This window comes from Oncorhynchus keta, chromosome 1 (genome assembly GCF_023373465.1).
Source record: "Oncorhynchus keta strain PuntledgeMale-10-30-2019 chromosome 1, Oket_V2, whole genome shotgun sequence".
Classification (NCBI taxonomy): domain Eukaryota; kingdom Metazoa; phylum Chordata; class Actinopteri; order Salmoniformes; family Salmonidae; genus Oncorhynchus; species Oncorhynchus keta.
This window is the reverse complement of record NC_068421.1, coordinates 3,383,409-3,455,497: the sequence shown is the minus strand read 5'-3', so window position 1 is coordinate 3,455,497 and position 72,089 is coordinate 3,383,409. Positions and strand designations below refer to the sequence as shown.

At 41.3% G+C, this 72,089-nt stretch overlaps 1 protein-coding gene across 1 annotated transcript; it reads left to right on the top strand.

Annotated features, from left to right (window-relative positions):
- Positions 1–36,669: 36,669 nt before the first annotated feature.
- Positions 36,670–59,109, top strand: LOC127909158 (uncharacterized). The gene is made up of 3 exons (XM_052469205.1): positions 36,670–36,701; positions 57,019–58,920; positions 59,088–59,109. The coding sequence occupies exons 1-3, from the start codon at positions 36,670–36,672 to the stop codon at positions 59,107–59,109; spliced, it is 1,956 nt and encodes a 651-aa protein (XP_052325165.1).
- The last annotated feature ends 12,980 nt before the right edge of the window (positions 59,110–72,089 follow it).

Here is a 72,089-nt window from a genome sequence, read left to right as displayed (position 1 = left end):
AACCATTATGATGACACTAACCATTATGATGACACTAACCATTATGACACAAAGCATTATGATGACATTAACCGTTATGATGACACAACCATTATGATGACACTAACAATTATGATGACACTAACCATTATGATGATACTAACCATTATGACACTAACCATTATGATGACACTAACCATTATGATGACACTAACCGTTATGATGACACTAACCATTATGATGACACTAACCATTATGATGACACTAACCATTATGATGACACTAACCATTATGATGACACTAACCATTATGATGGCACTAACCATTACGATGACACTAACCGTTATGATGACACTAACCATTATGATGATTCTAACCGTTATGATGACACTTACCATTATGATGACACGAACCATTATGATGACACGAACCATTATGATGACACTAACCGTTATGATGACACTTACCATTATGATGACACTAACCATTATTATGACACTAACTGTTATGATGACACTAACCATTATGACACTAACCGTTATGATGACACTAACCATTATGATGACACACATTATGATGATACTAAGCATTATGATGACACTAACCATTATGATGACACTAACCGTTATGATGACACTAACCATTATGATGACACTCACCATTATGATGACACTAACCGTTATGATGACACTAACCATTATGATGACACTAACCGTTTGATGACACTAACCATTATGACACTAACCATTATGATGACACTAACCATTATGATGACACTAACCATTATGATGACACTAAGCATGATGATGACACTAACCATTATGATGACACTAACCGTTATGATGACACTAACCATTATGATGACACTAACCGTTATGATGACACTAACCGTTATGATGACACTAACCATTATGATGACACTAACCATTATGATGACACTAACCGTTATGATGACACTAACCATTATGATGACACTAACCATTATGATGACACTAACCGTTATGATGACACTAACCATTATGATGACACTAACCGTTATGATGACACTAACCGTTATGATGACACTAACCATTATGACACTAACCATTATGATGACACTAACCATTATGATGACACTAACTGTTATGATGACATTAACCGTTATGATGGCACTAACCATTATGACACTAACCATTATGATGACACTAACCGTTATGATGACACAAACCATTATGATGACACTAACCATTATGACACTAACCATTATGATGATACTAACCATTATGATGACACTAACCATTATGATGATACTAACCATTATGATGACACTAACCATTATGATGATACTAACCATTATGATGACACTAACCATTATGATGACACTAACCATTATGATGACACTAACCATTATGACACTAACCATTATGATGACACTAACCATTATGATGGCACTAACCATTATGATGACACTAACCATTATGATGACACTAACCGTTATGATGACACTAACCATTATGAAACTAACCATTATGATGACACTAACCATTATGATGACACTAACCGTTATTATGACACTCACCATTATGATGACACTAACCATTATGATGACACTAACCATTATGATGACACTAACCGTTATTATGACACTAACCATTATGATGACACTAACCATTATGATGACACTAACCGTTATGATGACATTAACCATGATGACACTAACCATTATGATGACACTAACCATTATGACACTAACCGTTATGATGACACTAACCATTATGATGGCACTAACCATTATGACACTAACCGTTATGATGACACTAACCATTATGATGACACTAACCATTATGATGACACTAACCATTATGACACAAAGCATTATGATGACATTAACCGTTATGATGACACTAACCATTATGATGACACTAACCATTATGATGGCACTAACCATTATGATGGCACTAACCATTATGACACTAACCATTATGATGACAGTAACCATTATGATGACACTAACCGTTATGATGACACTAACCATTATGACACTAACCATTATGATGATACTAACCATTATGATGACACTAACCATTATGATGACACTAACCATTATGATGACACTTACCATTATGATGACACTAACCATTATGATGACACTAACCATTATGATGATTCTAACCGTTATGATGACACGAACCATTATGATGACACTAACGTTATGATGACACTTACCATTATGATGACACTAACCATTATGATGACACGAACCATTATGATGACACTAACCATTATGACACTAACCATTATGATGACACTTACCATTATGATGACACTAACCATTATTATGACACTAACTGTTATGATGACACTAACCATTATGACACTAACCGTTATGATGACACTAACCATTATGACACTAACCGTTATGATGACACTTACCATTATGATGACACTAACCATTATTATGACACTAACTGTTATGATGACACTAACCATTATGACACTAACCGTTATGATGACACTAACCATTATGATGACACTAACCGTTATGATGACACTAAACATTATGACACTAACCATTATGATGACACTAACCATTATGATGACACTAACCATTATGATGACACTAACCATTATGATGACATTAACCATTACGATGATACTAACCGTTATGATGACACTAACCATTATGATGATTCTAACGTTATGATAACCATTATGATGACACGAACCATTATGATGACACGAACCATTATGATGACACTAACCGTTATGATGACACTTACCATTATGATGACACTAACCATTATTATGACACTAACTGTTATGATGACACTAACCATTATGACACTAATTATGATGACACTAACCATTATGATGACACAAATCATTATGATGATACTAAGCATTATGATGACACTAACCATTATGATGACACTAACCGTTATGATGACACTAACCGTTATGATGACACTCACCATTATGATGACACTAACCGTTATGATGACACTAACCGTTATGATGACACTAACCGTTATGATGACACTAACCATTATGACACTAACCATTATGATGACACTAACCATTATGATGACACTAACCATTATGATGACACTAACCATTATGATGACACTAACCATTATGATGACACTAACCATTATGATGACACTAACCATTATGATGACACTAACCGTTATGATGACACTAACCGTTATGATGACACTAACCATTATGATGACACTAACCATTATGATGACACTAACCGTTATGATGACACTAACCATTATGATGACACTAACCATTATGATGACACTAACCGTTATGATGACACTAACCGTTATGATGACACTAACCGTTATGATGACACTAACCGTTATGATGACACTAACCATTATGACACTAACCATTATGATGACACTAACCATTATGATGACACTAACTGTTATGATGACATTAACCGTTATGATGGCACTAACCATTATGACACTAACCATTATGATGACACTAACCGTTATGATGACACAAACCATTATGATGACACTAACCATTATGACACTAACCATTATGATGATACTAACCATTATGATGACACTAACCATTATGATGATACTAACCATTATGATGACACTAACCATTAGGATGATACTAACCATTATGATGACACTAACCATTATGATGACACTAACCGTTATGATGACACTAACCATTATGACACTAACCATTATGATGACACTAACCATTATGATGGCACTAACCATTATGATGACACAAACCATTATGATGACACTAACCGTTATGATGGCACTAACCATTATGAAACTAACCATTATGATGACACTAACCATTATGATGACACTAACCGTTATGATGACACTCACCATTATGATGACACTAACCATTATGATGACACTAACCATTATGATGACACTAACCGTTATTATGACACTAACCATTATGATGACACTAACCATTATGATGACACTAACCGTTATGATGACATTAACCCTTATGATGACACTAACCATTATGATGACATTAACCGATGATACTGTTATGATGACACTAACCATTATGATGGCACTAACCATTATGACACTAACCGTTATGATGACACTAACCATTATGATGACACTAACCATTATGATGACACTAACCATTATGACACAAAGCATTATGATGACATTAACCGTTATGATGACACTAACCATTATGATGACACTAACCATTATGATGGCACTAACCATTATGATGGCACTAACCATTATGGCACTAACCATTATGATGACAGTAACCATTATGATGACACTAACCGTTATGATGACACTAACCATTATGATGACACTAACCGTTATGATGACATTAACCCTTATGATGACACTAACCATTATGATGACATTAACCATTACGGTGATACTAACCGTTATGATGACACTAACCATTATGATGATTCTAACCGTTTGATGATTCTAACCATTATGATGACACTAACCGTTATGATGACACTTAACCATTATGATGACACTAACCATTATGATGACACGAACCATTATGATGACACTAACCATTATGACACTAACCATTATGATGACACTTACCATTATGATGACACTAACCATTATTATGACACTAACTGTTATGATGACACTAACCATTATGACACTAACCGTTATGATGACACTAACCATTATGACACTAACCATTATGATGACACTTACCATTATGATGACACTAACCATTATTATGACACTAACTGTTATGATGACACTAACCATTATGACACTAACCGTTATGATGACACTAACCATTATGATGACACTAACCGTTATGATGACACTAAACATTATGACACTAACCATTATGATGACACTAACCATTATTATGACACTAACCGTTATGACACTAACCATTATGACACTAACCGTTATGATGACACTAACCATTATGATGACACAAACCATTATGATGACACTAACCATTATGATGACACCATTATGATGACATAACCATTATGATGACATTAACGCTATGATGACACTCACCATTATGATGACACTAACCATTATGATGACACTAACCATTATGGTGACACTAACCGTTATGATGACACTAACCATTATGATGACATTATGATGACACTAACCATTATGATGACACTAACCATTATGATGACACTAACCATTATGATGATTCTAACCGTTTTGATGATACTAACCGTTATGACACTAACCAGTATGACTCCTCCCGTTATGATGACATTAACCATTATGATGCCACTAACCATTATGATGGCACTAACCATTATGACACTAACCATTATGATGACACTAACCATTATGATGACACTAACCATTATGATGACACTAACCACTATGATGACACTAACCGTTATGATGACACTAACCATTATGATGACACTAACCATTATGATGACACTAACCATTATGACACTAACCATTATGATGACACTAACCATTATGATGACACTAACCGTTATGATGACACTAACCATTATGACACTAACCATTATAATGACACCAACCATTATGATGGCACTAACCATTATGATGACACTAACCATTATGATGGCACTAACCATTATGATGACACAAACCATTATGATGACACGAACCATTATGATGACACTAACCATTATTATGACACTAACCGTTATGATGACACTAACCATTATGACACTAACCGTTATGATGACACTAACCATTATGATGACACTAACCATTATGATGACCCTTACCATTATGATGACACTAACCATTATGATGACACTAACCGTTATGATGACACTAACCATTATGATGACACTAACCATTATGATGACACTAACCATTATGATGACACTAACCGTTATTATGACACTAACCATTATGATGACACTAACCATTATGATGACACTAACCGTTGATGACAGTAACCCTTATGATGACACTAACCATTATGATGATTCTAACCGTTTTGATGATACTAACCGTTATGACACTAACCAGTATGACTCCAACCGTTATGATGACATTAACCATTATGATGACACTAACCATTATGATGACACTAACCATTATGACACAAAGCATTATGATGACATTAACCGTTATGATTACACTAACCATTATGATGGCACTAACCATTATGACAATAACCATTATGATGACATTAACCATTACGATGATACTAACCGTTATGATGACACTAACCATTATGATGACACTAACCATTATGATGATTCTAACCGTTTTGATGATACTAACCATTATGACACTAACCAGTATGACTCCAACCGTTATGATGACACTAACCATTATGATGACACTAACCATTATGATGACACTAACCATTATGACACTAACCATTATGATGGCACTAACCATTATGACACTAACCGTTATGATGACACTAACCATTATGATGACACTAACCATTATGATGACACTAACCATTATGACACAAAGCATTATGATGACATTAACCATTATGATGACACTAACCATTATGATGACACTAACCATTATGATGGCACTAACCATTATGATGGCACTAACCATTATGACACTAACCATTATGATGACAGTAACCATTATGATGACACTAACCATTATGATGACACTAACCATTATGACACTAACCATTATGATGACACTAACCATTATGATGACACTAACCATTATGATGGCACTAACCGTTATGATTACACTAACCATTATGATGGCACTAACCATTATGACACTAACCATTATGATGACACTAACCATTATGATGACACTAACCATTATGATGACACTAACCATTATGATGACACTAACCATTATGATGACACTAACCATTATGATGGCACTAACCATTATGATGGCACTAACCATTATGACACTAACCATTATGATGACAGTAACCATTATGATGACACTAACCGTTATGATGACACTAACCATTATGACACTAACCATTATAATGACACCAACCATTATGATGGCACTAACCATTATGATGACACTATGATGACACTAACCATTATGATGACACTAACCATTATGATGACACTAACCATTATGATGACACTAACCATTATTATGACACTAACCGTTATGATGACACTAACCATTATGACACTAACCGTTATGATGACACTAACCATTATGATGACACTAACCATTATGATGACCCTTACCATTATGATGACACTAACCATTATGATGACACTAACCGTTATGATGACACTAACCATTATGATGACACTAACCATTATGATGACACTAACCATTATGATGACACTAACCGTTATTATGACACTAACCATTATGATGACACTAACCATTATGATGACACTAACCGTCATGATGACATTAACCCTTATGATGACACTAACCATTATGATGATTCAAACCGTTTTGATGATACTAACCGTTATGACACTAACCAGTATGACTCCAACCGTTATGATGACATTAACCATTATGATGACACTAACCATTATGATGACACTAACCATTATGACACAAAGCATTATGATGACATTAACCGTTATGATTACACTAACCATTATGATGGCACTAACCATTATGATAATAACCATTATGATGACACTAACCATTATGATGACACTAACCGTTATGATGACACTAACCATTATGATGACACTAACCATTATGATGATTCTAACCGTTTTGATGATACTAACCGTTATGACACTAACCAGTATGACTCCAACCGTTATGATGACACTAACCATTATGATGACACTAACCACTATGATGACACTAACCATTATGATGACACTAACCGTTATGATGGCACTAACCATTATGATGGCACTAACCATTATGACACTAACCGTTATGATGACACTAACCATTATGATGACACTAACCGTTATGATGACACTAACCGTTATGATGGCACTAACCATTATGATGGCACTAACCATTATGACACTAACCGTTATGATGACACTAACCATTATGATGACACTAACCGTTATGATGACACTAACCGTTATGATGACACTAACCATTATGATGACACTAACCATTATGACACAAAGCATTATGATGACATTAACCGTTATGACACTAACCGTTATGATGACACTAACCATTATGATGACACTAACCATTATGACACTAACCATTATGATGACCCTTACCATTATGATGACACTAACCATTATGATGACACTAACCGTTATGATGACACTCACCATTATGATGACACTAACCATTATGATGACACTAACCATTATGATGACACTAACCGTTATTATGACACTAACCATTATGATGACACTAACCATTATGATGACACTAACCGTTATGATGACAGTAACCCTTATGATGACACTAACCATTATGATGATTCAAACCGTTTTGATGATACTAACCGTTATGACACTAACCAGTATGACTCCAACCGTTATGATGACATTAACCATTATGATGACACTAACCATTATGATGACACTAACCATTATGACACAAAGCATTATGATGACATTAACCGTTATGATTACACTAACCATTATGATGGCACTAACCATTATGATAATAACCATTATGATGACACTAACCATTATGATGACACTAACCGTTATGATGACATTAACCATTATGATGACACTAACCATTATGATGATTCTAACCGTTTTGATGATACTAACTGTTATGACACTAACCAGTAGGACTCCAACCGTTATGATGACATTAACCATTATGATGACACTAACCATTATGACACTAACCATTATGATGACACTAACCATTATGACACTAACCATTATGATGGCACTAACCATTATGACACTAACCGTTATGATGACACTAACCATTATGATGACACTAACCATTATGATGATTCTAACCGTTATGATGACACGAACCATTATGATGACACTAACCGTTATGATGACACTTACCATTATGATGACACTAACCATTATGATGACACGAACCATTATGATGACACTAACCATTATGACACTAACCATTATGATGACACTTACCATTATGATGACACTAACCATTATTATGACACTAACTGTTATGATGACACTAACCATTATGACACTAACCGTTATGATGACACTAACCATTATGACACTAACCGTTATGATGACACTTACCATTATGATGACACTAACCATTATTATGACACTAACTGTTATGATGACACTAACCATTATGACACTAACCGTTATGATGACACTAACCATTATGATGACACTAACCGTTATGATGACACTAAACATTATGACACTAACCATTATGATGACACTAACCATTATTATGACACTAACCGTTATGATGACACTAACCATTATGACACTAACCGTTATGATGACACTAACCATTATTATGACACTAACCGTTATGATGACATTAACCATTATGATGCCACTAACCATTATGATGACACTAACCATTATGACACTAACCATTATGATGACACTAACCATTATGATGACACTAACCATTATGATGACACTAACCATTATGATGACACTAACCATTATGATGACACTAACCATTATGATGATTCTAACCGTTTTGATGATACTAACCGTTATGACACTAACCAGTATGACTCCAACCGTTATGATGACATTAACCATTATGATGACACTAAACATTATGATGGCACTAACCATTATGACACAAAGCATTATGATGACATTAACCGTTATGATGACACTAACCATTATGATGACACTAACCATTATGACACTAACCATTATGATGACACTAACCATTATGACACTAACCATTATGATGACATTAACCGTTATGACACTAACCATTATGATGACACTAACCATTATGATGACACTAACCATTATGATGACACTAACCATTATGACACTAACCATTATGATGACAGTAACCATTATGATGACACTAACCATTATGATGACACTAACCATTATGATGACACGAACCATTATGATGACCCTTACCATTATGATGACACTAACCATTATGATGACACTATGATGACACTAACCATTATGATGACACTAACCGTTATGATGACACTAACCATTATGATGACACTAACCATTATTATGACACTAACCGTTATGATGACACTAACCATTATGACACTAACCGTTATGATGACACTAACCATTATGATGACACTAACCATTATGATGACACTAACCATTATGATGACACTAACCATTATGATGACACTAACCATTATGATGACACTAACCATTATGATGACACTAACCATTATGATGACACTAACCATTATGATGACACTAACCATTATGATGACACTAACCGTTATGATGACACTAACCATTATGATGACACTAACCATTATGATGACACTAACCATTATGATGACACTAACCATTATGATGACACTAACCATTATGATGATTCTAACCGTTTTGATGATACTAACCGTTATGACACTAACCAGTATGACTCCAACCGTTATGATGACATTAACCATTATGATGACACTAACCATTATGATGACACTAACCATTATGACACTAACCATTATGATGACACTAACCATTATGATGACACTAACCATTATGATGACACTAACCATTATGACACTAACCATTATGATGACACTAACCATTATGATGACACTAACCATTATGATGACACTAACCATTATGATGACACTAACCATTATGATGATTCTAACCGTTTTGATGATACTAACCGTTATGACACTAACCAGTATGACTCCAACCGTTATGATGACACTAACCATTATGATGACACTAACCATTATGATGACACTAACCATTATGACACTAACCATTATGATGGCACTAACCATTATGACACTAACCGTTATGATGACACTAACCATTATGATGACACTAACCATTATGATGACACTAACCATTATGACACAAAGCATTATGATGACATTAACCATTATGATGACACTAACCATTATGATGACACTAACCATTATGATGGCACTAACCATTATGATGGCACTAACCATTATGACACTAACCATTATGATGACACTAACCATTATGATGACACTAACCATTATGATGACACTAACCATTATGATGACACTAACCATTACGATGACACTAACCATTATGACACTAACCATTATGATGACACTAACCATTATGACACTAACCATTATGATGGCACTAACCATTATGATGGCACTAACCATTATGATGACACTAACCGTTATGATGACACTAACCATTATGATGACACTAACCACTATGATGACACTAACCATTATGATGACACTAACCGTTATGATGGCACTAACCATTATGATGGCACTAACCATTATGACACTAACCGTTATGATGACACTAACCATTATGATGACACTAACCGTTATGATGACACTAACCGTTATGATGGCACTAACCATTATGATGGCACTAACCATTATGACACTAACCGTTATGATGACACTAACCGTTATGATGACACTAACCATTATGATGACACTAACCGTTATGATGACACTAACCATTATGATGACACTAACCATTATGATGACACTAACCATTATGATGACACTAACCATTATGACACTAACCGTTATGATGACACTAACCATTATGATGACACTAACCATTATGATGACCCTTACCATTATGATGACACTAACCATTATGATGACACTAACCGTTATGATGACACTAACCATTATGATGACACTAACCATTATGATGACACTAACCATTATGATGACACTAACCGTTATTATGACACTAACCATTATGATGACACTAACCATTATGATGACACTAACCGTCATGATGACATTAACCCTTATGATGACACTAACCATTATGATGATTCAAACCGTTTTGATGATACTAACCGTTATGACACTAACCAGTATGACTCCAACCGTTATGATGACATTAACCATTATGATGACACTAACCATTATGATGACACTAACCATTATGACACAAAGCATTATGATGACATTAACCGTTATGATTACACTAACCATTATGATGGCACTAACCATTATGATAATAACCATTATGATGACACTAACCATTATGATGACACTAACCGTTATGATGACACTAACCATTATGATGACACTAACCATTATGATGATTCTAACCGTTTTGATGATACTAACCGTTATGACACTAACCAGTATGACTCCAACCGTTATGATGACACTAACCATTATGATGACACTAACCACTATGATGACACTAACCATTATGATGACACTAACCGTTATGATGGCACTAACCATTATGATGGCACTAACCATTATGACACTAACCGTTATGATGACACTAACCATTATGATGACACTAACCATTATGATGACACTAACCATTATGACACAAAGCATTATGATGACACTAACCATTATGACACGAAGCATTATGATGACATTAACCGTTATGACACTAACCGTTATGATGACACTAACCATTATGACACTAACCATTATGATGACACTAACCATTATGATGACACTAACCATTATGACACAAAGCATTATGATGACACTAACCATTATGACACTAACCATTATGATGACACTAACCATTATGATGACAGTAACCATTATGATGACACTAAACATTATGACACTAACCATTATGATGACACTAACCATTATTATGACACTAACCGTTATGATGACACTAACCATTATGACACTAACCGTTATGATGACACTAACCATTATGATGACACTAACCATTATGATGACACTAACCATTATGATGACCCTTACCATTATGATGACACTAACCATTATGATGACACTAACCGTTATGATGACACTAACCATTATGATGACACTAACCATTATGATGACACTAACCATTATGATGACACTAACCGTTATTATGACACTAACCATTATGATGACACTAACCATTATGATGACACTAACCGTTATGATGACATTAACCCTTATGATGACACTAACCATTATGATGACATTAACCATTACGATGATACTAACCGTTATGATGACACTAACCATTATGATGATTCTAACCGTTTTGATGATACTAACCGTTATGACACTAACCAGTATGACTCCAACCGTTATGATGACATTAACCATTATGATGACACTAACCATTATGATGACACTAACCATTATGACACAAAGCATTATGATGACATTAACCGTTATGATTACACTAACCATTATGATGGCACTAACCATTATGACACTAACCGTTATGATGACACTAACCATTATGATGACACTAACCATTATGATGACACTAACCATTATAATGACACTAACCATTATGATGACACTAACCGTTATGATGACACTAACCATTATGATGACACTAACCATTATGATGGCACTAACCATTATGATGGCACTAACCATTATGACACTAACCATTATGATGACAGTAACCATTATGATGACACTAACCGTTATGATGACACTAACCATTATGACACTAACCATTATGATGACACTAACCATTATGATGACACTAACCATTATGATGACACTAACCATTATGATGACACTAACCATTATGATGACACTAACCATTATGATGACACTAACCATTATGATGACACTAACCGTTATGATGACACTAACCATTATGATGACACGAACCATTATGATGACACGAACCATTATGATGACACTAACCGTTATGATGACACTTACCATTATGATGACACTAACCATTATTATGACACTAACTATTATGATGACATTAACCATTATGATGACACTAACCGTTATGATGACACTAACCATTATGACACTAACCATTATGATGACACAAACCATTATGATGGCACTAACCATTATGATGACACTAACCATTATTGATGACACTAACCATTATAATGACACTAACCATTATGATGACACTAACCATTACGATGATACTAACCGTTATGATGACACTAACCATTATGATGATTCTAACCGTTTTGATGATACTAACCGTTATGACACTAACCAGTATGACTCCAACCGTTATGATGACATTAACCATTATGATGACACTAACCGTTATGATGACACTAACCATTATGATGACACTAACCATTATGACACTAACCATTATGATGACATTAACCATTATGATGACACTAACCATTATGATGACACTAACCATTATGACACAAAGCATTATGATGACACTAACCATTATGACACTAACCGTTATGATGACACTAACCATTATGACACAAAGCATTATGATGACATTAACCATTATGATGACACTAACCATTATGATGACACTAACCATTATGATGACACTAACCATTATGATGGCACTAACCATTATGATGGCACTAACCATTATGACACTAACCATTATGATGACAGTAACCATTATGATGACACTAACCGTTATGATGACACTAACCATTATGACACTAACCATTATGATGACACTAACCATTATGATGACACTAACCATTATGACACTAACCATTATGATGACACTAACCATTATGATGGAACTAACCATTATGATGACACAAACCATTATGATGACACTAACCATTATGATGACACTAACTATTATGATGACACTAACCATTATGATGGCACAAACCATTATGATGGCACTAACCATTATGATGACACTAACCATTATGATGACACTAACCATTATGATGGCACTAACCATTATGATGACACAAACCATTATGATGACACGAACCATTATGATGACACTAACCATTATGATGACCCTTACCATTATGATGACACTAACCATTATGATGACACTAACCGTTATGATGACACTAACCATTATGATGACACTAACCATTATGATGACACTAACCGTTATTATGACACTAACCATTATGATGACACTAACCATTATGATGACACTAACCGTTATGATGACACTAACCATTATGATGACACTAACCATTATGATGACACTAACCGTTATGATGACATTAACCCTTATGATGACACTAACCATTATGATGACATTAACCATTACGATGATACTAACCGTTATGATGACACTAACCATTATGATGATTCTAACCGTTTTGATGATTCTAACCGTTATGATGACACTAACCGTTATGATGACATTAACCCTAATGATGACACTAACCGTTATGATGACATTAACCATTATGATGACACTAACCATTATGATGACACTAACCATTATGACACAAAGCATTATGATGACATTAACCGTTATGATGACACTAACCATTATGATGACACTAACCATTATGATGGCACTAACCATTATGACACTAACCGTTATGATGACACTAACCATTATGATGACACTAACCATTATGACACAAAGCATTATGATGACATTAACCGTTATGATGACACTAACCATTATGATGACACTAACCATTATGATGGCACTAACCATTATGATGGCACTAACTATTATGACACTAACCATTATGATGACAGTAACCATTATGATGACACTAACCGTTATGATGACACTAACCATTATGACACTAACCATTATGACACTAACCGTTATGATGACACTAACCGTTATGAAGACACTAACCATTATGATGACACTAACCGTTATGATGATACTAAGCATTATGATGACACTAACCATTATGATGACACTAACCGTTATGATGACACTAACCGTTATGATGACACTCACCATTATGATGACACTAACCATTATGACACTAACCATTATGATGACACTAACTGTTATGATGACATTAACCATTATAATGACACTAACCATTATGATGATTCTAACCGTTTTGATGATTCTAACCGTTATGATGACACTAACCATTATGATGACACTTACCATTATGATGACACTAACCATTATGATGACACTAACCATTATGATGACACTAACCATTATGACACTAACCATTATGATGGCACTAACCATTATGACACTAACCGTTATGATGACACTAACCATTATGATGACACTAACCATTATGACACAAAGCATTATGATGACATTAACCGTTATGATGACACTAACCATTATGATGACACTAACCATTATGATGGCACTAACCATTATGATGGCACTAACTATTATGACACTAACCATTATGATGACAGTAACCATTATGATGACACTAACCGTTATGATGACACTAACCATTATGACACTAACCATTATGACACTAACCGTTATGATGACACTAACCGTTATGATGACACTAACCGTTATGATGACACTAACCATTATGATGACACTAACCATTATGATGACACTAACCATTATGATGACACTAACCATTATTATGACACTAACCATTATGACACTAACCATTATGACACTAACCATTATGACACTAACCATTATGACACTAACCATTATGATGACATTAACCATTATGATGACACTAACCATTATGATGACACTAACCATTATGACACAAAGCATTATGATGACATTAACCGTTATGATGACACTAACCATTATGATGACACTAACCATTATGATGGCACTAACCATTATGACACTAACCGTTATGATGACACTAACCATTATGATGACACTAACCATTATGACACAAAGCATTATGATGACACTAACCATTATGATGACACTAACCGTTATGATGACACTAACCATTATGATGACACTAACCATTATGATGACACTAACCATTATGATGACACTAACCGTTATGATGACACTAACCATTATGATGACACTAACCATTATGATGACACTAACCATTATGACACTAACCATTATGATGACACTAACCATTATGACACTAACCATTATGACACTAACCATTATGATGACACTAACCATTATGACACTAACCATTATGATGACATTAACCGTTATGATGACACTAACCATTATGATGACACTAACCATTATGACACAAAGCATTATGATGGCACTAACTATTATGACACTAACCATTATGATGACAGTAACCATTATGATGACACTAACCATTATGATGGCACTAACTATTATGACACTAACCATTATGATGACAGTAACCATTATGATGACACTAACCATTATGATGACACTAACCATTATGACACAAAGCATTATGATGACATTAACCGTTATGATGACACTAACCATTATGATGACACTAACCATTATGACACTAACCATTATGATGGCACTAACTATTATGACACTAACCATTATGATGACAGTAACCATTATGATGACACTAACCGTTATGATGACACTAACCATTATGACACTAACCATTATGGCACTAACCGTTATGATGACACTAACCGTTATGATGACACTAACCATTATGATGACACTAACCGTTATGATGACACTAACCATTATGACACTAACCATTATGATGACACTAACCATTATGATGACACTAACCATTATGATGATACTAAGCATTATGATGACACTAACCATTATGATGACACTAACCGTTATGATGACACTAACCGTTATGATGACACTCACCATTATGATGACACTAACCGTTATGATGACATTAACCATTATGATGACACTAACCATTATGATGACACTAACTGTTATGATGACATTAACCATTATAATGACACTAACCATTATGATGACATTAACCATTATGATGACATTAACCATTATGATGATACTAACCATTATGATGACACTAACTGTTATGATGACACTAACCATTATGATGACACTAACAGTTATGATGACATTAACCATTATGATGACACTAACCATTATTATGACACTAACCATTATGATGACACTAACCATTATGATGGCACTAACCATTATGATGACACTAACCATTATGATGACACTAACTGTTATGATGACATTAACCATTATAATGACACTAACCATTATGATGACATTAACCATTATGATGACACTAACCATTATTATGACACTAACCGTTATGATGACACTAACCATTATGATGACACTAACCATTATGATGACACTAACCATTATGATGACACTAACCGTTATGATGACACTAACCATTATGATGGCACTAACCATTATGATGACACTAACCATTATGATGACACTAACTGTTATGATGACATTAACCATTATAATGACACTAACCATTATGATGACATTAACCATTATGATGACACTAACCATTATTATGACACTAACCGTTATGATGACACTAACCGTTATGATGACACTAACCATTATGATGACACTAACCATTATGACACTAACCATTATGATGGCACTAACCATTATGATGACACTAACCATTATGATGACACTAACCATTATGATGACACTAACCATTATGATGACACTAACCATTATGACACTAACCATTATGATGGCACTAACCATTATGATGACACTAACCATTATGATGGCACTAACCATTATGATGACACTAACCATTATGATGACACTAACCATTATGATGACACTAACCATTATGATGACACTAACCATTATGACACTAACCATTATGACACTAACCATTATGATGGCACTAACCATTATGATGACACTAACCATTATGATGGCACTAACCATTATGATGACACTAACCGTTATGATGACACTAACCATTATGATGACACTAACCATTATGATGACACTAACCGTTATGATTGCACATCTTCACACTGCAGATCAATGCATTATAATGTAACAAAACATGATTTCGTACTCAAAATAAACATGTCTTGTATACAGTATTTACATATTTTCCAACAACAACATGCTGTTATGTCCTACCATTGTTTTCCTTAAACTCTGAACCATAACACTGGTTACATTGCGAGGACTCTTTTGTTGACAATGTTTATTTAATAAGAATTCTTGCCAGAAATGTTCTGTGATGGCTAGAGGTAGACTGCCCTGCCATTGAGACTGTACCAGAGATGATTCTACTCCATTAAGGAAACATGTCTATCTAACATTGCCCTTCAGATGCACCGCTTGTTGTCTGAGTCTTCGGGGTCGAAGCTGTAGTTGATTGGCCTCGTCAGGTGCAGGCACTTGTCTAGGCAGTGTGTCAGATTCTGCTCGGTCAGTGTATCTGTCACTTGTAGTCCATTGTCCTGATTGTGGTTGTATCCACAGTTTCGCAAAAAATAAACATGTCGCATGGCCCTCTTGCTATTCCTTTCCAGGTCAACAGTGTTTCCCTTCCTGTCCACGACGGTCTATGGCTCTGGTTCGAAGGTAGTTGACAACTTGGTTGCTGAAGCAGAATCATGCCACCTTGCTGGATTCTGCTTTCTGTTTCTCTCCTACATCTGATGGTGTGGTTCATCTCCTGGCTGCATGTTGGCTGATAGCTCTGGCAGTTTGGGTCAAATTTGGCTGTTGAACAACAGTCAAATTGGTCACATACACATATTTAGCAGATGTTATGGCAGGTATAGCTAAATTGCCAGGTCGCAATTGTAAATGAGAACTTGTTCTCAACTTGCCTACCTGGTTAAATAAAGGTGAAATAAAAATACAAAATAAATAAATAAAAATGCTTGTGTTCCTAGCTCCAACAGTGGAGTAGTATCTAATAAAGTCTAAAGTAAAATCATGGAATTAAGAAATATATAAATATTAGAACCAGCAATGACTGAGTGGCATTGACTAAAATACAGTATATACATATGAAATGAGTAAAACAGTATGTAAACATTATTAAAGTGATCGGTGATTCCATGTCTATGTACATCACATTTGTCACTGTTGAGGGTGAGCCCCCTCTCCTGCAGTTGTCTCAGGACTTGTCGTCGTTTTTGGTGTGTTCTTGTGTGTTCTTCCCAAACACAATGATATCATCTGAGATGATAGGACTTGGTGGATGAGGACTTGGTGGATGATGTGTTGACATGTCTCTGGAGCAGAGGAGACACCAAACATCAGTCTCTTGCAGGACTTGGTGGATGATGTGCTGATATGTCTCTGGAGCAGAGGAGACACCAAACATCAGTCTCTTGTAGGACTTGGTGGATGATGTGCTGTTATGTCTCTGGAGCAGAGGAGACACCAAATATCAGTCTCTTGCAGGACTTGGTGGATGATGTGTTGACATGTCTCTGGAGCAGAGGAGACACCAAACATCAGTCTCTTGCAGGACTTGGTGGATGATGTGCTGATATGTCTCTGGAGCAGAGGAGACACCAAACATCAGTCTCTTGTAGGACTTGGTGGATGATGTGCTGATATGTCTCTGGAGCAGAGGAGACACCAAACATCAGTCTCTTGCAGGACTTGGTGGATGATGTGCTGATATGTCTCTGGAGCAGAGGAGACACCAAACATCAGTCTCTTGCAGGACTTGGTGGATGATGTGCTGATATGTCTCTGGAGCAGAGGAGACACCAAACATCAGTCTCTTGCAGGACTTGGTGGATGATGTGCTGATATGTCTCTGGAGCAGAGGAGACACCAAACATCAGTCTCTTGCAGGACTTGGTGGATGAGGACTTGGTGGATGATGTGTTGACATGTCTTTGGAGCAGAGGAGACACCAAACATCAGTCTCTTGCAGGACTTGGTGGATGATATGCTGATATGTCTCTGGAGCAGAGGAGACACCAAACATCAGTCTCTTGCAGGACTTGGTGGATGATGTGCTGATATGTCTCTGGAGCAGAGGAGACACCAAACATCAGTCTCTTGCAGGACTTGGTGGATGATGTGCTGATATGTCTCTGGAGCAGAGGAGACACCAAACATCAGTCTCTTGCAGGACTTGGTGGATGATGTGCTGATATGTCTCTGGAGCAGAGGAGACACCAAACATCAGTCTCTTGCAGGACTTGGTGGATGATGTACTGATATGTCTCTGTTGCAGAGGAGACACCAAACATCAGTCTCTTGCAGGACTTGGTGGATGATGTGCTGATATGTCTCTGGAGCAGAGGAGACACCAAACATCAGTCTCTTGCAGGACTTGGTGGATGATGTGCTGATATGTCTCTGGAGCAGAGGAGACACCAAACATCAGTCTCTTGCAGGACTTGGTGGATGATGTGCTGATATGTCTCTGGAGCAGAGGAGACATCAAACATCAGTCTCTTGTAGGACACACACCTGTGTGAGTCACAACTGTGCTCAGGGAACAAGACTGGTTTCAGTTTGAACTTGATAATACCTCCACTTTAGGTCCAGCTTTCAGAAGACCACGGCTCCTGACATGTCCTCCTGGATCTCGTCGATGGTGGGGATGGGGGTGTCGCTCCAGCACAACAGCTTCACTCGCTCTACGCATGTCAACACATACTCTGACGTCACCAGTTTTCTTGTGTACTACAACTCATGGAGAAGATCCAATTCACTTTCTCAATAACATCCATGTCCTAGCTCGTTCATCTTCTCTTCAACCAGCTTCCTGATACTGAATGGTACTTCGCATACTGGATGTGCACCAGGTGTGACAGTCTAATCTACATGAATTCATAACTGGACGTCTTTCAATTTTCCCATCCCTGTGAAACAGTCTTTTCGTATTCCTCCTGCAGTGCAGCTTTGAATGTCTGTGTGTCATCACCTTGGACTGAGTTTGTGTACCTTTTGGTCCTATGTACAAAATGCCAAGAGCAACTGCTGTTATCTTTCCTAGTACATATGTCTCTTTCCCAGGACAGATGTCTGTGCATCCTTCATGGCTAGAATGTCTGCAGTGACTGACTCAGAACTAACAACTGTTGTAATGTTGGCAGTGAACAAGCTATCAAAAGGCTTCAAGTTCCTTGGCGTACACATCACTGACAAACTGAAATGGTTTAGCCACACAGACAGTGTGGTGAAGAAGGTTGCAACAGCGCCTCTTCAAATTCAGGAGGCTGAAGAAATTTGGCTTGGCCCCTAAGACCCTCACAAACTTTTACAGATGTACAATTGAGAGCATCCTGTCGGGCTGTATCACCCACCGCCTGGTACGGCAACAGCACCGCCCGTAACCACAGGACTCTCTGGAGGATGGTGGGGATCAGCCACCCAAAACATATTCTGTTCACTCCGCTATCATCCAGACGGTGAGGTCAGTACAGGTGCATCAAAGCTGGGACCAAGTGACTGAAAAACAGCTTCTGTCTCAAGGCCATCAGACTGTTAAACAGCCATCACCCGGCTACTCAACCCGGCACCTTAGAGGCTGCTGGATTATATACATAGACTTGGAATCACTGGTCACTTTAAATGGAAAACTAGTCACTTTAATAATGTTTACATACAGTTTTACTCATTCAGATGTCTATACTGTACTCTCCTGTATTTTAGTCAATGCCACTCAGACATTGCTCATCCTAAATTTGATATATTTCTTAATTCAATTATTTTACTTTTGGATTTGTGTGTATTGTTGTGAATGATATACTACTGCACTGTTGGAGCTAGAAACACGATAATTCTGCTACACCCGCAATAACATCTGCTAAATATGTGTATGTGACCAATAACATCTGCTAAATATGTATATGTGACCAAGGAAATGTCATTTGATTTGAACTACTAATGGTTGTGTTGAACCATATGGGTAAAGTATCTTGGAATATGTTTTCAATTGCACATTGCATTTGGTCTACAAATGACTGAATGTTGCTGTCCTCACAATATTATAGCTAACCCCAGAGTCAATGAACATGTTACCTGGCTGGCCATTGACTATTAACTGTATTTTAGCATCATCAGTACTGCTGGGAAGTGTGAACATATGTTCATCATTGTCGTTGTTTTATTTTGTATAGCACGTATGTGTGTGACTTGATTTTTATTATTCTGTTTTGTCTTTGTCCTGCACATTTTGGAGAAATGTCTATCTTTGCCACATTTGTTGCATTGTTTACCTTTTGTGAAGGAACTTGCCTATCCTCTATGGTCCTCCTGAACACATCTGAAGCATTTTACAGTGTGGTCGTCATTAGATGGCTTGTCCTCCTGAACACATCTGAAGCATTTTACAGTGTGGTCGTCATTAGATGGCTTGTCCTCCTCAACACATCTGAAGCATTTGACAGTGTGGTCGTCATTAGATGGCTTGTCCTCCTCAACACATCTGAAGCATTTGACAGTGTGGTCGTCATTAGATGGCTTGTCCTCCTCAACACATCTGAAGCATTTGACAGTGTGGTCGTCATTAGATGGCTTGTCCTCCTCAACACATCTGAAGCATTTTACAGTGTGGTCGTCATTAGATGGCTTGTCCTCCTCAACACATCTGAAGCATTTGACAGTGTGGTCGTCATTAGATGGCTTGTCCTCCTCAACACATCTGAAGCATTTGACAGTGTGGTCGTCATTAGATGGCTTGTCCTCCTCAACACATCTGAAGCATTTGACAGTGTGGTCGTCATTAGATGGCTTGTCCTCCTCAACACATCTGAAGCATTTGACAGTGTGGTCGTCATGAGATGGCTTGTCCTCCTCAACACATCTGAAGCATTTTTCAGTGTGGTCATCATTAGATGGCTTGCCCTTGTCGTGGAATATTCCAATCAAGTGAAAGAGACCTTGTAATTTCTTCAAACAATCCTCTTTATTCGATATCGATTCATTATTCCAATAATGAATCTGGTCGATCCCACCACACACTCTCGAGTGTTGGACTGAGAGTTCCACCAGGAGATCTAAGCCACAGCATTTTATAGTTAAGACACATCCTCCTGAATATGTGACAAACAACAGATCTGTGGAATGAGTCAAAAGGTTAGGATTGTTATGAAAGAAATGAATAATTTACAGCAGACCGTATCACAACCAGTATCACAATCAGCCGTGATTGAGAGTCCCATAGGGTGGCGCACAATTGGCCCAGCGTCGTCCAGGTTTGGCCGGTGTGGCCATCATTGTAAATAAGAATTTGTTCTTAAACTGACTTGCCTAGTTAAATAAAGGTTAGAAATAAAATGTGGTCATCGTTAGATGAAGAACATCTTGTTTTCCAGTTTGTCCTATTCCCGTCTGGGTTATTTTGTTCTCTTTTCCTCTTTTGAATTGCATTGATATCGTCTTTCCATTCTGGCCGCCTGCTGGTCAACAGCCTCCATAGTTCTTGCTCTATCCGTTAGAGTGGTGAGAGTGAGGTCCCTCTCGAATAGATGCCGCTTGCGCAACACATTTGAGTGACACTGGTCAATCACTCGGTCCCTTAATCACATGTAGCAGCCAACTGTTTGTCTACTCACAAACGTGTCCACTGATTTCCCCCTGTGCTTGTTCAGCTTGCTTAATTAAAGATAGGGCTGTCTGCTGCCCCCTTTGGAGGAATTGCGTGCCCATAGTAAACAGAAAAGAAATCTGTCAAAAATTGCTAATATATGCATATATTATTGAATAGAAAACACTCTAAAGCTTCTAAAACCGTTTAAATTATGTCTGTATGTAAAGCAGAACTCTCAGGGCAGTCATTCTCCCAAACTCTCTCTTGTCATCATAAAAGTTGGCCCAACTTTGATGTCATCGCCCCCACCCTACCCAAGCACCTACAGACCCAGGAACAGTTTCTATGTCTTCAGCGCGATGTCTGCTTTCAATGGGGCTTCTCATTGTGAGAATCGCGCGCTCACGAGAGTTTTGGCGGGCCGAAACCTTTCGGTCACGCGAAAAAACAGGTTACACTCATGCGTGCTCTCCTCCGGTGATCTCTCTCTTTCAAGATTGATTAAACGATGCTTGTGTTTCTGTTCGTCCTCGATTGTTGTGCACCTTTATAACATGCTAAAGCTTGATTCTGAACATAGTTTGACAAGTTTAGTCGACATATAATATGTAATTTTGACGTTTTGGTGCGCATCCAATATGTCGTGTTTGATAACCGAAAGACACAGACTTCAAAACTAAACGCTGTTTTTGGTAAGTATAATTCCTTCCAGGTCTTCTGATGGAAGAACAGCAAAGGTAAGGGAATATTTATGTGGTAAATTTGGGTTTCTGTGGACTCCAAGATAGAGGAGCCATAATGCTAATTTCTGAGCGCTGACTCATATTATAGCCTAGTGAACGAATTTTGTAACGTTAAAAATAAATGTAACACAGCGATTGCATTTAGAAGAAGTGTATCTTTCTATATATATGTAGAACAATGCATATTTAGTCAAAGTTTATGATGTGTATTGCTTGTTATTTGACGTTATCTGCCGGAGCTATCGTCATTTCTCAGGACATTTGAGTAGCATTTTTTGAACAATGCGTCATTGTAAACAGAGATTTATGGATATAAATGGCATATTATTGAAAAACATTAATGTACTGTGTAACATGTTCTATTACTGTCATCTGATGAAGATTTCAAAAGGTTAGTGAATTATTTTAATTTTAATCCTGCGTTTGTTGATTACATATTTTGTTCAACTTGGCTATGCAAATTAGCTGTGTATTCGGTGGTGGTTTGACATAAATATGTGCTATGTTTTCGCCGTAAAACATTTTAGAAATCTGACTTGCTGGGTAGATAAACAAGGTGTTTATCTTTCATTTGAGCTATTGGACTTGTTAATGTGTGGAGGTTAAATATTTTTAAGAATATTTTTGCGTTCCATGCGCCACCTTCCAGCTGAACGTGGGAGGGGCTCGTTCCCAAATGGGAACACAGAACCTCATCAGGTACAAATGTCTCTTATAAGGAATGTTTTTTTTTTTGTGGAATGAAGTACTCGTTTAGATTTGTCTACGCGATCTCATAGTCGTTGTCTTCCCCCATGTCCTCTAACGTGGTGAATATGTTCTGCTCGTCCCAACCTCCCAAGTGCAATACAAGAGCTTGTTTTCATGCTGCATATTTGACTCCTGAATAAGTGATGAACAGTTGATGAACAGAAACGAGTAATTCATTTTGCCCATAGCAAACCAACACTGGCTGAGTCTGAATGCACATCAAACAGAGGAAGAGAAGGTAAGCTCAGTGCCATTGTTCTTAGCTTCTTTTGCTAGCTAACACATTTGTTTGCTTGTTAGCTCTATTAACTGAACAGTTTGGCTAGATTTTCATGAAAAGTCCTTTTACAAATGATTTTTTTCTGCACTCACCCAGCTTCTTGAGTGGATAATGTTTATTTTATTTCCATATCATCGTCGCCATTTGTAATGTATCGATTCGACTCAGACTCACAGGAATCATTGACCTGTACTTTACTTCTGGTCTCAAAACCCATCCAACTTTATACCCCAAGCCTCATCCGTTCCTCAAAACCCATCCAACTTTATACCCCAAGCCTCATCCGTTCCTCAAAACCCATCCAACTTTATACCCCAAGCCTCATCCGTTCCTCAAAACCCATCTAACTTTATACCCCAAGCCTCATCCGTTCCTCAAAACCCATCTAACTTTATACCCCAAGCCTCATCCGTTCCTCAAAACCCATCCAACTTTATACCCCAAGCCTCATCCGTTCCTCAAAACCCATCCAACTTTATACCCCAAGCCTCATCCGTTCCTCACGGGCCTCGTAGTCCCTGCTGGTATGGCACCACTAGGTGTCACTAATACACCACAGATGCCTACCAGGTATTTGCTTTGGTCACCTGTTGAATAATTTCACATCAGTACTGAAAAGGGACATTTCAAAGACTCAAGGAGAGGAAGCCATTACTGTCCAGCCCTCCCAAACACAAACCAATAGACTTCTGAAGTCTTAAGGTACAACTGGGGTTTGAACCGGCAACCTTTCTCCTGTTAAAGAGGACGGTGTTGCTGGATCAAACAACTTCACAGTCAGCCAGCTAACCCGTCGCTTCATTAAAGATGAAAGCCAGAAGGAATACCCCCCCACCTGAGGGAACACACAAACGCACCTCACACACACACACACATGCGCGCACACGCACAGATGGAAACTTTGTTTTGGTTCTGACCTGACTTCAGAAGAGTTTGACACAGACACCATCAACTCTCTCATTATCTAACACAACGAGACACTCACAGACCTGACGATCAAAAGAAAAGAACAGATTCTGCTCTCTCTTTCTCCCTTTCACTTTCCCCCCTTTCTCTTTCTACTCTGTCTGTCTGTCTCTCCTCCGAGCGCAGTCAGGACATCAAAGGGGTCAGTAGCGAAATGAGGGCTATCTAAATGGAAAACATAAGAGCAGTGAGTGAAGCTGTAATCTCTGCCTCCCTGCACTGTAATGATGTCTTGAGAGATGCGGTAGTGGCAGTTTAAACAGATAAAAGAAGCTGGTGTGTCAGTAAACACACATGTTATCTTTGTTTAAGCATGATGAAGACCTGCAGTAGTGGAAAACGCTACTCATATCACGACCAGGCATACAGCTGAGTACTGAGAGAGAGATCTTCAGACACCTCCACTGAGTACTGAGAGAGAGAGAGAGAGAGACCTTCAGACGCCTCCACTGAGTACTGAGAGAGAGAGACCTTCAGACGCCTCCACTGAGTACTGAGAGAGAGATCTTCAGACACCTCCACTGAGTACTGAGAGAGAGAGAGACCTTCAGACACCTCCACTGAGTACTGAGAGAGAGAACTTCAGACACCTCCACTGAGTACTGAGAGAGAGACCTTCAGACGCCTCCACTGAGTACTGAGAGAGAGAGACCTTCAGACGCCTCCACTGAGTACTGAGAGAGAGAGAGAGAGAGAGAGAGACCTTCAGACACCTCCACTGAGTACTGAGAGAGAGAGAGAGAGAGAGACCTTCAAACACATCCACTGAGTACTGAGAGAGAGAGCCCTTCAAACACATCCACTGAGTACTGAGAGAGAGAGAGACCTTCAAACACATCCACTGAGTACTGAGAGAGAGAGCCCTTCAAACACCTCCACTGAGTACTGAGAGAGAGAGAGAGATCTTCAGACACCTCCACTGAGTACTGAGAGAGAGAACTTCAGACACCTCCACTGAGTACTGAGAGAGAGACCTTCAGACACCTCCACTGAGTACTGAGAGAGAGACCTTCAGACACCTCCACTGAGTACTGAGAGAGAGATCTTCAGACACCTACACTGAGAGAGAGAGAACTTCAGACAGCTCCACTGAGTACTGAGAGAGAGAACTTCAGACACCTCCACTGAGTACAGAGAGAGACCTTCAGACACCTCAACTGAGTACTGAGTGAGAGAGAGAGCTTCAGACATCTCCACTGAGTACTGCCCTTCAACTCCCAATACAAGGGGAAAGCAGGGAATGGAGAAAGAAGACAGTATGATATCAGACCCGTTCAGTTCACAGTACATGCTTCACTCCCAAAATAATAATCTCAATGTGTGATGATGAGAGAAGACACACCACACAAACCACACATACAGACAGGCCAGGGAAGGCTCCTCAGAGGAGGAAGGGGAGGACCATCCTCCTCAGTGAATTTCATAAAAATAAGATTAAATCATTTTAATAGTTATCATTTTTAGATAAAACTATACAAAATATAATCAATCACCTGTCTCCAAATAATTGATTAAAACACACTGTTTTGCAAAGAAGGTCCACAGTAGCATCAACAGCACTCTGTAGGGTAGCACCATGGTGTAGCCGGAGGACAGCTAGCTTCCATCCTCCTCTGGGTACATTGCCTTCAATACAAAATCTAGGAGGCTCATTGTTCTCACCACCTTAAACGGAAGTAAAAGGAACAAAACGGGGATAAACATATCTGAATTTGACGAATATAAACTCTTGTTTGCAAATGTTGTACTAATGATTATACCCTATATCAGCTAGATGCAGGTAAGAGTGTGCAAGGCGGTCACATCAACTTTGTCTCTTGACCTGTGTGCACTTACAAATGACAGTCATACAATATGCTGTAATAGAAATAAGGCCATGCTCATGAAAAAAAATAATTGTCTTCCCTCACCTTAAACGGCACTGACCGCCACTGATATAAGCAGATTTTCAAATGAATCTCTTTCTCACCAAACTCCACGAGAGACAGCAGGAGCTAGGTAGCACTCATCTTTCTCACCAAACTCCACGAGAGACAGCAGGAGCTAGGTAGCACTCATCTTTCTCACCAAACTCCACGAGAGACAGCAGGAGCTAGGTAGCACTCATCTTTCTCACCAAACTCCACGAGAGACAGCAGGAGCTAGGTAGCACTCATCTTTCTCACCAAACTCCACGAGAGACAGCAGGAGCTAGGTAGCACTCATCTTTCTCACCAAACTCCACGAGAGACAGCAGGAGCTAGGTAGCACTCATCTTTCTCACCAAACTCCACGAGAGACAGCAGGAGCTAGGTAGCACTCATCTTTCTCACCAAACTCCACTAGAGACAGCAGGAGCTAGGTAGCACTCATCTTTCTCACCAAACTCCACGAGAGACAGCAGGAGCTACGTAGCACTCATCTTTCTCACCAAACTCTACGAGAGACAGCAGGAGCTAGGTAGCACTCATCTTTCTCACCAAACTCCACTAGAGACAGCAGGAGCTAGGTAGCACTCATCTTTCTCACCAAACTCCACTAGAGACAGCAGGAGCTAGGTAGCACTCATCTTTCTCACCAAACTCCACTAGAGACAGCAGGAGCTAGGTAGCACTCATCTTTCTCACCAAACTCCACTAGAGACAGCAGGAGCTAGGTAGCACTCTTTCTCATCTCTGTCAGTTTTTTCCTTTCCCCTCATTTTTTTTTTTTTTTTACATTTCAAAGAGACAGCATTCAAGAGGCTAACATTCATAGCTTTATTTGAGACATTAGGAAGCGAAGTTAGAGCACTTCAATGGTTTTGTGTGTGCCTGTGTGTGTGTGGTGCTTTGATGACAGCTGATCCACTGGTGATGTGATCAGTGGGGATGAAAAGCAATTTGCTTCATGGGTAGAGAGCTTTGGTAACTGCTGGTAACCACTGTGTAGAGCCAGGTTTATGGAATGGTGACAGTCAGGAAACACAGATCAGGGGGAAAGAGATCTCCTCTATGTTGAGAACTCTTTGCAACTGTTCATAAGTGTTCATAAGTGCTCATTAGTACAGCCACACAGTGCCTTCAGAAAGTATTCACACGTCTTGAATTATTCCATATTTTGGTGTTACAGCCTGAATTGAAAATGGATTAAATGGATTTATTTCTCTCACCCAGTTACACACAATACCCCATATTTAGAAAATGTATTGAATAAGTATTCACACCCCTGAGTTAATACTTTGTAGAAGCGCCTTTAGGCAGTGATTTCAGCTGTGAGTCTTTCTGGGTAAGTCTAGAAGAGCTTTCCACGCCTGGATTGTGCAACATTTGCCCATTATTATTAAAAGGAATCCTCAAGTTCTGTGAAATTGGTTGTTGATCATTGCTAGACAAACTGTAACTTGGCCACTCAGGAACTTCCACTGTCTTCTTGGTAAGCATCTCCAGTGTAGATTTGGCCTAAACTGGTTTCCTTCTAGGATTTTGCCTGGACTCCATTCCGTTTGATTTTTTATGCTGATAAACTCCCAAGTCCTTGACAATTACAATCATACCCATAACATGATGCAGACACCACTATGCTTGAAAGTATGGAGAGTGATACTTAGTAATGTGTTGTATTGAATTTACACCAAACATAGCACTTTTGTATTCAGGACAAAAAAGTTCAATTGCTTTGCAACATTAGTGCCTTGTTGCAAACAGGATGCATCTTCTGGAATATTTTTGCTTTTTACATTTAGTATGTTACATCTAGTCTATGAGACCAGGCTGAGTAACTCCAATGTTGTTGAACCATCCTCAGTTCTCTGTTATTTAAGCCATTAAACTCTGTAACCGTTTTAAAGATACCATTGGCCTGATGGTGAAATCCATGAGCGGTTTCCTTTCTTCTCAGGCAACTGTGTTAGGAAAAACACCTTTATCTTTGCAGTGACTGGGTGTATTGATGCATCATCCAACGTGTATGCACAGTACTGTGCAGCCGTCTTAATCGACCTGGCCACAAGGCTTTCGACTCTGTCAATCACCGTATTCTTATCGACAGACTCGGTTTCTCTAATGACTGCCTCGCCTTGTTCGCTAACTACTTCTCTGATAGTGTTCAGTGTGTCAAATTGGAGGGCCTGTTGTCCGGACCTCTGGCAGTCTCTATGGGGGTGCCACAGGGTTCAATTCTCGGGCCGACTCTTTACATATATCTTAGCAAAATTCATTTACACTCATTTTTTCACAATTCCTGACATTTAAATCCTTGTAAAACAAATCCGTTAGGATCCCCACTTTATTGTAAGAATGTGACATGTCAGCACCCTACAGATACAAATTGATTGTATGTACAGCGATAGTCATTCAAAAATCATGTTAAACATTACTATTGCACAGAGTGAGTCCATGCAACTTATTATGTGACTTGTTCAGGACATTTTTACTCCTAACCTATTTAGGCTGGCCATAACAAAGAGGTTGAATGCTTATTGACATTTCATCTTTTAATGTTTTATTAATTTGTACAAAATTTAAAAAACATAATTCCACTTTGACATTATGGGGTATTGTGTGTAACAAAAACAAATCAATTTAAGAAAATGTTTAATTCCTCCCTCCCTTGCTTGCTCCTTCCTCCTCTTTGGTCACACAAAACAATCTGAACCAAAGTGAGCTAGGTCTAATCATCTGTTTAATGAAGTCTGTTAGTTTACTTTGTCAGTATCCTGTCATAATTAACAGACTGACATGCAGGCGCACGCATGCACACACACGCACGCACGCACGCACGCACGCACGCACGCACGCACGCACGCACGCACGCACGCACGCACGCACACACACACACACACACACACACACACACACACACACACACACACACACACACACACACACACACACACACACACACACACACACACACACACACACACACACACACACACACACACACACACACACACACACACACACACACAGAATGCTTCCCTCTTAGATCAGAAGTACATGGGGTCGGACAGCAATTATAATGGTGGCGTGTCCTCAGGGTGGTGAGACTACTGACATGTGTTACCCTGAACAGTCTATAATGTAGGCTGAAGATATTTAAAAATCTGAGTCTAACCCTCTGGAACACCTTGTTTATATCTTAGGCTACCAAACACTACATTCCTTAAATATTGTGTTGTTGTGACTTAACTTTCCTTAATCTGATGACAATTATTTATTTAATTCACCAACTATGTTTTAATTGTTACTCAATTTAAATTAATCATGTAACAATTAACTCATTAGGAATTTGGGGCACCATGGGAAGACTTGTTTAACGAGTTAGCATCTCCATTAAACTCAAGATGATATGTAAGATATATCGATAACAGTCATTTATTAATCATTACCTCATATCAGTCTCATTCTGAATGTTGCAGACTTCTTGAATCCACAAGAACCCCAGCCTTTTCTGATTATTCAGTTCTACACAAATTGATTTAGTTATTTATTTACTAACTAACTAAATAATAACACGGAATACACATACACACTTACATTCGACAAAAGTCCCTAGTGGACTGAAACGATATGATGGCTTGAATCACAATGGAGAGGAGGTGGGGAAAGAGAGAGAGATAGAGAAAGGGACATTTATTTTGGATACATTCTATAACTATTCTCACATTAATCATATTCCTTGCACATGAACCACCGCCCGTCTCGGTAAGAAATGTAATGTAGTGTAGATGTCTTTGCTTGTTGTCTCTCTGTTGCAACCAATCAATCCTTCTGTGGGAAGGACTCGATGGGAGTAAGGCTCTGGTTGGCCACCAGAGGTCACAATGTCCTTCTTAGTTGTCTGTGGCTTCAATGATTCACCAGTGATTGTCTTAGGTGAGCTTCTTGCCTCTTTTCTCATGTAGATAGTCAAAGTTCTAGATCCCTTTACATGCACAGCTGCAGACTCTCAAGTGTTCTGGTCTAGTCTTTATCTTCTTCACCTCGTGTGGAGATTTAAAGTTTTAAATCTTTTCAGCCGTGTAGCCACAGCTACACATTTTCTGGTCCTTGAATTGAATTGGAGAGAGAGAGAGGGAGAGAGAGAGACACCATATGTCAGGGAAGATGAGGGTAGGCGCAGCATCAGGGGCTAAAACAGAAAGAACTGTGTTTTTAGTCTTTAAAGAGCTAACGTTCCTCTCTCCGCCCAACCTGCAGGAGCGTTCTCGTCCTCAACCCTTCTATAAACAGACACACTGAGAGAGCGCAGCACGCTCTCTCTTTACTCTCTCCTATCTCGGTCTTTCATCTCTCTACCCATGCAGGATTACCTGGTTTCTGTTTGAAACCTGCAAGTGACAGTATTTGTGTATGTGTGTGTGTGTGTGTGTGTGTGTGTGTGCGTGCGTGCGTGAGCGCTCAGGTTAATTGGTAGACCTCCCTGCTGTGCGCCCAGTGCCACAAACCAGTCTCAACAGCCACCATGGTATTAACTTAAGGACACAAATATCTAGCCTAGCTGAGAGGAGAGCCGGAGCTGAGAGGAGAGCCGGAGGGTTGCCAGCCTGAATCCCGGGTACGATGGGAAAAATCTGTCACAAATCATTGTGCTCCCATTAACCCCCCCCCCACAACAACTGAGCCTTGTGTGGCAGGTGTTGGGTTAAAAGTGGTAAGTAAAATTTCAGTTGGACCTTGTGTACAAATGACCAATAAAGTGACCTCTTAATATTAATGTCTGGTTTATGTGTCATTCAAGGTTTCAGAAGGAAATAATTTGTAACTATTTTATTTTATTTTTATTTTTAATCTGCACTGCCTGCAAGACCAAGGACAAGTCCATCAGCCACGTCATTGATCCCAGCGAGGAGTTGTAGCCGTGAAAGGTGTTGGATTCTATCTTTAAATATATACTTAATCATGTGGTTAATGTTAATGTTCAATCTCAGGAGTCCTATGGAAAGGGCCAAAGGGTTTCAGTCACTGATAAGGTTGTAGAGCTGTGGATTAGGGAGAAGTGAGGACCGAGGTCAGGTCAGAGGAACTGACAAGAACCCAAAGTTTACACTGTAAAGAGGGTGTTCACAAAGGGCTGGGGTGTAGAGGGGCCTTGGGATGAGGGATGTGTACCTAGCCTGACCACAGAGACACATTATTTTTTTAAAAATGTACCTTTATTTAACTAGGCAAGTCAGTTAAGAACAAATTCTTATTTTCAATGACGGCCTAGGAACAGTGATGTACTGCCTGTTCAGGGGCATAACGACAGATTTGTACCTTGTCAGCTCGGGGATTTGAACGTGCAACCTTTCAGTTACTAATCCAACGCTCTAACCACTAGGCTACCCTGCCGCCCCATTATCCACAGATACCGACTGTGGCAGAAAGATGTCATTGGAGGAGTGAGGAATGTGGGCCGAGGTCAGGTCAGATGAAGTGACAAGGAACCTATTACACACACACACACACACCACCTACGTTCCTGCCTAGCGACAGAGATGTATTGGCTGTCTAGATGTGCAAGGAGGAGACTCTGCCTAACAGGAAGGAATAAATCATTGTACTGGTGGAAAGGTGTGGTGGTCTTTTCAGCTGTTTCACCTGTTTCAGCTGTTTCACCTGTTTCACCTGTTTCAGCTGTTTCACCTGTTTCACCTGTTTCAGCTGTTTCACCTGTTTCACCTGTTTCAGCTGTTTCACCTGTTTCACCTGTTTCACCCGTTTCACCCAGTTTTGAGCTTTTCCTTTGTTTAGAACCTGACAAAGGTAAAGGGGAATGAGATTATGATTCAGAATGGCAGCGGGTCGGTTTCTACCGACTCTCGTAGCCTATAGGACTGTAGTGTTCCGGGGTTCGCAGCTGCTGACAATTGTGCAGTCAAGGACACACACGCTACCTGTACATTCCTTCCTCTTCTCAGGTATCTGTCTAGCATATGACAGAGAAACAAGCAGATCTATCCATCTATAACGAGACTACTTATTATTTACAGTGTATATTCTATTCAGCTGTTCTTCAAACACATCAGTCTACTTTGGGCTTGGTTGTTGGATGCTTGTGCTGAATCACCATGCAGACCTATATGCACAGCCACTCATACTCTAGGCAGGTATCCAAGGGCTTACATCAGTGGACGTGCTACCTGTCCCAGACCTGCTGTTTTCAACTCTCTAGAGACAGCAGGAGCGGTATATATACTCTGAATGATCGTCTATGAAAAGTCAACTGACATTTACTCCTGAGGTGCTGACCTGTTGCACCCTTGACAACCACTGATTATTATTATCTGACCCTGCTGGTCATTTATGAACGTTTGAACATCTTGGCCATGTTCTGTTATAATCTCCACCCGGCACAGCCAGAAGAGGACTGGCCACCCCTCAGAGCCTGGTTCCTCTCTAGGTTTCTTCCTAGGTTTTGGCCTTCCTAGGGAGTTTTTCCTAGCCATCGTTCTTCTACACCTGCATTGCTTGCTGTTTGGGGTTGTAGGCTGGGGGTTTCTGTACAGCACTTTGTGACATCAGCTGATGTAAGAAAGGCTTTATAAATACATTTTTATTGATTGATGATAGAGTGGCGGGCCAGCAAACCAGTTTGAATCCTGGGTCTGGCGTGATGTGAATCAACAACCAGAGGTATTGGATCCTACATGTCGTCTCCTGCCGTTGTGCTCTTGAGCAAGGCATCTAACCTTTAAACTGCTCCAGGGGTGCTGTGCCATGGCTGTCCCTGTGCTCTAACCTCTCTAACCTCAGTGTGTGTGTGTGTGTGTGTGTGTGTGTGTGTGTCTGTGTGTGTGTAAGTAAATATTTATCTTCAGTCACAGGAGTGATTGGAGATATGTTCTCTATAGGTAATATTATTACAAATCAAATCAAATTGTATTTGTCACATGCGCCGAATACTGCGAAATGTTGAAAACAACAGGTGTAGTAGACCTTACAGTGAAATGTTGAATACAACAGGTGTAGTAGACCTTACTGTGAAATGTTGAAAACAACAGGTGTAGTAGACCTTACAGTGAAATGTTGAATACAACAAGTGTAGTAGACCTTACAGTGAAATGTTGAATACAACAGGTGTAGTAGACCTTACAGTGAAATGTTGAATACAACAGGTGTAGTAGACCTTACTGTGAAATGTTGAAAACAACAGGTGTAGTAGACCTTACTGTGAAATGTTGAATACAACAGGTGTAGTAGGCCTTACAGTGAAATGTTGAATACAACAGGTGTAGTAGGCCTTACAGTGAAATGTTGAATACAACAGGTGTAGTAGACCTTACAGTGAAATGCTGAATACAACAGGTGTAGTAGGCCTTACAGTGAAATGTTGAATACAACAGGTGTAGTAGACCTTACAGTGAAATGTTGAATACAACAGGTGTAGTAGGCCTTACAGTGAAATGTTGAATACAACAGGTGTAGTAGGCCTTACAGTGAAATGTTGAATACAACAGGTGTAGTAGACCTTACAGTGAAATGCTGAATACAACAGGTGTAGTAGGCCTTACAGTGAAATGCTGAATACAACAGGTGTAGTAGGCCTTACAGTGAAATGTTGAATACAACAGGTGTAGTAGACCTTACAGTGAAATGTTGAATACAACAAGTGTAGTAGACCTTACAGTGAAATGTTGAATACAACAGGTGTAGTAGACCTTACAGTGAAATGTTGAATACAACAGGTGTAGTAGACCTTACTGTGAAATGTTGAAAACAACAGGTGTAGTAGACCTTACTGTGAAATGTTGAAAACAACAGGTGTAGTAGACCTTACTGTGAAATGTTTAATACAACAGGTGTAGTAAACCTTACAGTGAAATGCTTACTTACAAGCCCTTAAATAACAATGTAGTTCAAGAAATAGAGTCAAGAAAATATTTTCTAATGAATCTAAAGTGAAAAAAAAGTAACACAAGAAAATGACTTTACAATAACAAGGTGGTCAGACCTACAACACTGTTGTGTCATCAGCAAACTTAAGGATGGCGTTGGAGTCGTGCTTTACCAAGCAGTCGTAGGTGAACAGGGAGTACAGGAGGGGACTAAGCACGCACCCCTGAGGGGCCCAGGGATCAGAGTGGCAGATGTGTTGTTACCTGCCCTTACCACCTGGGGGCGGTCTGCCAGGTACATCAACTGTACGTCATTAAATGAACATGTATATATTTATGACATCTCCCCCACTGACTATCCTAGCTCCGACTGGAAACCTTATCAAACATTCTGTCTGATCAAAATTCATTCATTATCAATATGAGAACAAACAAATTCTTGTGTGTGTGAGATCAGGATTAATGTGTTCTGAATATAAGAACAAACAAGTGTTTGTTGATGAGAGAGACAGAGAAACCCTGTGGGTGTTTCAGTGGGAGGCTAGAGAGTCCTCAGTACCGTCATTCAACATTCGCTTTGTGTGTGTGTGTGTGTGTGTGTGTGAGAGAGAGAGACAGAGATACCCTGTGGGTGTTTCAGTGGGAGGCTAGAGAGTCCTCAGTACCGTCATTCAACACTCGCTCTGTGTGTGTGTGTTTGTGTGTGTGAGAGAGAGAGACAGATGATGTGTGTATGTGTTTGTGTGTGTGAGAGAGAGACAGATGATGTTTGTGTGTGTGAGAGAGATAGACAGATGATGTGTGTGTGTGTGAGTGAGAGTGAGAGACAGATGATGTGTGTGTGTGAGAGAGAGACAGATGATGTGTGTATGTGTTTGTGTGTGTGAGAGAGGGAGACAGATGATGTGTGTGTGGGAGAGAGACAGATTATGTGTGGATGTGTTTGTGTGTGTGAGAGAGGGAGACAGATGATGTGTGTGTGTGGGAGAGAGACAGATGATGTGTGTATGTGTTTGTGTGTGTGTGAGAGAGAGAGAGACAGATGGTGTGTGTGTGTGAGAGAGAGAGACAGATGATGTTTGTGTGTGTGAGTGAGAGAGACAGATGATGTTTGTGTGTGTGTTTGTGTGTGTGTGAGAGAGAGAGACAGATGATGTGTGTGTGTGAGAGAGAGACAGATGACCCCCCCTTGGGTTGTGCCATGGCGGAGATCTTTGTGGGCTATACTCAGCCTTGTCTCAGGATGGTAAGTTGGTGGTTGAAGATATCCCTCTAGTGGTGTGGGGGCTGTGCTTTGGCAAAGTGGGTGGGGTTATATCCTTCCTGTTGGGCCCTGTCCGGGGATGTCCTCGGATGGGGCCACAGTTTCTCCTGACCCCTCCTGTCTCAGCCTCCAGTATTTATACTGCAGTAGTTTATGTGTCGGGGGGCTAGGGTCAGTTTGTTATATCTGGAGTACTTCTCCTGTCCTATTCGGTGTCCTGTGTGAATCTAAGTGTGCGTTCTCTAATTCTCTCCTTCTCTCTTTCTTTCTCTCTCTCGGAGGACCTGAGCCCTAGGACCATGCCCCAGGACTACCTGACATGATGACTCCTTGCTGTCCCCAGTCCACCTGGCTGTGCTGCTGCTCCAGTTTCAACTGTTCTGCCTTATTATTATTCGACCATGCTGGTCATTTATGAACATTTTAACATCTTGGCCATGTTCTGTTATAATCTCCACCCGGCACAGTCAGAAGAGGACTGGCCACCCCACATAGCCTGGTTCCTCTCTAGGTTTCTTCCTAGGTTTTGGCCTTTCTAGGGAGTTTTTCCTAGCCACCGTGCTTCTACACCTGCATTGCTTGCTGTTTGGGGTTTTAGGCTGGGTTTCTGTACAGCACTTTGAGATATCAGCTGATGTACGAAGGGCTATATAAATAAATTTGATTTGATTTGATGATGTGTGTATGTGTTTGTGTGTGTGAGAGAGAGAGATACAGATGATGTGTGTGTGTGTGAGAGAGAGAGAGATACAGATGATGTGTGTGTGTGAGAGAGAGAGAGATACAGATGATGTGTGTGTATGAGAGAGAGACAGATGATGTGTGTATGTACTGTATGAATGTGTAGGGATGTGAACATAATTTCCTGGGTTTTGTGATTAATCATTGCAGGTTTGTACATGATTGTGTGTGTGTGTACTCGCACATGTGTAACAGTATAATTTTAAACCGTCCCCTCGCCCATACCCGGGCGCGAACCAGGGACCTTCTGCACACATCGTCAACAGTCACCCTCGAAGCATCGTTACCCATCTCTCCACAAAAGCCGCGGCCCTTGCAGAGCAAGGGGAACTACTACTTCAAGGTCTCAGAGCAAGTGACGTAACCGATTGAAACGCTATTTAGCGCACACCGCTAACTAAGCTAGCCGTTTCACATCCGTTACACATGTTTGTGTGTGTGCAAGTGTGTGTGTGTGTGTGTGTGTGTGTGTGTGTGTGTGTGTGTGAGTCTGTGTGAATGGAGGAATTACAATGTAACCAGAAGGTGTCAGACACTCCTCTCTTGAGGCACTGAGGTCATCTGTCGTTGGCTTTTTAAATCCCATTCCAATCCTTCCTGACACAGGGATTTACGGTCGATTCATTCAAGTATGGGAAAATAGGACAATCATGGGAATAAGTGTGAGTTTCATATGATTTGAAGATTAAAATGGTTTGATAATCAACGTTAGACCACATTGAGACTTCGCTGACGGGATCCTCCAACACGTGTGTTTCTAGTATAAGGTGGGGGTGTGGACGAGACAGACGTAGCCTGTAAGTGACAAGATCCTCTGTGTGTGTGTGAACAGCCCTGCTCATGATGTTACACGCAACTCTGTCACGGCCAGTGTGTGTGCGTGTGTGTGTGTGTGTGTGTCCTAGGGCAGAGGTTGGGTCAGGTTGGAGAACAGGTGGTTCTCCAGGTGTGAGGGAGGCTGCAGACCTTGGCAGACGGTGACTCTGGTCCCGATGTTCAAAGAATCCACACACACACACACACACACACACACACACACTGGCCGTGACAGAGTTGCGTGTAACATCATGAGCAGGGCTGTTCACCTGTAAGAAGAACACTGTCTCTAATCTCCATCTGTTCAGACTTTGGCTCACCTAACAAGCTCACAGACAGACTTTCTCTGTTTTCACTATCTATCTCTCTCTCTCTCTCTCTCTCTCTCTCTCTCTCTCTCTCTCTCTCTCTCTCTCTCTCTCTGTCTCTCTCTCTCTCTCTGTCTCTCTCTCTCTCTGTCTCTCTCTCTCTCTCTGTCTCTCTGTCTCTCTCTCTGTCTCTCTCTGTCTCTCTCTCTCTGTCGCTCTCTCTGTCTCTCTGTCTCTCTCTGTCTCTCTCTCTCGCTCTCTCTGTCTCTGTCTCTCTCTCTCCTCTCTGTCTCTCTCTCTCTCTGTCTCTCTCTCTCTCTCTCTCTCTCTCTCTCTCTCTCTCTCTCTCTCTCTCTCTCTCTCTTTCACTTTCATTTTGCTCTTTTATAAAAGTGATTAACCTTTTTAAACCACTTTTGTCTAAACTATATCACCTCATTTTTGAGTGTGTGTGTGTGCGTGTGAGGAATATCTAGACACAGTGTGCAGACATGCTTTAGTGGAAACACATTGACATCAACTTGACTGTTCTCTTTTTCACTAACATGTTTTTGAACAGAAAGGTCTCTGTAAGAGACATTGTCATTACCACACTTGGTACATGGTTATAAACATCCCCATCCCACCCAGCAATGCCATCCCCAAAAGCAGACTAGATCAGACTGATCTGTGACGTACACAGCGATGTAAATATCTATGATGTAGCCAGCATAGGGAGATCAGGGAATTAGCTCTCTCATGTGGACATGATGACAGAACTAGCAAACAAAAAGTAACTATGTTACTGCTCACTCTACCAGGGGCCAATCACAGGAGAGGAACCTACTGGGAGTGGGCCTGTATGGCTCGGTTGGTAGAGCATGGGCACTTGCAATGTGGGTTTGATTCCTGGGTCCACCCGTGACTGTTAGTTGCTTTGGATAAAAGTATCTGCTAAATGACATATACTATACCAGTATAGCATCTACTGGGGATGAGAAAGACAGGAGCGGGACACTTTGAGGAGGCACTGAGTCTGACGCAAGGTCTTGTAATACAAATACAACTACATACCCCTAACCCACGAGATGCGTCTGAACCCACACTGTTCTCCATACATAATTGAACTACTCTCTCACACATTTATATACAGTACCAGTCAAGTTTGGACACACCTACTCACCCAACGTTTTTTTTTTTTTTTTTTTTTTTTTTCTTTCACTATTTTCTACATTGTAGAATAATAGTGAAGACATCAACACTATGAGATAACACATATGGAATCATGTAGTAACCAAAAAAGTGTTAAACAAATCTAAATATATTTTATATTTGAGATTCTTCAAAGTAGACACCCATTGCCTTGATGTCAGCTTTGGACACACTTGGCATTCTCTCAACCTGCTTCATGAGGTCGTCACCTGGAATGCATTTCAATTAGCAGGTGTTCCTTGTTAAAAGTTAATTTGTGGAATTTATTTCCTTCTCAACAGCTGATTTGTCTGTCTGTTACCTGTTTGACAGAGAGAGAGGGAGGACAGCTGACTGATGATCTGTTATCTGTTTGACAGAGAGAGGGGAGGACAGCTGACTGATTATCTGTTATCTGTTTGACAGAGAGAGGGGGGGGGGCAGCTGACTGATTATCTGTTATCTGTTTGACAGAGAGAGGGGGGGACAGCTGACTGATGATCTGTTATTTGTTAGAGAGAGGGGGGGACAGCTGACTGATGATCTGTTATCTGTTAGAGAGAGAGAGTGGGGGACAGCTGACTGATGATCTGTTATCTGTTTGACAGAGAGAGGGGAGGACAGCTGACTGATGATCTGTTATCTGTTTGACAGAGAGGGGGGGGCAGCTGACTGATTATCTGTTATCTGTTTGACAGAGAGAGGGTAGGACAGCTGACTGATGATATGTTATCTGTTTGACAGAGAGAGGGGAGGACAGCTGACTGATGATCTGTTATCTGTTTGACAGAGAGAGGGGAGGACAGCTGACTGATTATCTGTTATCTGTTTGACAGAGAGAGGGGGGGCAGCTGACTGATTATCTGTTATCTGTTTGACAGAGAGAGGGGGGGACAGCTGACTGATGATCTGTTATCTGTTAGAGAGAGAGAGTGGGGGACAGCTGACTGATGATCTGTTATCTGTTTGACAGAGAGAGGGGAGGACAGCTGACTGATGATCTGTTATCTGTTTGACAGAGAGAGGGGAGGACAGCTGACTGATGATCTGTTATCTGTTTGACAGAGAGAGGGGAGGACAGCTGACTGATGATCTGTTATCTGTTTGACAGAGAGAGGGGAGGACAGCTGACTGATGATCTGTTATCTGTTTGACAGAGAGAGGGGAGGACAGCTGACTGATTATCTGTTATCTGTTTGACAGAGAGAGAGGGGGACAGCTGACTGATGATATGTTATCTGTTTGACAGAGAGAGGGGAGGACAGCTGACTGATGATCTGTTATCTGTTTGACAGAGAGAGGGGAGGACAGCTGACTGATGATCTGTTATCTGTTTGACAGAGAGAGGGGAGGACAGCTGACTGATGATCTGTTATCTGTTTGACAGAGAGAGAGGGGTGAAGGCTTGATTCTATGGTCAGTTGACTGCTGTGAATTATTATTGGAGTCACTGTTCATGGCCCACACTCTAAATTCTTACCAGCCATTCACAAATCCAGATGTGTTTTTCTCTGACAGGTTTTTAACATTGGCAGTGAAGTGCTCAACTCAATGCGGACTTGGATAAGGAACAGAAACGTCAAGTACGCTTCAATCTGAGCTAAGTCGTTCACTACAGAAGTTAAGCAGCCTCTGGTCTGCTTTCGCCGAAGGAGCCAGTATAAACAGGATAAAACCCCACCGACTCTGCTCCACAGGAACCCAATGCAGAAGATCAATGAAGGACTGAGCGTCATCGGGCGGTGATGAACCCTTTATGGTTCAATTTAATAAAGAATAAATCAAGGAACAAATATATGTGTCTTGTTACAAAAAAATGGAAGATTCCCATAATCTTTTATCTGAACCAGAGTTAATCAGTCACACACACCAGACCATTACTATTATATCTCTTAGGGAAGTGTAAAACAATCAAGACATCCTTCTCAACACAAGGCCAGTAGAAGGAGTCGGGAGAGAGAGACAAAAAAAAGACAGGGAGAGATGTAGAGAGAAAGGTAAATGATGAGACATAGTTTCTAAATTAAAAATTGTACTTTTTTATTACAATGTATAGTGTATACATTTCTGCTTTTGCAATATTCACGCAATGTTTTTTATGCCAATAAAACAGATTGAGAGAGTATATAGCTTGAGAGCTTGAGAGAGAGTATATATAATGTATAGGTAGATAGACAGACAGACAGAGATATGGAGACGGCGGTAGAGAAAGAGTTTGATTGAGTGTGACATTTTTAATAATGCATCTCAGCGCGTAAAATAATCTCTCAGGTGAATGGAAGGACACTGTTACTCACAGCCTCTAGGGGTCACTGTTGCACTGTGGGCCTGAGCATTAGTTGTCTTGTGGGAGAGGAAGATAGTGTGCAGGTGGTGGTGGCGTGTTTGTTGTGTTCTGAGCCTGTAATGGTGCACCCTCCATTGGGAGTGAGGCAGTATAATGTTACAACACATGGAGGGGGAGGGAGGGAGGGACAGGGAGGGAGGGGGGGACAGGGAGGGAGGGGGAGGGAGGGAGGGGGGAGGGAGGGAGGGAGGGAGGGGGAGGGAGGGAGGGAGGGGGAGAGGGAGAGGGAGGGAGGGAGAGAGAGAGGGAGAGAGGGAGGGAGAGAGGGAGGGAGAGAGGGAGAGAGGGAGAGAGGGAGGGAGAGAGGGAGAGAGGGAGAGAGAGGGGAGAGAGAGAGAGAGAGAGAGAGAGAGAGAGAGAGAGAGAGAGAGAGAGAGAGAGAGAGAGAGAGAGAGAGGTGTTCTCTCTTGAACTGTTATTCCAAGCACAGGAGCTGTTCTAAAAGCCAGTTGTTCTATACTTAATTACTAAGTACTAACCAACTGATAAGGTGGTGGAGCATCTGTCCTATGCGGATCGAGCAGGAAGCTGTATGCACCAATCAGCAGACCCAAAAGCGAGGTGGACACAGCAGTGGATTAGAGATGATGCATTAGCTACGTATTACTGTTTATTTCAGCGCTTTCACTTACCTGTGGGATGCAGTAAACGCTCTGTTATCATTGTTCTGTGACAGGTCTACTGTTGGCCTGCTGTTTCCATGACTCCCTGAACCATCCCACTACTAGACTGCATTTCATTTAAAACAAGGGTCTCTGTCCTCGATGATGGCTGGGTGAGCAATAGATTCACCTGGGTTCTGACAGAATGTGAAGGGGTGCTGAGCGGTGGTGGGGGCGAGGTTGTTCATGTTTTTGGAGATAAAGGTTGCCCCAGACTAAAAGTGCCATACTCACACATATCAAACTTGACTCTGAGGCAGTGGGCCTTTTAACAATGCCATTTTGCCACAGATCGCTTCACAGTGAGATCAGACTGCTAACTATACTTTGGGGAGCACTATAGCTACTAAGCTGTAGCTAATGAAGCATAAGGAGGAGGAAGAATTATGCTCGTGTGTGGTTACAAACTGCAGGATCCACATCCACCACATCAATGCTGCCTTTTCATGTCACTCTTTAGAAATGTTTGATCCTGATCAAAACTTTGCGACAATAACATCAGACAGGTACGCTCACCACCAAAGACCAATAACATCAGACAGGTACGCTCACCACCAAAGACCAATAACATCAGACAGGTACGCTCATCACCAAAGACCAATAACATCAGACAGGTATGCTCACCACCAAAGACCAATAACATCAGACAGGTACGCTCACCACCAAAGACCAATAACATCAGACAGGTACGCTCATCACCAAAGACCAATAACATCAGACAGGTACGCTCACCACCAAAGACCAATAACATCAGACAGGTACGCTCATCACCAAAGACCAATAACATCAGACAGGTACGCTCACCACCAAAACCAATAACATCAGACAGGTACGCTCACCACCAAAGACCAATAACATCAGACAGGTACGCTCACCACCAAAGACCAATAACATCAGACAGGTACGCTCACCACCAAAGACCAATAACATCAGACAGGTACGCTCACCACCAAAGACCAATAACATCAGACAGGTACGCTCACCACCAAAGACCAATAACATCAGACAGGTACGCTCATCACCAAAGACCAATAACATCAGACAGGTACGCTCACCACCAAAGACCAATAACATCAGACAGGTACACTCACCACCAAAGACTGGACTCTCCCTCTCTCTGGTCTAAATCACACCTTGAAAATTGTATATGTTGAACGGTTATTACCTAGCTTCACCTGACGTTGCCTTAGTAACAGGGCTGGAAGATGGGGGGGGACCCAGCAGGAAGTTGTCAGAGCAGGATCAGTGTGTGGTACTGTGAGGCTGGCAGAGATAGGACTCGGTTGTTGTCGATAAATATGTTCCTGTTTCGTATTTCATTATTTTTTAAAGGTATTAGTGATATCACCAGACACAGGATAATTTGGTCTTCCGTCATGTTGTGTGTAATCAGTGAATGCTGTTAGGATGTGAAAATGTCCCAATGTGTCTGGTTACTGCTGAAACCAGACGATGCATTTTGTCAGGAAGCAAACAGTGTGTCTGGTTACTGTTGAGACCAGATGATGCATTTTGTCAGGAAGCAAACAGTGTGTCTGGTTACTGTTGAGACCAGATGATGCATTTTGTCAGGAAGCAAACAGTGTGTCTGTCTGGTTGCTGTTGAGACCAGACAATGCATTTGGTCAGGAAGCAAACAGTGTGTCTGGTTACTGTTGAGACCAGACAATGCATTTTGTCACCAGACAATGCATGTTGTTACCTACCCTCACCCCCTGGTGGCGCCCCGTCAGGAAGTCCAGTACCTCGAGCTTGATGACGGTACCATGGTGTTAAATGCTGAGCTGTAGTCGATGAACAGCATTCTCACATAGGTATTCATCTTGTCCAGATGGGTTAGGGCAGTGTGCTTTGTGGTTGCGATTGCGTCGTCTGTGGACCTATTGGGGCGGTAAGCAAATTGGAGTGGGTCTAGGGTGTCAGGTAGGGTGGAGGTGATATGGTCCTTGACTAGTCTCTCACAGCACTTCATGATGACGGAAGTGAGTGCTACGGGGAGGTAGTCGTTTAGCTCAGTTACCTTAGCTTTCTTGGGAACAGGAACAATGGTGGCCCTCTTGAAGCATGAGGGAACTGCAGACTGGGATAAGGATTGATTGAATATGTCCGTAAACACACCAGCCAGCTGGTCTGCACATGCTCTGAGGACGCGGCTGGGGATGCCGTCTGGGCCTGCAGCCTTGCGAGGGTTGACACGTTTATATGTTTTACTCACGTCGGCTGCAGTGAAGGAGAGTCTGCAGGTTTTGGTAGCGGGCTGTGTCAGTGGCACTGTATTGTCCTCAAAGCGAGCAAAGAAGTTATTTAGTCTGTCTGGGAGCAAGACATCCTGGTCCGCGACGGGGCTGGTTTTCTTTTTGTAATCCGTGATTGACTGTAGACCCTGCCACATACCTCTTGTGTCTGAGCCGTTGAATTGCGACTCTACTTTGTCTCTATACTGACACTTAGCTTGTTTGTTTGCCTTGCCGAGGGAATAGCTACACTGTTTGTATTCGGTCATGTTTCCGGTCGCCTTGCCGTGATTAAAAGCAGTGGTTCGCACTTTCAGTTTCACGCGAATGCTGCCATCAATCCACAGTTTCTGGTATGGGAATGTTTTAATAGTTACTGTAGGCACGACATCGCCGATGCACTTTCTAATGAACTCGCTCATCAAATCAGCATATTTGTCAATGTTGTTGTTGGATGCAATGCGAAACATATCCCAATCCACGTGATCGAAGTATTCTTGAAGTGTGGAATCAGATTGGTCGGACCAGCGTTGAACAGACTTGAGCGCGGGAGCTTCTTGTTTTAGTTTCTGTCTGTAGGCTGGAAGCAACAAAATGGAATCGTGGTCAGCTTTTCCGAAAGGAGTGCGGGGGAGGGCCTTATATGCGTCGCGGAAGTTAGAATAACAATGATCCAGGGTTTTTCCCGGCCTGGTTGCACAATCGATAGCTGATAGAATTTGGGGAGTCTTGTTTTCAGATTAGCCTTATTAAAATCCCCAGCTACAACGAATGCATGATATATGGTTTCCAATTCACATAGAGTTATAGTTGGGGGGGAATATATACGGCTGTGATTATAATCGAAGAGAATTCCCTTGGTAGATAATGCAGTCGACATTTGATTGTGAGGAATTCTAAGTCAGGTGAACAGAATGACTTGAGTTCCAGACATAATGCATTTTGTCAGGAAGCAAACAGTGTGTCTGGTTACTGTTGAGATCAGACAATGCACTTTGTCAGGAAGTAAACGATATCTACAGATTACATGCGTTCTCCTCTTCACTGTTGATGTTGAGACTGGACAGAGGAACTCTGTCTAGAAGGCCAGCATCCCAGGGTCTCCTCTTCACTGTTGACGTTGAGACTGGTGTTTTGCGGGTACTATTTAATGAAGCTGCCAGTTCAAGTCAAACCAAATCAAATCAAATGTATTTATATAGCCCTTCGTACATCAGCTGATATCTCAAAGTGCTGTACAGAAACCCAGCCTAAAACCCCAAACAGCAAGCAATGCAGGTGTAGAAGCACGGTGGCTAGGAAAAACTCCCTAGAAAGGCCAAAACCTAGGAAGAAACCTAGAGAGGAACCAGGCTATGTGGGGTGGCCAGTCCTCTTCTGGCTGTGCCGGGTGGAGATTATAACAGAACACGGCCAAGATGTTAAAATGTTCATAAATGACCAGCATGGTCGAATAATAATAAGGCAGAACAGTTGAAACTGGAGCAGCAGCACAGCCAGGTGGACTGGGGACAGCAAGGAGTCATCTTGTCAGGTAGTCCTGGGGCATGGTCTGAGGGCTCAGGTCCTCCGAGAGAGAGAAAGAAAGAGAGAATTAGAGAGAGCATATGTGGGGTGGCCAGTCCTCTTCTGACTGTGCAGGGTGGAGATTATAACAGAACATGGCCAAGATGTTCAAATGTTCATAAATGACCAGCATGGTCGAATAATAATAAGAAGGAAACAGTTGAAACTGGAGCAGCAGCACGGCCAGGTGGACTGGGGTGTCTGTTTCTCAAACTAGACACTCCAATGTACTTGACCTCTTGCTCAGTTGTGCCCCGGGGCCTCCCACTCCTTTTTCTATTCTGGTTAGAGCCAGTTTGCTCTGTTATGTGAAGGGAGTAGTACACAGCATTATTACCTCCCTGTATATAGCGTTTCATTGTTCGTCTACACATGTTGTTTTATGTTATTACCTCCCTGTATATAGCGTTTCATTGTTCGTCTACACATGTTGTTTTATGTTATTACTTCCCTGTATATAGCGTTTCATTGTTTGTCTACACATGTTGTTTTATGTTATTACTTCCCTGTATATAGCGTTTCATTGTTCGTCTACACATGTTGTTTTATGTTATTACCTCCCTGTATATAGCGTTTCATTGTTCGTCTACACATGTTGTTTTATGTTATTACCTCCCTGTATATAGCATTTCATTGTTCGTCTACACATGTTGTTTTATGTTATTACCTGCCTGTATATAGCGTTTCATTGTTCGTCTACACATGTTGTTTTATGTTATTACCTCCCTGTATATAGCATTTCATTGTTCGTCTACACATGTTGTTTTATGTTATTACCTCCCTGTATATAGCGTTTCATTGTTCGTCTACACATGTTGTTTTATGTTATTACCTCCCTGTATATAGCGTTTCATTGTTCGTCTACACATGTTGTTTTATGTTATTACCTCCCTGTATATAGCGTTTCATTGTTCGTCTACACATGTTGTTTTATGTTATTACCTCCCTGTATATAGCGTTTCATTGTTCGTCTACACATGTTGTTTTATGTTATTACCTCCCTGTATATAGCGTTTCATTGTTCGTCTACACATGTTGTTTTATGTTATTACCTCCCTGTATATAGCATTTCATTGTTCGTCTACACATGTTGTTTTATGTTATTACCTCCCTGTATATAGCGTTTCATTGTTCGTCTACACATGTTGTTTTATGTTATTACTTCCCTGTATATAGCATTTCATTGTTCGTCTACACATGTTGTTTTATGTTATTACCTCCCTGTATATAGCGTTTCATTGTTCGTCTACACATGTTGTTTTATGTTATTACCTCCCTGTATATAGCGTTTCATTGTTCGTCTACACATGTTGTTTTATGTTATTACCTCCCTGTATATAGCGTTTCATTGTTCGTCTACACATGTTGTTTTATGTTATTACCTCCCTGTATATAGCGTTTCATTGTTCGTCTACACATGTTGTTTTATGTTATTACCTCCCTGTATATAGCATTTCATTGTTCGTCTACACATGTTGTTTTACGAAGCATGTGACAAATAACACTTCATTAGTTTTGACTTGAAACAAACAAACCCACAAACACACCCCAAATCACACAGTGAAACCTGTCTTTGTGTTGGGGGGAGATTAATATCAATTTAAATGCAGAAGAAATGTCTCTTAATGAATCAATGGAACTAAAGTGAAAGGTCAAAGTTGAGATAAGTCATTAGAATGGGAAGTCTTTTCAGTGCTGACTGAAGGGAAGAGATGAGAAACACTGATGGTGTTGTCATGCCACCTGTGAAAGGTCAAAGTTGAGATAAGTCATTAGAATGGGAAGTCTTTTCAGTGCTGACTGAAGGGGAGAGATGAGAAACACTGATGGTGTTGTCATGCCACCCGTGACTGCCTGTTTGAGTATGTCTTTGTCTCCATGGTGATGTGTCCAAGCAGCTCTCACAGTCTCACGTCAATTTTGTTTCTCAAATGTCCAATTTGGAAGTTGTTCCAAACGTCACATTTCGACGTGTTTAAGGTTCAGTTGAGGCATAACTCCACATGGTTAAGGTTTGGGTGAAGTTCAGACATTAACTCTGTATGGTGAAGGTAAGTGTTAAGGTTTGGGTGAAGTTCAGACATTAACTCTGTATGGTTAAGGTAAGTGTTAAGGTTTGGGTGAAGTTCAGACATTAACTCTGTATGGTTAAGGCAAGGGTTAAGGTTTGGGTGAAGTTCAGACATTAACTCTGTATGGTTAAGGCAAGGGTTAAGGTTTGGGTGAAGTTCAGACATTAACTCTGTATGGTTAAGGTAAGGGTTAAGGTTTGGGTGAAGTTCAGACATTAACTCTGTATGGTTACGGTAAGGGTTAAGGTTTGGGTGAAGTTCAGACATTAACTCTGTATGGTTAAGGTTTGGGTGAAGTTCAGACATTAACTCTGTATGGTTAAGGTAAGGGTTAAGGTTTGGGTGAAGTTCAGACATTAACTCTGTATGGTTAAGGTAAGGGTTAAGGTTTGGGTGAAGTTCAGACATTAACTCTGTATGGTTAAGGTAAGTGTTAAGGTTTGGGTGAAGTTCAGACATTAACTCTGTATGGTTAAGGTAAGGGTTAAGGTTTGGGTGAAGTTCAGACATTAACTCTGTATGGTTAAGGTAAGGGTTAAGGTTTGGGTGAAGTTCAGACATTAACTCTGTATGGTTAAGGTAAGGGTTAAGGTTTGGGTGAAGTTCAGACATTAACTCTGTATGGTTAAGGTAAGGGTTAAGGTTTGGGTGAAGTTCAGACATTAACTCTGTATGGTGAAGGTAAGGGTTAAGGTTTGGGTGAAGTTCAGACATTAACTCTGTATGGTTAAGGTAAGGGTTAAGGTTTGGGTGAAGTTCAGACATTAACTCTGTATGGTTACGGTAAGGGTTAAGGTTTGGGTGAAGTTCAGACATTAACTCTGTATGGTTAAGGTAAGGGTTAAGGTTTGGGTGAAGTTCAGACATTAACTCTGTATGGTTAAGGTAAGGGTTAAGGTTTGGGTGAAGTTCAGGCATTAACTCTGTATGGTTAAGGTAAGGGTTAAGGTTTGGGTGAAGTTCAGACATTAACTCTGTATGGTTAAGGTAAGGGTTAAGGTTTGGGTGAAGTTCAGGCATTAACTCTGTATGGTTAAGGTAAGGGTTAAGGTTTGGGTGAAGTTCAGACATTAACTCTGTATGGTTAAGGTAAGGGTTAAGGTTTGGGTGAAGTTCAGACATTAACTCTGTATGGTTAAGGTAAGGGTTAAGGTTTGGGTGAAGTTCAGACATTAACTCTGTATGGTTAAGTAAGGGTTAAGGTTTGGGTGAAGTTCAGACATTAACTCTGTATGGTTAAGGTAAGGGTTAAGGTTTGGGTGAAGTTCAGACATTAACTCTGTATGGTTAAGGTAAGGGTTAAGGTTTGGGTGAAGCTCAGACATTAACTCTGTATGGTTAAGGTAAGGGTTAAGGTTTGGGTGAAGTTCAGACATTAACTCTGTATGGTTAAGGTAAGGGTTAAGGTTTGGGTGAAGTTCAGACATTAACTCTGTATGGTTAAGGTAAGGGTTAAGGTTTGGGTGAAGCTCAGACATTAACTCTGTATGGTTAAGGTAAGGGTTAAGGTTTGGGTGAAGTTCAGACATTAACTCTGTATGGTTAATGTAAGGGTTAAGGTTTGGGTGAAGTTCAGACATTAACTCTGTATGGTTAAGGTAAGTGTTAAGGTTTGGGTGAAGTTCAGACATTAACTCTGTATGGTTAAGGTAAGTGTTAAGGTTTGGGTGAAGTTCAGACATTAACTCTGTATGGTTAAGGTAAGGGTTAAGGTTTGGGTGAAGTTCAGACATTAACTCTGTATGGTTAAGGTAAGGGTTAAGGTTTGGGTGAAGTTCAGACATTAACTCTGTATGGTTAAGGTAAGGGTTAAGGTTTGGGTGAAGTTCAGACATTAACTCTGTATGGTTACGGTAAGGGTTAAGGTTTGGGTGAAGTTCAGACATTAACTCTGTATGGTTAAGGTAAGGGTTAAGGTTTGGGTGAAGTTCAGACATTAACTCTGTATGGTGAAGGTAAGGGTTAAGGTTTGGGTGAAGTTCAGACATTAACTCTGTATGGTTACGGTAAGGGTTAAGGTTTGGGTGAAGTTCAGACATTAACTCTGTATGGTTAAGGTAAGGGTTAAGGTTTGGGTGAAGTTCAGACATTAACTCTGTATGGTTAAGGTAAGGGTTAAGGTTTGGGTGAAGTTCAGGCATTAACTCTGTATGGTTAAGGTAAGGGTTAAGGTTTGGGTGAAGTTCAGACATTAACTCTGTATGGTTAAGGTAAGGGTTAAGGTTTGGGTGAAGTTCAGACATTAACTCTGTATGGTTAAGGTAAGGGTTAAGGTTTGGGTGAAGTTCAGACATTAACTCTGTATGGTTAAGGTAAGGGTTAAGGTTTGGGTGAAGTTCAGACATTAACTCTGTATGGTTAAGGTAAGGGTTAAGGTTTGGGTGAAGTTCAGACATTAACTCTGTATGGTTAAGGTAAGGGTTAAGGTTTGGGTGAAGTTCAGGCATTAACTCTGTATGGTTAAGGTAAGGGTTAAGGTTTGGGTGAAGTTCAGACATTAACTCTGTATGGTTAAGGTAAGGGTTAAGGTTTGGGTGAAGTTCAGACATTAACTCTGTATGGTTAAGGTAAGGGTTAAGGTTTGGGTGAAGTTCAGACATTAACTCTGTATGGTTAAGGTAAGGGTTAAGGTTTGGGTGAAGTTCAGGCATTAACTCTGTATGGTTAAGGTAAGGGTTAAGGTTTGGGTGAAGTTCAGACATTAACTCTGTATGGTTAAGGTAAGGGTTAAGGTTTGGGTGAAGTTCAGACATTAACTCTGTATGGTTAAGGTAAGGGTTAAGGTTTGGGTGAAGTTCAGACATTAACTCTGTATGGTTAAGGTAAGGGTTAAGGTTTGGGTGAAGTTCAGACATTAACTCTGTATGGTTAAGGTAAGGGTTAAGGTTTGGGTGAAGTTCAGACATTAACTCTGTATGGTTAAGGTAAGTGTTAAGGTTTGGGTGAAGTTCAGACATTAACTCTGTATGGTTAAGGTAAGGGTTAAGGTTTGGGTGAAGTTCAGACATTAACTCTGTATGGTTAAGGTAAGGGTTAAGGTTTGGGTGAAGTTCAGACATTAACTCTGTATGGTTAAGGTAAGGGTTACGGTTTGGGTGAAGTTCAGACATTAACTCTGTATGGTTAAGGTAAGGGTTAAGGTTTGGGATAGGCTTAAAACAAAAATATCAAAACCAACTTTCTATCGCTCGATTCAAACGGGGAACCTTTGAAATCCCCGTCCACAATGTAAAACCGAAACCTACTTGAAGGTAACAGCGCTCACTCTTGCCCCTAGTGGCCGATTTCATCATCACCTCCCAACGTCTTTAAACATGGACGGATGTCAATTACTGACATGTGACATGGCTGGATGTTTCTCACATGCCTGCAGACCTTTGTCACTGTGTGTGTGTGTGTGTGTGTGTGTGTGTGTGTGTGTGTGTGTGTGTGTGTGTGTGTGTGTGTGTGTGTGTGTGTGTGTGTGTGTGTGTGTGTGTGTGTGTGTGTGTTTACTGTGATAAACTGAATGGAGAATTTGCTCTAATCTGAAGCAGTGTTTGGTGCTACCTCATTCTACATGTTCCTGAGAAGCAGGGAGAATTATCATGTTTGCAGGGCGGATGTTTACCACCAATAGCACAAGTTATTATTTTCCTTTGGTTTCCCCGGCAACAGAATACAAATATAAGTCATCCTGTGTAATTAGAGCAGCGAGAACTCTCAGATTCATTTGTTATTTTCTGATGGTGGAGGGTTTTATCAGAGCAATGCTAAAAAAAACACAGGCATGCTTTTCTAACACAATCTTTCACCATCTATTTTCTATTTCATCCATTGTCTATTTCCTCCATTGTCTATTTCCTCCATTTTCTATTTCATCCATTTTCTATTTCATCCATTTTCTATTTAATCCCTTTTCTATTTCATCCATTGTCTATTTCATCCATTGTCTATTTCCTCCATTTTCTATTTCCTCCATTTTCTATTTCATCCATTTTCTATTTCATCCATTTTCTATTTCATCCATTTTCTATTTCTTTATTCCTTGTTTTAATAAGTGTGTGCCTCTGTGGATTATGGAAAGCATTGCCATGCAGGGGGAAGCGTTTTCTGTATGTCTATGTCAGTGAGCATGTTTGTGTATCTCTCTCTGTTTAAAGAAGAATGTGCCACAGTCCATAGCTCGGCTTGTATGTGTGTGTGTAGCAAAGCTGGTAGATTGTCCCATGCTGGGAGAGATAAGCAGTAGCGGGGCTGTGCCCAGCGTGAGCTGGTGTTCCAGGGTCGGGGGTGAGGAGTGTGAGCCGAGATAACACTCACACTATGGGGGGCGCGAGCTTGCAGAGATAAGGAAAGGAAAATGGGGGATACCTGGTCAGTTGTACAACTGAATGTATTCAACTGAAATGGGTCTTCCGCATTTAACCCAACCCCTCTGAATCAGCACATACTCCGGAGGTTCCGCCATGACACTGATGTCATTAGTAGTGGCCATTCTGTGCCCCTAAACATAGTGTCTCAGGCTGATGCTGTCACTGAGGGCTCCTAGTGGGGGAGAGATCCTCTCTAACCATCTCCCCCTGTCATACCTTACAGCCCTGTTCTTCAATACTGGCCTCCTGTCACACCTTACAGCCCTGTTCTTCAATACTGGCCCCTGTCACACCTTACAGCCCTGTTCTTCAATACTGGCCCCTGTCCCACCTTACAGCCCTGTTCTTCAATACTGGCCCCTGTCCCACCTTACAGCCCTGTTCTTCAATACTGGCCCCTGTCCCACCTTACAGCCCTGTTCTTCAATACTGGCCCCTGTCCCACCTTACAGCCCTGTTCTTCAATACTGGCCCCTGTCCCACCTTACAGCCCTGGTCTTCAATACTGGCCCCTGTCCCACCTTACAGCCCTGTTCTTCAATACTGGCCCCACAGATATACTACACTGGGTTTGCAGGCTTTTTCTCTGGCGTAGTACTAAAACACCTTAGAATAATCAAGGCCTCAAAAATTATTTTAATTTAATTATATTTTATTCTAATCTGTTTTATTCTATTTTATTCTAACCTATTCTATTCTAATCTATTTTATTATATTTATTCAATTCTATGTTATTCAATTCTATGTTATTCTAATCTATTTTATTCCAATCTATTTATTCTGTTCTATTTTAATCTAATTTATTTTAATATAATTTATTTTAATCTAATTTATTTTAATCAAATCTATTTGATTCTAATCTATTTTATTCTAATCTTGTCACAATCGTCGTCTTGAGGAGACCAAAGCGCAGCGTGGTGTATATGCATGATTTAATGAAAGACGAAAAAAACACGAAGTACACTAAAGCAAACAAACAAACTAACAAGACGAACGTGACCGCTATAAATACTGAGTGCAAGCATGCAACATCACATAGACAATAACCCACCAAATACCCAAAGAAGATGGCTGCCTAAATATGGTTCCCAATCAGAGACAACGATAAACACCTGCCTCTAATTGAGAACCAATCTAGGCAACCATAGACATATATAAACACTTAGATGGTAACCAACCCCATCCCCTAGACAGTACAAAAACACATACATCACCCATGTCACACCCTGACCTAACCAAAACAACAAAGAAAACAAATAATACTCAGGTCAGGGCTTGACAAATCTATTTTAATCTAATCTATTTACTCTATTCCTTTTCATTTGAATCTATTCTATGTTCATCTATTTTATTTTATTTTATTTTATTCTATTTTATTTTATTCTATTCTATTTTATTCTAATCTATTTTACTTTATTATATTTTATTCTATTCTATTTTATTCTATTCTATTCTATTTGATTCTATTCTATTTATTCTAATCTATTCTATTCATTTGCCCGGTTCTTCCGTGGGTTCTGTTGGCACTTCCACAGAGTCACTGTTTGTGGCAGTGCAGTTTTTTTCTTGTATAATCAGTGATATTGATTCTGGCTTGTTTCAGTGGAAAAGCATCTGACCAAACAGAGGAAAAAAAACATCTGCTTTCAGAAGTACTCTCCTACGATGTCACCCTCTGAGGGGAAGACACCTGCTTTCAGAAGTACTCTCCTACGATGTCACCCTCTGAAGGGAAGACACCTGCTTTCAGAAGTACTCTCCTACGATGTCACCCTCTGAAGGGAAGACACCTGCTTTCAGAAGTACTCTCCTACGATGTCACCCTCTGAGGGGAAGACCCCTGCTTTCAGAAGTACTCTCCTACGATGTCACCCTCTGAGGGGAAGACATCTGCTTTCAGAAGTACTCTCCTACGATGTCACCCTCTGAGGGGAAGACATCTGCTTTCAGAAGTACTCTCCTACGATGTCACCCTCTGAGGGGAAGACCCCTGCTTTCAGAAGTACTCTCCTACGATGTCACCCTCTGAGGGGAAGACATCTGCTTTCAGAAGTACTCTCCTACGATGTCACCCTCTGAGGGGAAGACACCTGCTTTCAGAAGTACTCTCCTACGATGTCACCCTCTGAAGGGAAGACACCTGCTTTCAGAAGTACTCTCCTACGATGTCACCCTCTGAAGGGAAGACACCTGCTTTCAGAAGTACTCTCCTACGATGTCACCCTCTGAGGGGAAGACACCTGCTTTCAGAAGTACTCTCCTACGATGTCACCCTCTGAAGGGAAGAATGGCTGATTGTTTTTACAGAGTGTCTTAAAGACTGAGCGGAAAGGAGGCGGAGTGGGAGAGAGAGAAATAAAAAGTTGTGATATCTGCAAAACATGTGTGTATATGTAAATGTATGTGTGTGTGACCTAATACTCTGGTGTGATTAGCTGACTGCAGGTTTAGTTGTTGTTTTGTTGTACAGCTGTACATCACAGTCTTTATGAACGCTTAATGAGCTGCTTCATGGTGTTTACACACACACACACACACACACACACACACACACACACACACACACACACACACACACACACACACACACACACACACACACACACACACACACACACACACACACACACACACACACACACACACACACGCACAGGAAAGGAACATCAAACTAGAGCACATCCGGAGGGGGCAAATGCCTAATTTCTCTCTCAAAAACAAAACAAAACCCTGAAAAACAAGAAAACGCTCAACATGAAGGAACTCAAGCACTGAGACTACAAATGGGACACTTCTTCTGGTTCATAGAGTCGTAGAAATTAGTTAAGTAAAACAAAACTAAAACTGAACCAGAAATGTCTCAGAAAATCTTTGTAGTCGCAGTATGAAAACTATTGTACGGTATTCACGTGAAAACACTGATGGTGTACTTAATAATACACATTTATCTTCTAACCCCAATAGACAGGACATAGATCTCCAGCTACTGCCCTCCCCCACACAGAACTCCAGCTACTGCCCTCCCCCACACAGAGCTCCAGCTACTGCCCTCCCCCACACAGAACTCCAGCTACTGCCCTCCCCCACACAGAACTCCAGCTACTGCCCTCCCCCACACAGAGCTCCAGCTACTGCCCTCCCCCACACAGAGCTCCAGCTACTGCCCTCCCCCACACAGAACTCCAGCTACTGCCCTCCCCCACACAGAGCTCCAGCTACTGCCCTCCCCCACACAGAGCTCCAGCTACTGCCCTCCCCCACACAGAACTCCAGCTACTGCCCTCCCCCACACAGAGCTCCAGCTACTGCCCTCCCCCACACAGATCTCCAGCTACTGCCCTCCCCACACAGAACTCCAGCTACTGCCCTCCCCACACAGATCTCCAGCTACTGCCCTCCCCACACAGAACTCCAGCTACTGCCCTCCCCCACACAGAGCTCCAGCTACTGCCCTCCCCCACACAGAACTCCAGCTACTGCCCTCCCCCACACAGAGCTCCAGCTACTGCCCTCCCCCACACAGAGCTCCAGCTACTGCCCTCCCCCACACAGAGCTCCAGCTACTGCCCTCCCCCACACAGAACTCCAGCTACTGTCCTCTCCCACACAGCTCTCCAGCTACTGCCCTCCCCACACAGAACTCCAGCTACTGTCCTCCCCCACACAGCTCTCCAGCTACTGCCCTCCCCCACACAGAACTCCAGCTACTGTCCTCCCCCACACAGAACTCCAGCTACTGTCCTCCCCCACACAGCTCTCCAGCTACTGCCCTCCCCCACACAGAACTCCAGCTACTGCCCTCCCCCACACAGAACTCCAGCTACTGCCCTCCCCCACACAGAACTCCAGCTACTGCCCTCCCCCACACAGAACTCCAGCTACTGTCCTCCCCAACACAGCTCTCCAGCTACTGTCCTCCCCCACACAGCTCTCCAGCTACTGTCCTCCCCAACACAGCTCTCCAGCTACTGCCCTTCCCCCACACAGAACTCCAGCTACTGTCCTCCTCCACACAGAACTCCAGCTACTGCCCTCCCCCACACAGAGCTCCAGCTACTGCCCTCCCCCACACAGAACTCCAGCTACTGCCCTCCCCCACACAGAGCTCCAGCTACTGCCCTCCCCCACACAGAGCTCCAGCTACTGTCCTCCCCACACAGAGCTCCAGCTACTGTCCCCCCACACAGAACTCCAGCTACTGCCCTCCCCCACACAGAGCTCCAGCTACTGTCCTCCCCACACAGAACTCCAGCTACTGCCCTCCCCCACACAGAGCTCCAGCTACTGTTCCCCCCACACAGAACTCCAGCTACTGCCCTCCCCCACACAGAGCTCAAGCTACTGCCCTCCCCCTCACAGAACTCCAGCTACTGCCCTCCCCCACACAGAGCTCCAGCTACTGTCCTCCCCCAAACAGAACTCCAGCTACTGCCCTCCCCCACACAGAGCTCCAGCTACTGTTCCCCCACACAGAACTCCAGCTACTGCCCTCCCCCACACAGAGCTCAAGCTACTGCCCTCCCCCTCACAGAACTCCAGCTACTGCCCTCCCCACACAGAGCTCCAGCTACTGTCCTCCCCCAAACAGAACTCCAGCTACTGCCCTCCCCCACACAGAACTCCAGCTACTGCCCTCCCCCACACAGAACTCCAGCTACTGTCCTCCCCCACACAGAGCTCCAGCTACTGCCCTCCCCCCACACAGAACTCCAGCTACTGCCCTCCCCAAACAGAGCTCCAGCTACTGCCCTCCCCCACACAGAACTCCAGCTACTGCCCTCCCCCACACAGAGCTCCAGCTACTGTCCTCCCCCAAACAGAACTCCAGCTACTGCCCTCCCCTTACTCCGCTACAGCCCTGTCTCTGTCTCCTCTACAGCCCTGTCTCCTCTACAGCCCTGTCTCCTCTACAGTCCTGTCCCTATCTCCTCTACAGCCCTGTCCCTTTCTCCTCTACAGCTCTGTCTCCTCTACAGCTCTGTCTCCTCTACAGCCCTGTCTCCTCTAGAGCTCTGTCTCCGTCTCCTCTACAGTGCAACAAAGAGAATTTCCTGAGAAACATTCTCTCTCTCTCGCTCCTATCCCTATCCCTAGAGAGAGAGAGAGAGAGAGAGAGAGAGAGAGAGAGAGAGAGAGAGAGAGAGAGAGAGAGAGAGAGAGAGAGAGAGAGAGAGAGAGAGAGAGATGAAGACAAGTTTAGGGAGGAAACAGGTGGAGTGACGTTGGGAGGAGACGGGTGGAGTGACGTAGGGAGGAGACGGGTGGAGTGACGTAGGGAGGAGACGGGTGGAGTGACGTAGGGAGGAGACGGGTGGAGTGACGTAGGGAGGAGACGGGTGGAGTGACGTAGGGAGGAGACGGGTGGAGTGACGTAGGGAGGAGACGGGTGGAGTGACGTAGGGAGGAGACGGGTGGAGTGACGTAGGTAGAAGACGGGTGGAGTGACGTAGGTAGAAGACGGGTGGAGTGACGTAGGTAGGAAACGGGTGGAGTGACGTAGGGACGAGACGGGTGGAGTGACGTAGGGAGGAGACGGGTGGAGTGACGTAGGGAGGAGACAGGTGGAGTGACGTAGGGAGGAGACAGGTGGAGTGACGTAGGGAGGAGACAGGTGGAGTGACGTAGGGAGGAGACAGGTGGAGTGACGTAGGGAGGAGACAGGTGGAGTGACGTAGGGAGGAGACAGGTGGAGTGACGTAGGGAGGAGACAGGTGGAGTGACGTAGGGAGGAGACAGGTGGAGGACGTAGGGAGGAGACAGGTGGAGTGACGTAGGGAGGAGACAGGTGGAGTGACGTAGGGGAGGAGACAGGTGGTTTGACGTAGGGAGGAGACAGGTGGAGTGACGAGAGAGAAGAAAGGTGGAGTGACGTAGGGAGAAGACAGGTGGGTGACGTAGGGAGAAGACAGGTGGAGTGACCTAGGGAGAAGACAGGTGGAGTGACGTAGGGAGAAGACAGGTGGAGTGAAGTATTGAGAAGACAGGTGGAGTGACGTAGGGAGAAGACAGGTGGAGTGACGTAGGGAGAAGACAGGTGGAGTGACGTAGGGAGAAGACAGGTGGAGTGACGTAGGGAGAAGACAGGTGGAGTGACGTAGGGAGAAGAAGACAGGTGAAGACAGGTGACGTAGGGAGAAGAAAGGTGGAGTGACGTAGGAGAAGACAGGTGGAGTGAGAAGACAGGTGGAGTGACGTAGGGAGAAGACAGGTGGAGTGAAGTATTGAGAAGACAGGTGGAGTGACGTAGGGAGAAGACAGGTGGAGTGACGTAGGGAGAAGACAGGTGGAGTGAAGTATTGAGAAGACAGGTGGAGTGACGTAGGGAGAAGAAAGGTGGAGTGACGTAGGGAGAAGACAGGTGGAGTGACGTAGGGAGAAGACAGGTAGTTTGATGTAGGGAGGAAACAGGTGGAGTGACGTAGGGAGAAGACAGGTGGAGTGACGTAGGGAGAAGACAGGTGGAGTGACGTAGGGAGAAGACAGGTGGAGTGATGTAGGGAGAAGACAGGTGGTATATATCACTAGGTCAGGGGTATTTAAGCCTCCGTGTTTATCTCACTAGGTCAGGGGTATTTAAGCCTCCGTGTATATATCACCAGGTCAGGGGTATTTAAGCCTCCATGTATATATCACTAGGTCAGGGGTATTTAAGCCTCCATGTATATATCACTAGGTCAGGGGTATTTAAGCCTCCATGTATATATCACTAGGTCAGGGGTATTTAAGCCTCCATGTATATATCACTAGGTCAGGGGTATTTAAGCCTCCATGTATATATCACTAGGTCAGGGGTATTTAAGCCTCCATGTATATATCACTAGGTCAGGGGTATTTAAGCCTCCATGTATTTCTCACTAGGTCAAGGGTATGTAAGCCTCCATGTATATCTCACTAGGTCAGGGGTATTTAAACCTCCATGTATATATCACTAGGTCAGGGGTATTTAAGCCTCCATGTCTAGCCTCCTCCATGTATATATCACTAGGTCAGGGGTATTTAAGCCTCCTCCATGTATATATCACTAGGTCAGGGGTATTTAAGCCTCCATGTATTTCTCACTAGGTCAGGGGTATGTAAGCCTCCATGTATATATAGCTAGGTCAGGGGTATTTAAGCCTCCTCCATGTATATATCACTAGGTCAGGGGTATTTAAGCCTCCATGTATATATCACTAGGTCAGGGGTATTTAAGCCTCCATGTATATATCACTAGGTCAGGGTATTTAGGCCTCCATGTATATATCACCAGGTCAGGTCAGGGGTATTTAAGCCTCCATGTATATATCACTAGGTCAGGGGTATGTAAGCCTCCATGTATATATCACTAGGTCAGGGGTATTTAAGCCTCCATGTATATATCACCAGGTCAGGGGTATGTAAGCCTCCATGTATATATCACTAGGTCAGGGTATTTAAGCCTTCATGTATATATCACTAGGTCAGGGTATTTAAGCCTCCTCCATGTATATATCACTAGGTCAGGGTATTTAAGCCTCCATGTATATATCACTAGGTCAGGGTATGTAAGCCTCCATGTATATATCACTAGGTCAGGGGTATTTAAGCCTCCATGTATATATCACTAGGTCAGGGGTATTTAAGCCTCCATGTATATATCACTAGTTCAGGGGTATTTAAGCCTCCATGTATATATCACTAGTTCAGGGGTATTTAAGCCTTCATGTATATATCACTAGGTCAGGGGTATTTAAGCCTCCTCCATGTATATATCACTAGGTCAGGGGTATTTAAGCCTCCTCCATGTATATATCACTAGGTCAGGGGTATTTAAGCCTCCTCCATGTATATATCACTAGGTCAGGGGTATTTAAGCCTCCATGTATATATCACTAGGTCAGGGGTATGTAAGCCTCCATGTATATATCACTAGGTCAGGGGTATTTAAGCCTTCATGTATATATCACTAGGTCAGGGGTATTTAAGCCTCCTCCATGTATATATCACTAGGTCAGGGTATTTAAGCCTCCATGTATATATCACTAGGTCAGGGGTATTTAAGCCTTCATGTATATATCACTAGGTCAGGGTATGTAAGCTTCCCTGTATATATCACTAGGTCAGGGTATTTAAGCCTCCATGTATATATCACTAGGTCAGGGTATTTAAGCCTCCATGTATATCTCACTAGGTCAGGGTATTTAAGCCTCCATGTATATCTCACTAGGTCAGGGTATTTAAGCCTCCATGTATATCTCACTAGGTCAGGGTATTTAAGCCTCCATGTATATCTCACTAGGTCAGGGTATTTAAGCCTCCATGTATATATCACTAGGTCAGGGGTATTTAAGCCTCCATGTATATATCACTAGGTCAGGGTATTTAAGCCTCCATGTATATATCACTAGGTCAGGATATTTAAGCCTCCATGTATATATCACTAGGTCAGGGGTATTTAAGCCTCCATGTATATATCACTAGGTCAGGGGTATTTAAGCCTCCATGTATATATCACTAGGTCAGGGTATTTAAGCCTCCATGTATATATCACTAGGTCAGGGTATTTAAGCCTCCATGTATATCTCACTAGGTCAGGGGTATTTAAGCCTCCATGTATATCTCACTAGGTCAGGGTATTTAAGCCTCCATGTATATATCACTAGGTCAGGGTATTTAAGCCTCCATGTATATCTCACTAGGTCAGGGTATTTAAGCCTCCATGTATATATCACTAGGTCAGGGGTATTTAAGCCTCCATGTATATCTCACTAGGTCAGGGTATTTAAGCCTCCATGTATATCTCACTAGGTCAGGGATTTAACCTCCTCCATGTATATCTCACTAGGTCAGGGTATTTAAGCCTCCATGTATATCTCACTAGGTCAGGGTATTTAAGCCTCCATGTATATCTCACTAGGTCAGGGTATTTAAGCCTCCATGTATATATCACTAGGTCAGGGTATTTAACCTCCTCCATGTATATCTCACTAGGTCAGGGTATTTAAGCCTCCATGTATATATCACTAGGTCAGGGGTATTTAAGCCTCCATGTATATATCACTAGGTCAGGGGTATTTAAGCCTCCATGTATATATCACTAGGTCAGGATATTTAAGCCTCCATGTATATCTCACTAGGTCAGGGTATTTAAGCCTCCATGTATATCTCACTAGGTCAGGATATTTAAGCCTCCATGTATATCTCACTAGGTCAGGGGTATTTAAACCTCCATGTATATCTCACTAGGTCAGGGTATTTAAGCCTCCATGTATATCTCACTAGGTCAGGGTATTTAAGCCTCCATGTATATCTCACTAGGTCAGGGTATTTAAGCCTCCATGTATATCTCACTAGGTCGGGGTATTTAAGCCTCCATGTATATCTCACTAGGTCAGGGGTATTTAAGCCTCCATGTATATATCACTAGGTCAGGGGTATTTAAGCCTCCATGTATATATCACTAGGTCGGGGTATTTAAGCCTCCATGTATATATCACTAGGTCGGGGTATTTAAGCCTCCATGTATATCTCACTAGGTCAGGGGTATTTAAGCCTCCATGTATATATCACTAGGTCAGGGTATTTAAGCCTCCATGTATATCTCACTAGGTCAGGGTATTTAAGCCTCCATGTATATCTCACTAGGTCAGGGTATTTAAGCCTCCATGTATATATCACTAGGTCAGGGTATTTAAGCCTCCATGTATATCTCACTAGGTCAGGGTATTTAAGCCTCCATGTATATCTCACTAGGTCAGGGTATTTAAGCCTCCATGTATATCTCACTAGGTCAGGATATTTAAGCCTCCATGTATATCTCACTAGGTCAGGGTATTTAAGCCTCCATGTATATCTCACTAGGTCAGGGTATTTACCTCCTCCATGTATATCTCACTAGGTCAGGATATTTAAGCCTCCATGTATATCTCACTAGGTCAGGGTATTTAAGCCTCCATGTATATCTCACTAGGTCAGGGGTATTTAAGCCCTCCATGTATATATCACTAGGTCAGGGTATTTAAGCCTCCATGTATATATCACTAGGTCAGGGTATTTAAGCCCTCCATGTATATATCACTAGGTCAGGGTATTTAAGCCTCCATGTATATCTCACTAGGTCAGGGGTATTTAAGCCTCCATGTATATATCACTAGGTCAGGGGTATTTAAAGCCTCCATGTATATCTCACTAGGTCAGGGGTATTTAAGCCTCCATGTATATCTCACTAGGTCAGGATATTTAAGCCTCCATGTATATATCACTAGGTCAGGGGTATTTAAGCCTCCATGTATATCTCACTAGGTCAGGGTATTAAAGCCTCCATGTATATCTCACTAGGTCAGGGTATTTAAGCCTCCATGTATATCTCACTAGGTCAGGGGTATTTAAGCCTCCATGTATATCTCACTAGGTCAGGGGTATTTAAGCCTCCATGTATATCTCACTAGGTCAGGGTATTTAAGCCTCCATGTATATCTCACTAGGTCAGGGGTATTTAAGCCTCCATGTATATCTCACTAGGTCAGGGTATTTAAGCCTCCATGTATATATCACTAGGTCAGGGTATTTAAGCCTCCATGTATATCTCACTAGGTCAGGGTATTTAAGCCTCCATGTATATATCACTAGGTCAGGGGTATTTAAGCCTCCATGTATATCTCACTAGGTCAGGGTATTTAACCTCCTCCATGTATATATCACTAGGTCAGGTATTTAAGCCTCCATGTATATCTCACTAGGTCAGGGTATTTAAGCCTCCATGTATATCTCACTAGGTCAGGGGTATTTAAGCCTCCATGTATATATCACTAGGTCAGGGTATTTAAGCCTCCATGTATATCTCACTAGGTCAGGGTATTTAAGCCTCCATGTATATATCACTAGGTCAGGGTATTTAAGCCTCCATGTATATCTCACTAGGTCAGGGTATTTAAGCCTCCATGTATATCTCACTAGGTCAGGGTATTTAAGCCTCCATGTATATCTCACTAGGTCAGGGTATTTAAGCCTCCATGTATATCTCACTAGGTCAGGATATTAAACCTCTCCATGTATATCTCACTAGGTCAGGATATTAAACCTCCTCCATGTATATCTCACTAGGTCAGGATATTTAAGCCTCCATGTATATCTCACTAGGTCAGGATATTAAACCTCCTCCATGTATATCTCACTAGGTCGGGGTATTTAACCTCCTCCATGTATATCTCACTAGGTCAGGATATTAAACCTCCTCCATGTATATCTCACTAGGTCAGGATATTAAACCTCCTCCATGTATATCTCACTAGGTCAGGATATTTATCTCACTAGGTCAGGTATTTAAGCCTCCATGTATATCTCACTAGGTCAGGGTATTTAAGCCTCCATGTATATCTCACTAGGTCAGGATATTAACCTCCTCCATGTATATCTCACTAGGTCAGGATATTAAAGCCTCCATGTATATCTCACTAGGTCAGGGTATTTAAGCCTCCATGTATATCTCACTAGGTCAGGATATTTAAGCCTCCATGTATATCTCACTAGGTCAGGGTATTTAAGCCTCCATGTATATCTCACTAGGTCAGGATATTTAAGCCTCCATGTATATCTCACTAGGTCAGGGTATTTAAGCCTCCATGTATATCTCACTAGGTCAGGGTATTTAAGCCTCCATGTATATCTCACTAGGTCAGGGTATTTAAGCCCTCCATGTATATATCACTAGGTCAGGGTATTTAAGCCTCCATGTATATCTCACTAGGTCAGGGTATTTAAGCCTCCATGTATATCTCACTAGGTCAGGGTATTTAAGCCTCCATGTATATCTCACTAGGTCAGGATATTTAAGCCTCCATGTATATCTCACTAGGTCAGGGTATTTAAGCCTCCATGTATATCTCACTAGGTCAGGATATTAAACCTCCTCCATGTATATCTCACTAGGTCAGGGTATTTAAGCCTCCATGTATATCTCACTAGGTCAGGATATTAAGCCTCCATGTATATCTCACTAGGTCAGGTATTTAAACCTCCTCCATGTATATCTCACTAGGTCAGGGTATTTAAGCCTCCATGTATATCTCACTAGGTCAGGATATTTAAACCTCCATGTATATCTCACTAGGTCAGGGTATTTAAACCTCCTCCATGTATATCTCACTAGGTCAGGGTATTTAAGCCTCCATGTATATATCACTAGGTCAGGGTATTAAGCCTCCATGTATATCTCACTAGGTCAGGGTATTTAAGCCTCCATGTATATCTCACTAGGTCAGGTATTTAAGCCTCCATGTATATCTCACTAGGTCAGGGGTATTTAAGCCTCCATGTATATCTCACTAGGTCAGGGTATTAAACCTCCATGTATATATCACTAGGTCAGGGTATTTAAGCCTCCATGTATATCTCACTAGGTCAGGGTATTTAAGCCTCCATGTATATCTCACTAGGTCAGGGTATTAAACCTCCATGTATATCTCACTAGGTCAGGGTATTTAAACCTCCTCCATGTATATATCACTAGGTCAGGGTATTTAAGCCTCCATGTATATCTCACTAGGTCAGGGTATTAAAGCCTCCATGTATATCTCACTAGGTCAGGGTATTTAAGCCTCCATGTATATCTCACTAGGTCAGGATATTAAAGCCTCCATGTATATCTCACTAGGTCAGGGTATTTAAGCCTCCATGTATATCTCACTAGGTCAGGATATTAAACCTCCATGTATATCTCACTAGGTCAGGGTATTAAACCTCCATGTATATCTCACTAGGTCAGGGTATTTAAGCCTCCATGTATATCTCACTAGGTCAGGATATTAAACCTCCTCCATGTATATATCACTAGGTCAGGATATTAAAGCCTCCATGTATATCTCACTAGGTCAGGGTATTTAAGCCTCCATGTATATCTCACTAGGTCAGGGTATTTAAGCCTCCATGTATATCTCACTAGGTCAGGGTATTTAAGCCTCCATGTATATCTCACTAGGTCAGGGTATTTAAGCCTCCATGTATATCTCACTAGGTCAGGATATTAAAGCCTCCATGTATATATCACTAGGTCAGGGTATTTAAGCCTCCTCCATGTATATCTCACTAGGTCAGGATATTTAAGCCTCCATGTATATCTCACTAGGTCAGGGGTATTTAAACCTCCATGTATATCTCACTAGGTCAGGGTATTTAAGCCTCCATGTATATCTCACTAGGTCAGGATATTTAAGCCTCCATGTATATATCACTAGGTCAGGGTATTTAACCTCCTCCATGTATATCTCACTAGGTCAGGGGATTTAAACCTCCTCCATGTATATCTCACTAGGTCAGGATATTAAACCTCCATGTATATCTCACTAGGTCAGGGTATTAAACCTCCTCCATGTATATCTCACTAGGTCAGGATATTAAAGCCTCCATGTATATCTCACTAGGTCAGGGGTATTTAAAGCCTTCCATGTATATCTCACTAGGTCAGGGGTATTTAAGCCTCCTCCATGTATATCTCACTAGGTCAGGTATTTAAGCCTCCATGTATATCTCACTAGGTCAGGGTATTAAGCCTCCATGTATATCTCACTAGGTCAGGGTATTTAAGCCTCCATGTATATCTCACTAGGTCAGTGGTATTTAAGCCTCCATGTATATCTCACTAGGTCAGGGTATTAAGCCTCCATGTATATATCTCACTAGGTCAGGGTATGTAAGCCTCCATGTATATCTCACTAGGTCAGGATATTAAAGCCTCCATGTATATCTCACTAGGTCAGGGTATTTAAGCCTCCATGTATATCTCACTAGGTCAGGGTATTAAACCTAAGCCTCCATGTATATCTCACTAGGTCAGGGGTATTTAAGCCTCCTCCATGTATATCTCACTAGGTCAGGGTATTTAAGCCTCCATGTATATCTCACTAGGTCAGGGGATATTAAACCTCCTCCATGTATATCTCACTAGGTCAGGGTATTTAAGCCTCCATGTATATCTCACTAGGTCAGGGGTATTTAAGCCTCCATGTATATCTCACTAGGTCAGGATATTAAGCCTCCATGTATATCTCACTAGGTCAGGGATTTAAAGCCTCCATGTATATCTCACTAGGTCAGGGTATTTAAGCCTCCATGTATATCTCACTAGGTCAGGATATTAAAGCCTCCATGTATATCTCACTAGGTCAGGATATTAAGCCTCCATGTATATCTCACTAGGTCAGGGTATTAAGCCTCCATGTTTATCTCACTAGGTCAGGGTATTTAAGCCTCCATGTATATCTCACTAGGTCAGGGTATTAAACCTCCTCCATGTATATCTCACTAGGTCAGGATATTAAAGCCTCCATGTATATCTCACTAGGTCAGGATATTTAAGCCTCCATGTATATCTCACTAGGTCAGGATATTTAAGCCTTCATGTATATCTCACTAGGTCAGGGGTATTAAGCCTCCTCCATGTATATAAGACTAGGTCAGGTATTTAAGCCTCCATGTATATCTCACTAGGTCAGGGGATTTAAACCTCCATGTATATCTCACTAGGTCAGGATATTAAGCCTCCATGTATATCTCACTAGGTCAGGGGTATTTAAGCCTCCATGTATATCTCACTAGGTCAGGGTATTTAAGCCTCCATGTATATCTCACTAGGTCAGGATATTAAGCCCCCATGTATATCTCACTAGGTCAGGGGTATTTAAGCCTCCATGTATATCTCACTAGGTCAGGGTATTTAAGCCTCCATGTATATCTCACTAGGTCAGGGTATTTAAGCCTCCATGTATATCTCACTAGGTCAGGGTATTTAAGCCTCCATGTATATCTCACTAGGTCAGGGTATTTAAGCCTCCATGTATATCTCACTAGGTCAGGATATTAAAAGCCTCCATGTATATCTCACTAGGTCAGGATATTAAAGCCTCCATGTATATATCACTAGGTCAGGGTATTTAAACCTCCATGTATATCTCACTAGGTCAGGATATTAAGCCTCCTCCATGTATATATCTCACTAGGTCAGGATATTAAGCCTCCTCCATGTATATCTCACTAGGTCAGGATATTAAAGCCTCCATGTATATCTCACTAGGTCAGGATATTAAAGCCTCCATGTATATCTCACTAGGTCAGGGTATTTAAACCTCCATGTATATCTCACTAGGTCAGGATATTTAAACCTCCTCCATGTATATATCACTAGGTCAGGATATTAAGCCTCCATGTATATCTCACTAGGTCAGGGTATTTAAGCCTCCATGTATATCTCACTAGGTCAGGGTATTTAAGCCTCCATGTATATCTCACTAGGTCAGGATATTAAGCCTCCATGTATATCTCACTAGGTCAGGGTATTTAAGCCTCCTCCATGTATATCTCACTAGGTCAGGGGTATTAAAGCCTCCATGTATATCTCACTAGGTCAGGATATTAAGCCTCCATGTATATCTCACTAGTCAGGATATTAAAGCCTCCATGTTTATCTCACTAGGTCAGGATATTTAAGCCTCCATGTATATATCACTAGGTCAGGGTATTTAAGCCTCCATGTATATATCACTAGGTCAGGGTATTTAAGCCTCCATGTATATCTCACTAGGTCAGGGGTATTTAAGCCTCCATGTATATCTCACTAGGTCAGGGTATTTAAGCCTCCATGTATATCTCACTAGGTCAGGGTATTTAAGCCTCCATGTATATATCACCAGGTCAGGGTATTTAAGCCTCCATGTTTATCTCACTAGGTCAGGATATTAAAGCCTCCATGTATATCTCACTAGGTCAGGGTATTTAAGCCTCCATGTATATCTCACTAGGTCAGGATATTTAAGCCTCCATGTATATCTCACTAGGTCAGGATATTTAAGCCTCCATGTATATATCACTAGGTCAGGGTATTTAAGCCTTCATGTATATCTCACTAGGTCAGGATATTAAGCCTCCTCCATGTATATCTCACTAGGTCAGGATATTTAAGCCTCCATGTATATCTCACTAGGTCAGGGTATTAAAGCCTCCATGTATATCTCACTAGGTCAGGGTATTTAAGCCTCCATGTATATCTCACTAGGTCAGGGGTATTTAAGCCTCCATGTATATCTCACTAGGTCAGGGTATTTAAGCCTCCATGTATATCTCACTAGGTCAGGATATTTAAGCCTCCATGTATATATCACTAGGTCAGGGGATATTAAGCCTCCATGTATATCTCACTAGGTCAGGGTATTAAACCTCCTCCATGTATATCTCACTAGGTCAGGATATTAAGCCTCCATGTATATATCACTAGGTCAGGGTATTAAAGCCTCCATGTATATCTCACTAGGTCAGGGTATTTAAGCCTCCATGTATATATCACCAGGTCAGGGGTATTAAGCCTCCATGTATATATCACTAGGTCAGGGTATTTAAGCCTCCATGTATATCTCACTAGGTCAGGATATTTAAGCCTCCTCCATGTATATCTCACTAGGTCAGGATATTTAAACCTCCTCCATGTATATCTCACTAGGTCAGGGTATTAAAGCCTCCATGTATATCTCACTAGGTCAGGGTATTTAAGCCTCCATGTATATCTCACTAGGTCAGGATATTTAAGCCTTCATGTATATATCACTAGGTCAGGGGTATTTAAGCCTCCTCCATGTATATCTCACTAGGTCAGGATATTAAAGCCTCCATGTATATCTCACTAGGTCAGGGTATTAAGCCTTCCATGTATATCTCACTAGGTCAGGGTATTAAGCCTCCTCCATGTATATCTCACTAGGTCAGGGTATTTAAGCCTCCATGTATATCTCACTAGGTCAGGGTATTAAGCCTCCATGTATATATCACTAGTTCAGGATATTTAAGCCTCCATGTATATATCACTAGGTCAGGGTATTTAAGCCTCCATGTATATCTCACTAGGTCAGGGTATTTAAGCCTCCATGTATATCTCACTAGGTCAGGATATTAAGCCTCCATGTATATCTCACTAGGTCAGGGGTATTTAAGCCTCCATGTATATCTCACTAGGTCAGGGTATTAAACCTCCTCCATGTATATCTCACTAGGTCAGGGTATTAAGCCTCCATGTATATCTCACTAGGTCAGGATATTAAGCCTCCTCCATGTATATCTCACTAGGTCAGGGTATTTAAGCCTCCATGTATATCTCACTAGGTCAGGATATTAAACCTCCATGTATATCTCACTAGGTCAGGGTATTTAAGCCTCCATGTATATCTCACTAGGTCAGGGTATTTAAGCCTCCATGTATATCTCACTAGGTCAGGGTATTAAAGCCTCCATGTATATCTCACTAGGTCAGGGTATTTAAGCCTCCATGTATATCTCACTAGGTCAGGATATTTAAGCCTCCATGTATATCTCACTAGGTCAGGGTATTTAAGCCTCCATGTATATCTCACTAGGTCAGGGTATTTAAGCCTCCATGTATATCTCACTAGGTCAGGATATTTAAGCCTCCATGTTTATCTCACTAGGTCAGGGTATTTAACCTCCTCCATGTATATCTCACTAGGTCAGGGTATTTAAGCCTCCATGTATATCTCACTAGGTCAGGGTATTTAAGCCTCCATGTATATCTCACTAGGTCAGGATATTAAAGCCTCCATGTATATCTCACTAGGTCAGGATATTTAAGCCTCCATGTATATCTCACTAGGTCAGGGTATTTAAGCCTCCTCCATGTATATCTCACTAGGTCAGGGTATTTAAGCCTCCATGTATATCTCACTAGGTCAGGATATTAAACCTCCTCCATGTATATCTCACTAGGTCAGGGGTATTTAAGCCTCCATGTATATCTCACTAGGTCAGGATATTTAAGCCTCCATGTATATCTCACTAGGTCAGGGATATTAAACCTCCTCCATGTATATCTCACTAGGTCAGGGTATTAAGCCTCCATGTATATCTCACTAGGTCAGGGTATTAAGCCTCCATGTATATCTCACTAGGTCAGGATATTTAAGCCTCCATGTATATCTCACAGGTCAGGTCAGGGGTATTTAAGCCTCCATGTATATCTCACTAGGTCAGGATATTAAACCTCCTCCATGTATATCTCACTAGGTCAGGATATTTAAGCCTCC

Bases quoted from the DNA above. Each gene is read 5' to 3' on its own strand.
- LOC127909158 (XM_052469205.1), top strand. From the start codon at position 36,670: ATGGCGTTGGAGTCGTGCTTTACCAAGCAGTC. The intron at 36,702-57,018 runs GTAGGTGAACAG...TAACCCCAATAG, and splicing joins TCGTGCTTTACCAAGCAGTC to ACAGGACATAGATCTCCAGC. The intron at 58,921-59,087 runs GTCTCCTCTACA...TCTCCTCTACAG, and splicing joins TCCGCTACAGCCCTGTCTCT to TGCAACAAAGAGAATTTCCT.